We start from the raw sequence: 72,089 nt of genomic DNA, 5'->3' as shown, positions 1-72,089 counted from the left end.
GCGCGTTAGCAATTTATCGGGCAAAGTGCCAAAAATAGGTTAATACCGCATTTAAGTCGTTTTAGGCTATTGCATTTCATACCATGCATTAGTATAGGATTTAAGTTAATTATATAATGATTTAGCATCAATGTGATGAATTGTGTAAATTTTTGTAATGTGTCTAGGAGGAGAGCCTTCCGGAAAAGGCAAAGAAGTCGTACCCGACAAGTAGTGATCGGGGCGCTTAGAAAGCTTTTATTTTGTACAAACGGTGAGTAAACTTATTATTATTGTAAATTATCTAGAGTTTATTTTAAATGCCCTTTATGTATTTTATGAAATGAGAACGAGATTAAAACGGGATTTTTGATGTTTTAGGAATAAATGTGACAAATAAAAATATATTGTATTGATTATGAAATTGAGTAATTGGAGGCTACAAATTGACTTGAAAAATATATATTTTCATAGGAATGGCTTATGAGAAATGAGTATATGTGGCTATATTTTGTGAATGCATTGGGAAATTTATGTAAGTTGTTTTACTATGCAGGCTGGATAAATAAATAAAAGCCACGTTATACTGTCGAAATTTTATTAAAATTGGTGGGTTAGTCACTGCAGTGACGGGTTTCCGTGGACTGCCTATTAGAGGGGCACGGTAAACCCAGTTATATAGTTACTCCGGTTGTAGAGGCGATGAGGGTAACTCCTGGGGTAGTATTAGAGCTCACTTCACGTCGAACCCCCACGTGAATGTGTAACTCGGCCAACGCCAAGGGACGGCTGGTTTTAAAAATAAAAATGTGTTTCACGTGTGAATATTTTAACACCCTTGGCGGACTCGGTTAGATGCCTCGGCCAAGGTATCCCCGAGGATTAGTTTTGGCTTGAGCCTTGTTTTAATAAAAGCCATAAGCCTTAACAATTGTTTTGGTAAATTACAAATACTTTGTGGTTTAAGAAATAAATTGAAAACATTATGAAATGAGTTGAAATTTGTTGTTTAAACTTGCCTCCATTTTACTCGCCTTTAGATATTTATGATAATGTCTGTTTACTCATTGGGATTGCAAAATCTCACCCAACTCCTTTCCACCCATTTCAGGTTCAGTATAGACTGTAGATAGCTGATCTCATCGAGGACTACTATTGGATCTGCATTTTCCAAACCGTAGGTTCACAGTCCTCTTTACTTTTGTTTATTCGGGGGCCCTCTTGTTATTGTAAATTAAATTAAATATTTTGGCTTACTGTATTTCAGTATGTATAAATTTATTTAGCTTTTACGCTATAAAAATTATTCACGTATAACTCTATAAAATTTGTTTTATAAGAAAATAGAATATTTCCCTTAATATTTCTTTTATTTTCTTATTATATTCAAATAACCGTAATTTCGTTTTAAATGAAGATTTTAGACTTTTAAACTCATTTTGAATATGAATTATGTATTTTGTACTTGTATAGTACGTTTTAGCTAGTTTTGAAATTTTTGAGAAAAAAATGACCAAAATACCCCTGTGTGGCGAAAATTTTATTTTGATTGTTTTTGATCTAAAATAGTATATATTCTCTAAAAACTCGATATTTAACAATGATTGCTCACAGGAAAGGAAAGAAACCGATATGTAAGCCTTGCGGGGTTCCGATTGGCATTCTGGATAATGAGTGTCAATCGGGACGTCGCGGCGATTGTCATGGGCCTGAGGGAGGTTCCGGGTCGTGACATTTTACGCTACAAAAACTATTTACATATAACTCTATAAATATTGTTTTATAAGAAAATAGAATATTTTACTTAACATTTTTTTTATTTTCTTATTATATCCAAATAATCAAAATTTCGTTTTAAATGAAGATTTTAGACTTTAAAACTCACTTTTGATTATGAATTATATATTTTGTACTCGTATATTACATTTTAGCCGATTTCGAAATTTTTAGGGAAAAATGACTAAAATACCCCTTTGAGATGAAAATTATTATTTTATTTGTTTTGCGTTGGAAACAGCTTAAAATCTTCTAGAACATGATTTTCGGCAAAGGTTACTCACGGGGGAATTGAGATACTGATATTAAGCCTTGCGGGGTCTCAGTTGGCATTTCGAAAAATGAGTGTCTATCAGGGTACCGCGGCGGTTGTCACAGGCTCAAGGGGAGTACTGGGTCGTGACATTATTAACTAAACTCCATGTTCTCAAGATTTTAAATGAAGATCAATCATATTTGATAGGATGTTACTAAAAATTTTACAAAGGTTTCAAAATAGACAATTTAAGGGAAAGTGAATTTCCTTTTGCAACCCCACAAGAAAGGAAAGTGGGATATGACTGTTGTCAATTTTGCACATGTAAGTATACATATTGAACAAGTAATATAGTGATGAAATAGAGTATCGTTCCTACAGAGATTTGTTCCTAAATTTTTACTAAGTACTAAAATCTTATAAAAAATCAATCTTATTTAAGTATCGAAATTTGTAAAAAATTAATTAAAACAAAATTAAAATAAACATTAAATTAACTAACAAACTAACTAAGTTGAGAAAAACAGTATATTAAATACCTAAGATTATGGGTTCATTTAACATTTCATCTGAGACCAGTTTTTCTTGTTATTTATCTTTCTTGGGTGGTTTTACTAACTTAGAATCCAAAGATATGGACAAGTCTCCGTCTAGTTGCTTGTGCAAATACCTAGCTTAATTAGTTCACTGTATGTCTATAGGAATCAATTAAATTAAGTTCATTAAGCAAGTGTCCTAATGTGGCTATGTATGGCAATTGGCTTATGTCTACCTGAATCGTGAATCAAATCACCAAAGTGACATAAACATATACTATTTAAACCTTAGCCCAATCTAAAATCTCTTTGTGGAGTCTCAATTAGATTCACAAATCAGTTAATTATTGGCCAAGCAATCAAAAGCATTAAGAATAGATTTGAATAAGCAAAACTACACCCATTCATGATAAATCAAAAAGAAACTAATAATTAAATTACATGTTGAAATTCACAACAATCCTAGAAATATAATTTAGCTTATAATAACAAATAAAAACAACATCCAAAGAAATTTAACCACGAATCAAAGTCAAAGAAAATAAGAAAAATACAAAAGTATAGAAAGAAACTAATTATTGAAGCCTTATGATCTCCATTCTCTCTCAAATTCTCTTGTTTTCTTACTTTGTTCTTGACTCCAAATCTCCAGAATAGTTGCTTGCTGCTTCCTCTTTAAAACCTTTCAAAAAAGTCCCTTAAATAGGCACCAAGTAACTTAATTTCAAAAATCTCGTCAAATTTTTATTTTTGAAAAATAGCCCAGCGTCATGGCATTGATTTCTTGGTGCTACGGCACTAGTTTTTTTGCTACAATAGCATTGCAGCACTACTTATCCAGTGCTGTAGCACTGAGCTCTCCGAAAAATTATATGGTGAGCTTCCTTTCACTAGTGCTGTAGACTTGTTCTTCCAATGCTGCAACAGTTTATCAAATTCAAACATGATTTTCACCCTGATCTTTTCTGAACTAGGAAAAGTGGTAAACATAAAAGTTGTAGCCCTTCTCTTAATTTTCCAATGGCTTAAGAATCATGTAAATTGGACTTCTTGATTGAAAGATATGCTCCAAAAACTGCATCATGTTCAGTCCATGCATACTACTACAGTGCTCTCATTTAAATAAATATTTTGACCATGATCCAATCTGAACTGGGTGAAGTGGTAAACGAAAAGGTTGTATTCCTTCCTCTTAGAAGTTTAGTGGTTGAAGAATCACCTCATTTGGAGTTCTGTAGACAGAGATATGGTTAAAATACCGCAACATATACGAATGAAATCATCACCATACTTGCATGAATTTTCATCAAATGAGCCTTTTTCATCAAATTTTCTACAAAAGCAATAAGAGAAATTACCAATACTACTTTTAAAGTAATTTAAAACAACATAATATAAAATTTAACTAAAATAACTTAAATTAACTACTCAATATGTAATCAAACTTAAACTAGAAAAACACCTAAAATGCTACGATTTAAACCTAAAATCTCAAAGATCTAACTACTTAAGCCCCCAAAACATGTCAAAATAACTCTATATAATAGAGTTATCAATGGCTTCTAAGCAAAGAATAAATTTTGGCTTAAAACTGTTAATTAAAAGCAAAATTGTTAATTTAATAAAATTTTGCTTATAAGATTTATATATTTAAATCTTGTTTTCTCATTTTTTTTTTTAAGATTAATTTTCTCAATCTCTCTCTTAGGGTTTAAAAAAAGGATTAATATTTGACGCACTGACAGTGTATAGCTTCTATATACTATTAGGCCACCAAATTTTGACACCTTATTAATGAGATAAAAAGAAAAACTTCAAAGGGCTTAACAATAAATATTAAAAATATTTTATTAATTAATTAAAAATAAAATATTTTGATTTTTTCTCAAATCAGAGTCATGTTCTTTTCTTCTTCTTCACCAAGGCATTCAAAATATTTTCTTTCTCTTCTTCTCCAAAATGATATAAAATTAGGTTTGACAAAATTGTGCAACTTTAAGACTAAAAGTATAATCAAAGATTTCAAGGTAATTTTTACTTGTTGATTTTAGTTATATGTTTTTCAAGTGAACTCTACATTTAATTTAAGGGTTATATACATTTTTTTTTGTTAGTTAGGTGTTTTTTGGTTATTGACTAATATGGATCATATAAAGTTGGAATGCTGATGGATATGGATCATTATAGAGTAGGAATGCTGATGGATTTTCTCTCACAGCATGTTCTGTCACGACTCGGCACTCCCCTCGAGCCCGTGACAACCGTCGCGGTGTCTCGGTAGACACTTATTGCCCGGGATGTCAACCTGAAACCCCGCAAGGCTTTACTATCAGTTTCTCTATTCCATTGTGAACAACCATTGTCAAATATCGTGTTCTAAAAGATTTTAAGCTGTTTCCAACTTAAACAAATAAAATATTATTTTTCGTCTCAGAAGGGTATTTTGGTCATTTTTCTCAAAAATTTTGAAACTGGCTAAAACGTAATATACAAGTACAAAACACATAATTCATATTCAAAATGAGTTTAAAAGTCTAAAATCTTCATTTAAAACGAAATTATGGTTAATTGAATATAATAAGAAAATAAAAGAAATATTAAGTAAAATATTCTATTTTCTTATAAAACAATATTTATAAAGTTATACGTGAATAATTTTTATAGAGTAAAAGCTAAATAAATTTATACATACTTAAATACAGAGAGCCAAAATATTTAATTTAATTTACAATAACAAGAGTACCCTCGAATAAACAAAAGTAAAGAGGACTGTGAACCTACGGTTTGGAAAATGCAGATCCCACTGTAGTCCTCGATGAGATCAGCTATCTACAGTCTATACTGAACCTGAAATGGGTGGAAAGGAGGGTGGTGAGATTATAAAATCCCAATGAGTAAACAGACATCATCATAAACATCTAGAGTTGAGTACATGGAGACAATAAAGTAAATCATCATAAACTGGGTTATACAATTAGAACACATCTCATTCAAAATACGTAAAAAGGCTTATGAATTTCACAAAAATCTAGGCTTGTGCCATAAATCTATTCTCGGGGGACACGTTGGCCGAGGTATCCTACCGAGACCGCCAAGGCTATTAAAATTCACATTTCACATAAATCATATTTTTGTTTTGAAAACATAGCCATTCCTTGGCGTTGGCTGAGTTCCCCTTCACGTGGTGGTTTGGCGTGAAGTGAACCCTAAGCTTTACTCCAAGAGATACCCTACGAGCCTCTCCGTTCAAGGTAAGAATATAATGGGGTTTACCGTGCCCCTCTAAAAGGCTGGTCCACAGAAACCCCCTACTGTAGTGATTAATTAATATATAATCCACCATATAATAAAACTCAATAACATGATATGGCAATTTTGTAATTCGCAGTTTTTCAAGGCAACCAAACAATTTGCATTTCAATACAATTGCCAACTAGCCAATCATGCTCGATTTATCATAAGCCAGTCAATTTAAACAATCAAATTGTCACAATTAACAATCTCCGTGTACTCTATTTTTCAAAATCATTATTAATTCCACAACAATTTATAAATTAATTTCATTAAAACTCATTTATTCATAAAACATGAAAATTTACCTTTTTAAATTCTTTTTTCCATAGAATTCATGAAAGCATCTAAAAACCACCCTAGATAATTAAAATGACAGTAAGTTTACTCACAATGTCTAGAATGCAGACTTTCGAAGCACTCTGTCTACTAGTCCTCGGATGCAATTTTCTTGCCTTTATCGGAGGACTCACCACCTTGACACAGTACAAAATCGAGAATTTCACCAAGTTGGTACTAAATCAAAATTAAACTAATTTCGACTACCAATGCATGATATGGAATGCAAAAATGCACTGGTAACTATCTAAACTCAGTATTGACCTAATTCGTCTTATCACCCGATTAAATTCCTAACGCGTCCGTTTAAACTCCAATTTAATTCTTTTCAGTTTCTATACCTCAATTGCACCCAAATTAACTTAATGTCCCTTAGTGTGGTGCAAATTATCAGTCTCGATAGTAAATTACAAAAATACCCCTAGTCGGTAAAAATTCATATTTTTGCTCCGAAAATTCCCATTATTTTTCTAGGCTCATAATTCATTATTCCTTAACCAATTCTCCTAGAATAAAATCAAACTCATCCTCACTCACTACATGGTAAATTCAGCCATTAATGGTTGGGGGAGAAAATAAATTCTTTTCTTGTTGTTTTGTTTCTAAATATGCTAAACTAACTAAAAACACTAACATAAATTAAAATCAAATAAATCCAACAACTTTCTCCCTCCTAACCCATTTTTTCAGAATTGAATTCATCATGAAAACATGTAATTTAATAATGGAAAATAAAGAGAAATGCTTGGGAATAAGAAAACTCAAGCTTAATAGAAAAATCTCACCTTTTTCACTTAATTTCCTTGAAAATTCACACTTTTTCTTTGATTTTCTCTCTCTAGGGTTTTGTTTTTGTTTTCTCTCTCTTCTTGCTGGTTTGGCCGGCCATGGGGTGGAAGATGAGCTGATTTTTGTGCCTTTTAAAAAGAAAAATAATAAATTAATAAAGGCATGACACGTGGCATCATGTCATTGGTCCGTTTTTAAAATTTTAAAAATTTAAACATTTTATCTCCACCACATGATTAGTCAAGGGTCAAAGATGAAGATAAAGGAAGACCATGTGCTGGAAAAATATCCTGGTGGTGGAAAATTACAATTTTGCCCCTGAGGTGGCAAAATTACCATTTTACCTTTTTACTCCAAATTATACCGAAATTAAAATTTTTCACTTCTAAACCTCAAATCATACTTCAATAAGTCAAATTATACTCCAATAAGTCAAATGGGGTCAAAAAAATCTTTTCTAAAATTCTCATTTTGTCCCCAAGTGGTAAATGACCATTTTACCCCTGGTTAGTGAAAATTTCGATTTGACTCCAAATTACCATTTTAAGTCATCCATGAACTGTGAAACTCTTAATCTCACCTTAAAATTCCTATTTGATCTAGTTCGAGGATTAAATAAACTTTGTTGTACTTCTAGGTACAATATTGATTTTTGTAAATTTTTCGAGACTCTCCTAGCATGCAATCATGCTATCATCACATGTATGTCATGAATAGTATTTTATAAGGTCGGGCTTTACATGTTCTTTCATTATTCATGAAATTGTAATCAGCCACGATGAAACATTTATGCCTGGTTCTTAATTATACATCATAAATCCCATACTTTTATGATCCTTGCTTAAAACCACTTAAAATCTTCTGTCGAGTTTTGAGTTTTAGCGATAAAAGTATGGTATTTAATTCATTTTATAATTCTATATTTGTGTTCATCTAGGACATAATTTCAGCCAATTTAATTGTAATTTCTTTTAATAGCCTAGACTAGTTAAATCTTAGCTACTATTTTCTGGGAGCTTCACATGCCTATATCAACAGTCAGAACCATTTGGACAAAAACTAAACTTGTACTTGCAACCATTAAATTTTGTGTGTTAGTAGTCATCCTAATAAGAAAACATAATTTATGCTAATATATTCAAGAAATTTCACGGCTTGTGTGTTTACGGTGCATTCAACGTAAATCATAAACTAGCTAGATAATCTAGATAATCTTCCATTTGCTTAATTCTACATTAAAGAAATGCTGATTAAGTCTTTTGTCTAATATGTACACATTCTCTGTGTAACTAAAGCCTCATCTTTCCACCCCTTTAGTTTTACTTGCTTCCATAAAATGAGGTTTCCTTTTTGAAATTATTTAGCTTATTCCTCTCACTTGGATTAACTAAATTCAATCAACAAAAAGTAATTTGGAGATCCAATGACTTCCAAAACAAAATATCCATTTTCTTCTTCAGTTAGCCTTTCCAATTTAAAGCATAATTTCTATCAGCTATTAAAAAGATTCAGTAAAGGTAAAAATTATAGATTAATTCAGCTAAAATAAAATTTCAAAATGGCTTTGTTTTGATGTAAATATTACAAAGTTGATTATGTTTATGGAATTTAAAATGGCTATGTTTTTCCACAAATAGTTTAGGGTAGACATTAAATTGCATTTGAATATGTTAACATTTTTAATCAAGAGCATATGATGATTGGTTTGTTTGAAGTTTCTTGGAATTTTGTTTGTGCTATGCAAGCATGTTCATTTAAGAAATTGTTATTTTAAATTTTGGAGAACTTATAAAGTTTAGACTAAAATTTTTGAACATGGAATGAACTTTGTGGTTCTTAGTGGAGATTGGGTTTAATTTTACTTAAACTATAATCTTAAATTTTTGTAATAGGGTCATAATGGCAACTCATGTTGATAAAGAATTCAATGTTGATGGGATTGATCAAGATTATGATTGTGAAAAATTATTAGATTTGAGTGAAAATAATCATGATGAACATGACAATGAAAGATTAAATAATCAAGAGTTTTTAGAGCCATTTGTTGGAATGGAGTTTCAATCATTGGAAGAGGCTTTTGAGTACTATACTAAGTATGTAAAGCGTAAAGTATATGAAATTCGTAAATATCGCATAATGAAAATCTTGAAAAACCAAGTGATCATCAAATAAGAATTTATTTGTTTGAAAGAAAGTTATCATGCAAAAATATATCTTGAAACGGAAGATAGAATTCAAACACCACCTGACGAGACAAGAGTTGGATGCAAAGCCATAATTTATGCTTCCAAAAAAACTGAAGAGAAATGGTTAATTTCTAGATTCATAAGAGATCATACTCACGAGCTTGGTACTCCAAAAAGTGCTCAATTTTTACGTGTTCATAGAAAAAGGATAAAAACTCAATGGAATTTGATTGATGTGCTTGATGATTTAGGAATTCGTCTTAGTAAAATCATGTATGTTTTAGCTAATTAATAGAGTGGCATTGATATGGTTGGTATAACTGAACGTGATGTTCAAAATTATTTAAGTAACAAAAAACAAAAACAGTTTGAAAAAAGAGATGCACAATTAATACTTACTTTAAAGAATGTTAGTCCAAGAATCTGGTTTTTTTTATGCAATACAAATGGATGCGAAAGGTCAACTAGCGAATTGCTTTTGGGCTGATTCTTAGTCAAGAATGGCTTATAAGTATTTTGGTGATGTTTTGGCTTTTGATCCAACCTATCTGATAAACAGGTATCAAATGCCATTTGTTCCTTTTACTAGAGTTAATCACAACCACCAATCCATTTTATTTGGTTGTGCTTTGTTATGGGATGTGACAGAAGAAACATTTATTTGGTTATTAAATACTTGGTTAGAAGTAATGTGTGGACATCCTCCAAAAACAATTATTAAATATCAAGTTATAACCATAACTAATGCAATTGCAAAAGTTTTGCCGAATACTACACATCATTACTGCATGTGGCATAGAGAAAAAAAATTTCTAGAGAATCTCAATCACGTTTACCACCAATTTGATGGTTTCAAGAATAGAATTTTTTAGTGTATTCACTATGCATTAGTTCCAGATGAGTTTGAATCAAAATGAGCAGAGATAATTGAGAAGTACAATTTGCAAGAAAATAATTGGTTCAAGTTGTATGCTATTCGAGAAAAAGGGATTCCTACTTATGTGCGAAGTAGCTTTTGTGCTGGAATGTCTATTACTTAAAGAGTGAAACTATGAACAAGTATTTTAAAAATTATGTTAATTCGAACACACCAATGAATAAGTTTGTGATCAATATGAGAAGGCCTTTGATACAAGATAGAATAAAGAAGGGAGAAAATTTTCATAACAATGAATTCAAAGCCAATTTTGAAGACATTGTATCCAATGGAGAAAGAAGCTTCAAACAAGTACACAAGAAAGATGTTTAGAAAATTTCAAGATGAGTTGATTTATTCTCAACAGTATGTTGCTAAAAAGATCATTGTAATTAATGACATGTACAAATATAGAGTGCATGAGTTTGGCAAAGAGAAACCATAATATATTGTGACATTTGTTAGCTCATCAATAGCTACAACTTGTTCCTGTCACATGCTTGAGTTTCTAAGCATCTTTTGTAGGCATCAATTGATAGTCATTAAGAAAAAGGTGCACTCATTACCTAACTATTACACTTTAAATCGGTGGACAAGAGATGCTAAAAGAGGGAAAGTTGAAAGCATCTTAGATGAACAACTCGAAAATAATGTTCTAAAGTCTTCAGTGATGTTGTTAAATAGTGTCATGGTTCATTCTTTGGAGCTTTCAAAAAAAGCTTCCAAATCTCAAAAACATTATGATGTGGCTAATGGAGGTTTACAACGACTACTTCAAGAGCTTGATGCATTGAAGATTGAAGATGACAAGATTAGTAGCACCGATGTATTGACAAACAAAGAATGGTCTTGAAGATGTTGCTTTAAAAAATCATGAGTCACATCTTTTGAGTCATAATATAACATTGCTTAATCCTCCTCATGTGACTACGAAAGGACATCCCCGATCTCTAAGAATGAAAAGAGATTTAAAGCAAAAAAACAATTCAAAAAAATGTTCATTTTGCAAACATGAAGGCCATACAAAATGTACTTGCCTATTACTAAAACAATCAAGGTAATGTCTCTTACTCTGAAATCTAACATAGTTTTTTTTCTGATTAATTTAGTATGGTTTTTAAGTGCTAAGTATTTTGTTTTTAAGCAACTTTAGTATTTTATAATTTTTTTCTTTAATTTTTTTGAAGGTGTCCTAGTCAAAAGATAATGTTAGATCTTAATGCTACTAAAAATGTTAATTCTATTTATGCTGATCAGGTAATTCATGACTCTAATAATTCTACCTATTCTTTACTTTGTTCAGACATGTTAATTAAGTTATTTTAAAATTTAAAAGACTAAATTTTTTAAACTAATTCCTTCTTTATCTTATTAAAAATATGGATGATGTAAATATTTTTATATATGTAGGATTCGAATGCACCTCAAAATTGAAATCAAGGAAAAATGGTTTGTTAAAGCTAGATGGATTTAACTGTTTGATGCTCATGTAATATTCAAGTTTTTCATTTGTTTAACATTTTTACTTTTCTTCTTAGCGCTATCCAAATATTGTTTACAAGTAATATTTAATTTTCGAATAAGAATTGGGGATCCTTGATTAGTCTCCTGTGTTGATTTTGATATGATCTGTGTATAGGTCAGATAAGGGGTTTGTTTCTTTTGTTAAGATTTGGATTTAGGTCTTGTTACGATGTCATATAATGAAAAGGATTAAGGCAGAGCTATTTTTGTAGTAAAATGATGTGTATTTTGTGTTTTTTATTTCTTTTTTTAAAAATAATACTTGATTTGTGCATGAAAGTACATAAATGTGTTATTCTATCACGACCCGGTACTCCCTTCGAGCTCGTGATAACTGTCGCAATGTCTCGATAGACATTCATTACTCGGAATGTCAACCGAAACCTCGCAAGACTCTTGCATCAATTTTATGTCTCTCCTGTGAGCAATAGTTACTAAATATCATGTTTTAAGAGAGTATAAACTATTTTTAAATCAAAAACAAACAAAAAGTATTTTTTGCTACACATGGGTATTTTGGTCATTTTTACTCAAAAATTTTGAAACCTGGTGAAAATACAATATACGATCGAAAAATATACATTTCTTATCTAAAAATAATTTTAGTAATCTAGATCATCCATTTAAAATGAAATTATGGCTAATCAAACTAAATAAAATATTAAATAAAATATTCTATTTTCTTATAAAATAATATTTATAAAATCCTGCATAAACAATTTTTGTAGTGTAAGAGCAAAATAAATTTATATATATAATAGCACACTAAACCAAGTATACAAAAATATTCTACAATGACATGTGGGCCCCAAAATAACCGAAAATATACAAAACTGTAGACCTTCGATTTCTAAGGATGCAAATTCAAAAGCAACCCTTGACAAAATCGGCTGTCTACAGACTATTCTGATCCTGAAATAGGTAAAAAAAGAAGAGGTGAGTTTTTATAAACCCAGTGAGTAAGCAAAGTTCATCTACAACATCTAAAGTCGAGTAAATGGAGATAGTTAAATCATCCCATCATAATATGATTCATAACATTTAAAACTCATTTCAATTCATATAAAACAATTACATTTCATCGAAATAATCAACAAAGCTTATGATTTTCTTAAAAACTTGGCTTGTGCCAAAACTCATACTTGGTGACACCTTGGCTCGGGCATCCAACTGAGTCCGTCAAGGATGTTAAAACGACATATACCCATAAAACATGTCACGACCCGGAACTCCCATCGAGCCCGTGACAATCGCCGCGAAGACTAGACAGACATTCTTCCCCCGAATGCCTTTCGAGACCTCGCAAGGCTTTTGTACCAATTTTTCTATTCCTCTCTCTTTTTTTTTTTTGAATAATAAAATAAAATAAAAATATTAATTAAAATAATCTATTTTAATGTAAAACAATATATATATATATTTTTGAAACATCAAAAATTAGTTTTCTGCACATAAAAACAAAATAAATTTATACATACTGTAATATAAAAAACTAGAGTATACAATTTAAATTACAATGACACGTGGGCCTCCAAATAACTGAGAAGGTTTAAGTCTATAACCTTGCTTTCTAGGATGCAACTCCGAAATTTACTTCTCGATGCAATTGACAGTCTACTGCCTATTCTGAGCCTGAAAAATGTATAGGAAGAATGGGTGAGATTATAAAATCCCAGTGAGTAGACAGACATCATCAAAATAATCTAAAGCCGAGTAATAGGAGACAATTAAAATAATTCATCCCAACTCATATAAATAATTGGATTTCATTCAATTACTCAACATGGCTTATGCACTTTTCAAAAACTTGGCCCTTGTCAAAAATTCATTCTCAGGGATACCCCGTGGAGGCATCTTACCGAGACCGTCAAGGTTGTTTATTGTCACACACACAAACACATTTCACCTCTGACAACACAGTCGTTCCTTGGCGTTGGCTGAGTCCCAGTTTCACGTGGTGGCCAGCGTGAAGTGTACTCAAATCCTACCTTGGGAATTATCCTACGCGCCTCTCCAATCGAGGTAAGCTCAATAATTGGGAACCGTGCCCCTCTAATTAGGCTGGCCCACGGAACCCCCGTCACTGCAGTGCCCACTTTATAATCCACCAACCAATAAAATCACAATAGTATGACATGGCTCACTTAACACATTTAAGGCAAATCAAAGCAGTTCACATATTCTTTAAATCATAAAAATAACCAGTCATACCCACATTTATCATTAACTATTTAATGTAAAATCATGAATAAACAACACAATCATAGTATAGGTCTCCAATTACTCTATTTTTGAAATCATTATTAAATTTTCAAAAATATTATAAAATTATTTTATAAAATCCCATTTTCCCATAAAACACAATAATTTTCCAATTAAACCATTTTTCCATAAAATCACACAATTAAATAAATCTACTCTAGATAATTAAGATGATAGTAAGTTTGCTCACTGTACTAGGGGTAGATATACTCCTATTCTCGGTCCTCAGGTGTAGTCTTTTACCTGTATCAGATAGCTCACCACCTATCCACAATACATGACACAAAAAATTCAATAATTTGTGTCAAATCAATATATATTATTTCAGGCTCTTATCCATGCGTATGCACTAGATAGGGTGTGAAATGTTTGGACAATCGCTTAATCACAGTGTCTGACCTAACTCACCTATACACGGTGTAAATTTCTAAAATCTTCAATTCCATCCATTTCAATTTCAATTATCCAATTATATCCACAATACCTCAATGACTGTGAATGTGGTCCAATTTATCAGTTCGGACCATAAATTACGCTTTTACCCCTAGTGGATAAAAATTTTAATTTTTTTGCACCAAAAATTCCCATTTAATTTCCAACCTCATAATTCATCATTTTTCCATCTAATTCTCTTAAAATAAAGTCACCATCATCCTCACACACCATTGGCTAGATTCGGCCTAGAGAAATTCATGGAGAAAATGAATATTTTTCTTGTTGTTTTACTCATAAACATGTTAAACTAACACTAAACACTAACATAGTTCAAAATCAAATTAATCTAATAACTTTATCTCTCTAAACCCATATGATCAGATTTGAATCCATCATCAAAACACATAATTTAACCATGGAAAATAAAGAGAAATGCATGGAAATGATAGATCTTAAGCTAAGCTTGAAAAATCATACCTTTTCTTTGAATTTTCTCACTCTAGGGTTTGTTCATATTTCTCTCTCTCTCCTGCTGGTTTTGGCTGACCCTCCAAATGAAGAATTCTGGAATTTTCAAGCCTTTTAATAGGCTTAATAAAATATTATTATTTTATTTACCTTTTGAATATTTTATTATTTTATTTTTTTCTAGCCATCTTTTTGACTTTCCTTTTCTACCACTCAATCCTCTTCACTTATCCATGTCTTACATGAAATTTCTAGACTTTTTCAAAGTTTTGGTGGAGCAAATTTTTAAAAATTACACTTTTACCCCCGTAAAAGTGAAAAATTACATTTTTACCCCAAAAATTGAAAATTACCAAAATGCATAATTTTCACTCCTTATACTCATATCATGCTCCATTTAATCAAATTTGATCTAAATTCTCTCAAAAAATTCAATTTCATCCTCGGATGGTAAAATTACCATTTTGCCCCTATACTCTAAAAATATCGAAAATTCATATATTTTCACTGCTAAATCTTCCAATTATACTTCAATACTCATATCATACTCAAATATGCCAAATGGGTCTAAGAAAATCATTTTTTAGAAAAAAATATTCTCATTTTGTCCTCATATTGCAAAATAACCATTTTACCCCATAACCGGTCAAATTTCCTGATTGATTCTAAATTGATTCTCGAACTTCGAATCACCATTCCAAGTAGATTTTGGGGTTTCAGAACTCTCAAATCCCTTTTAAATTTTTCATTTGAACTAGCTTGAGGTATAAATCAACTTCACAACACCTCTAGGGGCAATACCGTCTTTTGTCGATTTTTCGGGTTTTCTCAATATACAAACATTCTATCGAGCATGTGAATAACATCATAATTATTTTACAAAGCAGGGTTTGACAAAACATGTTTTTACTTTTAAAATATAGTCATTCCTTGGCATTAGCTGAATTTTATCCTCACATGGTGATTCGACGTGAAGTGAACTCTCAACTTACCTTAGGAGATACCCTCCGCGCCTCTCTTACTAAGGTAAAATATAACAGGGTTTACCGTGCCCCTTTAATAGGCTGATCCACGGAAACCCGCCCACTGCAGTAAGCTAATCAAATAACCCACCAAATCAATAAAAATTTCGACAGCATGACATGGCTAATATAATATTACCCAACCTGTCAAGGTAAAACAAAACAGTTTATATAATCCACAAACCACAAATTTAGCCATTTATGCGATCACATTGTCATAAGCCATCAATTCAAACCATATATATATATATAGATAACACAAGTATATAGTCTCCACCTACTCAATTTCCAAAATCGTCATTGAATTGCAAAACAGTTTATAAATCTCATTCATTTAACCAACACTTAACTTATAAAACATTAAAATCTACGGTTTAAGTTCATTATTCTTTAAAATCATAAAAAAGAGTATAAACTACTTTAGATAGTTAAGGTGAACATTTGATTACTCACCATAACGGGAGTTTAAAATATTCCTATTCTTGGTCTTCGGGTACGAGATCTTTACCTTATCAGAGGGCTCACCACCTATACATAATACACGACATGTAATTCAATATATTTGTGTCAAACTGTTATTAAACTATTTCAGGCTCTATATGAATGTATGAAATTGAATGAGAATTGTTCGAATAATCACTTAAAGACGGTGTTATACATGGGTTCAATTATGATCGGACTGAATTTGTATTCGAACTAACTCGAACTATACATTGTTGAATTAACCAAAACATCTTATTCAACTTCAAATATATTCATTACACTTCCACTATTCCAAATACACCAAAGTACCTCAATGAGCTTGATTGTGACTTAATTCATCGTAACCGAAATTCATTCTGATTCTGAACTAACGTGCTAATCAGTGTTAACACAGTCCAATAAATCCACCTATATCATTAAGAATCAAATCCAAGTCCATTCACTATGATTTTCTCATTATTGTTCAAGTCGTTTACTAAAGGAACTATACTTTTCGATAACCATTTTCGATATCCGATACCATAAATCATCAATTACGAGCTAAATAACATGAAATACAACAAAATCCATCATCAACATGTCACCTATAACATTCGGCCAAAGAGGGTTGTTGAAGGGCATGTGATTTTCTTGCTTGTTTTTCATGCCAAACATCATCAAACAACTAAAAACACTAAGATGTCATGAAATCTAGCAAAAACCATCATCAAAACCTCTCTCCCTATGTTCGGCCAGCAAGTATTCGCTCATGGAAACTTGTGTTTCAACCATAGAAAATGAAAAAGAAAGCATGGCAAAGGTAGATTTTAAGCTAAAATTGAAAAATCTTACCTTTGATTGCTTTGTTCTTTGAAATTCAACAAATTTCTCTTGAATTTTCCTCTCTAGGGTTTGTTTCTATTCTTTTCTCTTTGTTCTTTGCTTTGGCCGGCCATGAAGAGTGAAATGGGAGAGTTTATGTTGAGTTTATAAAGGAAATTATAAAAATATTAAAGCTTGACATGTGTCACCATGTGATTGGTCCATGGTTAAAACTTAACAATTAAGCATTTTCTCACCACCACATGTAATCTCTTAATTATCTAAAGTATAAAATAATAATAGGTGAAATTCATGGGCTTGACAAGTGTTATGGTGGTGTAAAATTCTAAAAATTCCAATTACGTCCTCGTGGACACGTAAAATGACTATTTTGCCCTTATGTTCGAAAAAATGTCGAAATTAAATTTTTCATTTCTCAAATTCAAATCATCTCCAATTAGTCAAACTTGGTAAAAACAATTCGTCCAACATTCCAATTTTACCCTCGGGTGGCAAAATGACCATTTTGCCTCTACGTTATGAAAATTCCTAATTTGACTTCAAATTAATCCTCGAACTCTGAATCACCATATTAAGACATTCTAAGGTTCAATAACTCTCAAATATATCCTAAAATCTCTATTCAAACTAGTTCGAGGTTTTAATCGACTTAATTGTACCACTAGGTACGATACCGATTTTTAACAATTCTCTGAGGCATCCTAGTATGTAGATATGCTATCAAGTACATGAATGACATGACAAGTATATAATAGAGTAGGGCTTGACATATTCTCTATCAATTTAAGGTCAAGATAAAGAAGTGAGCTCAAATGTGAATAGGAAAGAGCTCTAATGTGTTATTAAAATTTTTCTAATCCTAATACAATTAACAAAACAATAAGGCAGAAGACTTGAATATGGTAGAATAGTAAAAAAGTATTCGAAGTTAGTGAGATTTATATTTTGATGTCTTTGGATTTCTTAGTAAAGTCCATTAGGACTAGAGTAGGGGTTGGATCTCCAAGTTTGTTTACTAGCTTTTTAGCAAAAAGGACAACAGAACAACAATGGACAGAAGTCTAACTTCAATGTTAAAGTTACTTTTTCCTTTAAAAAGATAATCTTGAATTAGTCATCAGATGCAAACACTTACAAAGAAAACATGGGTAGTAGTACAAACTAAAACTCTAACAAATATGTATTATCCACCAACTGTCTTCATACATGAACGAGGTAAGTGTTCTAGAAATCAAATTTTTGAAGTAGAATCATCGAGTCTTTAAAAACATTAAGAAGTGTATCAGGTTGAACTGGCAAGGATCACACCTTCCAAGCACACTAGTAGTAGAATCAATAATAACCTCCCATCTTTGTATGCATAAACCTTGAGATAAAAAAAATTGTAAATATATCAAGATCAACAGAAGTCAATATGCTTTTCAAGTCACCGGCATCAAAAAATATAAATAAAAAACAAAGCCTACCTTTTATGATTCTAAACTAACATTTTTTAAAAAATGTTAAAATACCTAAAGCAATTTACCTTTTAACTATATATTGAAACTACAATTAGTATGAATTATACCCACCAGTGCAAAGTATAATACACAAAGATTGCCCTTATTTCTTTCTTTCACCAAATCTAAAAAGTCCATCAGGGAAGGAATTCTAATTTTTGCTTTGACACTTTCAGATCCTAAATGATTTATCCATTAAGAAAGGAACTTAGTCCTTAATTCTTTTGTAGACAAAATATGGACAGTGCACTCAGGTCAAACTTATATATTAGTGGTAGTAACATACTTTGGGTTCATATTCAGCATGTTCAATTGTTCTCCAAAGATACTTATGAAGGTGTATGTAATCCTGCTAAAATGCATTAAATAGAAATACAATGGAGGTTTCAAATAGAGGTTTTTCATATCATCAAACGATAGTTTAATAATAAAATAGTGGTGTAGACCTAAATCGAAAGTATTTTATCATTATTTCCTAACTCAACTAAGAGCTACCTCAACTTGGCCTCAACATCATAATGGAATGGCATGTTATAGATCCACTGTGCATTTACAACTGGTCCCTTATTAATGTTTCTGAAATTGAAATCACAACTCAATCAAAGATGAAGTAGGATAAAAAATTCATAAACTTGACCTTGTGATTGTAAACTTCATAGTGGTTACCTTCAAAGCTACTGGCTTCAAAAGCTTTTATACCTACTAAGACATTTTGGTCACTTACAACTAGCTTTACAATCCTAGTAAGGACTTTAGTCCTTCAGCAATATCTTACCAAGCTAGTACCATAAGTCTCAATCTTAATGAATTCTTTAGGAAATATCTAAATTCAACAACCAAGATACACAACCATGTAACAAACATCTGCAATAATTTTCACACTGAACATTTCTTACTATTGAAAAGAAGGTACCAAAAAGTAAAGACAGTTGATTCAAAAAACGACAATATAAAGAATACAGAAGTAGGTAAGACGCTATACCATAGCAACCCCATATTCTTCATCGTGAACAATCTAATAGGTCAGCAATTTGGCGAAGAAAAGCAAATCCCTTACGACTACAAAGGATTTTTATTTATTGCTTTCATGTCTTTGAATTGAAACTCAAAGTGAAAGCATTAAAAAAAGTTGAAATGTCAACATAGTCACGTAAACTATACTATAAAGGATTAAGATGGCCTTCTTACATTAATGTTGCATAGTACTAATGTCAAACCCTGTTCTATAAAATAATTACGACGTCATTTACATGCTCAATAGAATGTTTGAATATTTAGGAATTTCGAGGAATCGTTAAAAAATGATATTGCCCCTAATGGTACCATTAAGTCGATTAAGCCTCGAACTAGTTCAAATAGGAATTTTAAGGTGAAATTAAGAGTTTCACAGTTCAGAGATGACTCAAAATGGTAATTCGAAGTTCGAGGATCAATTTGGAGTCAAACCAGAATTTTCACTATCCAAGGGCAAAATGGTCATTTGCTATTTGGGGACAAAATGAGAATTTTTAGAAAAGATTTTTTTGACCCCATTTGACTTATTGGAGTATGATTTGAGTATTGGAGTATGATTTGAAGTTTAGAAGTGAAAAATTTTAATTTCGGTATAATTTAGGGTATAGGGGCAAAAATGTAATTTTGCTACCCCGAGGGCAAAACGGTAATTTTGCACCCCCATATCATTTTCCCAGCACAAGGTCTTCACCTATCATCATTTTTGACACTTGAATAATGTGTGGTAGAGAGAGAAAGCTTAATAGTTAAGAAATGACACATGAACCAATAATAAGGTGACATGTGTCAAGTTTATATTCATTAATTTTTTAACTCTAAAATAAATATAAAAATCAGCCAATTTTCTTTCACATGGCCAGCCAAACAAAGAAAAAGGAAGAACAAAGAGAGAAAAGAAAGAACAAAAACCTAAGTGGGGAAAATTGAAGAAAAAGTGTGGGATTTCAAGGAATCAAGCAAGCAAAGATAAAATTTCTTGGATTTTGCTAGTGATTTACCTTACCCATGAATTTTTCCTTAATTTCCATGGTTAAATTACATGTTTTCATGATGAATTCATGGCTGATCAAAATGGGTATGGAAAGAGAATGATCTTGGATTGGTTTGACTTTCAAGTATGTTAGTGTTTTTAGGTGATTAATGATGTGTAGCATGAAAACAAGTGAAGAAAACCACCAATGGTTTGGAACCCATCAATAGCCGAATTCTCTAAGTGAATAATGAGGAAGAATGAGATGTTATTCTAGGTGATTTGATTAAGAAATAATAGTTTTTTGTGTAGGAATTAATGAATTATGGAGAGAAAATTAAGTAGGAAAAATCACGGAGTTAGTGTACCATTGTTGGCCGAAAGTTCCAAGAAGAAAAGTGAAGATAAATTTTACCTAATTGTGTGTTAATTAGTTGTGCTTGGTGAATTGAGGGATTGGAAAAGAAATGGAGCAAGTTGGAGTGACATTGGACGCATTAGCCAATTTATCGGATGAAAAATCGACTTACGCCAATACCGAGTCTAGATGGCTACCCGTGCATTTTTCATTTCATATCATGCATATATATCGAGCCTGAAATAGCTTATGACTGTTAGACACAATTTAATTGGAATATGTGTCATGGATTATGGCTAGGAGGTGAGCCATTGGATACAGGTAAAGGACTGTACCCGCGGATTAAAAAGAGGAGTATTTCTACTCTTAATACTGTGAGTGAACTTATTATCGTCTAAATTATCTAGAGTAGTTTTATACAATTGTGTGATTTTATGGAAAATGGGTTTAAAAGGTAAATTGCTATCTTTTAGGAGAAATTGTGATTTTATAAAATGATTTTATAAATTTTCTAGAAAATTGAATACTGGTTTTAAAAATAGAGTAATTGGAGACTGCCTGTTTGTGTTATAAATTGTGTTTTAAATTATATGGCTTATAACAATATGTGAGCATGAATGGCAAAGTCGGTATTTGTATCAAAATTATATATACTATGTATTCAGCCTTGAGAGGCTAGATTGCGATAAATTGTCATGTCATGCAGATAAGGATTTTATAAATCAAGTGGTAGATAAAATAAAGATTAGCTACTGCAGTGGCGAGGTTCCGTGGACCAGCTTATTAGAGGGGCACGGTAAACTCTTTTATATTCTCACCTCGGTCGTAGAGGCGCGTAGGGTATCTCCTGAGGTGGGCTTTTTGAGTGCACTTCACATTAACCACCATGTGAAGTGAGACTCAGTCAACGCCAAGGAACGGGTGCTTTTTTTTTCAAAATAAAAACAAGTTTTATGATTATATAAAATTTTTCACAGCCTTGGCGGACTCGGTTGGATATCCCTGGTCCAAGTGTCCCTGAGTACAGGATTTGGCATGAGCCAAGTTTTGAGAAATTCACGAGCCATATTGATTATTTGGTTGAAATGTATATTCGTGTTGTGAAAAATTTGTTGAAATGAATTATTTTTAATTGTCTCCCTTTACTCGCCTTTAGATAGTTTAGATGGTGTTTGTTTACTCACTGGGATTATGTAATCATAATCTCACCCCTCTTCCTATCCATTTTCAAGCTCAGGATAGTTTGTTGATAGTTGATTAAGACAAGAATTAATCTCGGGGTTGCATCCTAGAAAGTAAGGGTTCGTAGCCCTACACCTTCTTGGTTAGTTGGGGGCCCACGTGTCACTGTAAAAGTAATTTTATACTTTAATTATCTGATTTAAAGTATGTATGAACATATTTATCTTTTACACCATGTTTTTGGCGAGTTTCGGTGTTTTTGAGGAAAAATGACGAAAATGCCCTTGTGAGCCAGAAAATAATATTTTATTATTTTGATTTGGAAACGACTTATGATTTCTTGAAATGCAAGATTTAATAACTGTCGCTCACTAGGGAGATGCGAAAGTTGATGTTAAACCTTACGGGGTTTCGATCGGCATTCGGGGTAATGAGTGCCTATCAACACGTCGCGGCGATTGTCACGGGCCCGATGGGAGTTTCAGGTCATGACAACTAAGCCACTAAAACTTCTCTTTGAACTCTTGATCTTCATGTCTTCCTCTACCTTTACACTTAACTTCAGTTTCCATTTCCTCTAATTTTAATTCACTCAACCTAATTTTGCTGCTACCCATTAGACGCATTAGCAAGAGCTAACACTATTAGTTACTTGCCTGTATTAGACAAACGTGAAAGTACCAAAGTTTTGACAAGACAAATGATTTGTTCAACTATGAAATTGAACTTTGGGCAATAGCTCAAGGATGATTGGTGTGCTTAAAATGGAATTTTTCCAACAAATATTATGAACACTTTCAGCCAATTTCATGTAAACTTCCTCTACTTGATCAAAGGTCAGATTTTGCACAACCATTTAATTTGAGTAACTTTCTTTTTAGATTTGGCAACCTTTTCCCATCAAACCCAACTACTAGATTAGTAATTGCAACTACAAGCACATAAATACCAAATTAATTTCTTCATCTTTCTAAATCCTCAATTGCCTTGATAGTGACATAACCATGAGAACATAAAATTCAACAAATCGAATTCAAACCACCAGCATTAACAAATAAAATGAACCCTAAAATTCAGCATACCAATTTTTTGCCTAAAGTGGCTTGAAATGCACAGTCTACCAAATCTTCCATCCTCTTTACATCTACCAAAGGAAAAAAAAACAAAAAATAAATACCAAACCAAGCAATTAACAAAAAAGAAAAAACTAAATCAAATTTCACCTTCTAGTCTTACCGTCGAGTTCAAGTAACTCGATCTCAAGGGCAGTGACCAAATAAGTAACAAGATATTAAACTGAACGTATAAGCACTTGCTAGTTAGTCTAGGGGTGAGCAAAACTAATCCAAACCAATTACCCACCCAAACCAAATGCAATTTGGGTAAACGGCTTGGTCTAATTGGTCCGTTGATCAATTGGTCCACTATGTTTGGTCCAATTGGTTTTTTGGTCAGTTATTGGTTTTAAAATTTTTGGACCAATCTACCCAAAAAACCAAATTAATTTTTTATATATTTATATATATATATTAATATATGTAATTTTTTGTATATATTAAGAAGAATTGATAGTAAACTTAATTAATAATATGTTTAAAATATATTAGGGTATTATACGTACGTATACAAATCATAATCATAGTAATTTAATATTAGTTATATATATTTGTTTATTTATAAATATGTATTAATATGAAATTACAAGTTACATATTTTAAAGGATATAAGTTATATGTTAATATTATAATATATGATATTGAATATCCTATATATTAATATGTTATAATTATTACACCCTAGTAATGTTTCATAATATAAAATGTTATGAATATATATATATATAATTGTATAAATATATTATATATACATATATTTAATTTATACATAAGCATTACTATAATTTATAATAAACTTTATTTATATAATTATACTTAATAACTTTATTAGTTATCACCTTTGATTTTATAACATATTGTTTATAATTAGTTATTATTTATACAAACTTTGATATAAAACATTACAACATATAAGTTATGTCATTAATTTCATCTATATATATATATATATATATATATATATATATATATATATATAATAAAGTCATATATTTTATATACATATATTTAATTTATACCTAAGCATTGCTATAACTTATAATAGACTTTATTTATATGATTATATAAAACATTTTAACATATAATTTGTATCATTAATTTTATATATATAATAAAGTAATATTATATATATATATACATATATTTAATTTATACATAAGCATTACTATAACTTATAATAAACTTTATTTATATGATTACACTTAATAAGTTTATTAGCTATCACCTTAGATTTTATAACATATTGTTTATAATTAATTATTATTTATACAAACTTTGGTATAAAATATTATAACATATAAGTTATATCATTAATTATATATATATATATAATTATAGATGAAGTTTATAAGTTTTAATATTATAATATGTAAAAAAAATTGATAAAATTTTAGTCTACTAGTCCAAAATCAGACCAACCAAACCAATTCTATATGTTGTCAGTTTGGTCTTCTTTTATATTTAGTTGGTTTTGATCGGTTTTTTAAAAATGATTAGTCCATTTTGGTCCTTAGGTATGGTGCACCAAACCACCCAATCCACCTATTTGCTCACCGCTAAGTTAGTCCATGCCTTTCCGTCTTTGGAATCATTTTTTGGTAAAAATAAGGGAGAGCTTAACAAAGAAACTGAAAGAGGAAAAAGAAAAAGAAACTGAAAGAAGGAAAAGAACATGACTCTGATTTGGGAAAAAATAAAAATATTTTTATTTTTAATCAATTAATAAAATCATTTTAATATTTATTGTTAAGCCTTTTGAAGTTTTTCTTTTTACCTCATTAATGAGGTGTCAAAATTTGGTGGCCTGATAGTGTATAGAACCTATACACTATCAGTGCATCAAATATTAATCCTTAAAAAAATAAGAAAGAAATTTAAAAATTGCTCTTGATGTTGTAGAATTTTGTAAAACTTAATTTTAATGGAAGAAGAGGAGAAGCAAATGATGGAGTTGGAGAGAGATAATGGCAAAAGAGGAGAAGATGATGGACTTGGAGAGAGATAAAAGATGAGAACAAGAAAAAAGAACAGTCAAAGGAGAGAAAATGAAAATATTTGTTTTTATTTAATTAATCATTATAAACTTTTCAATATTTAATTTTTAGTCTCTAAAGATTTTTTATTTTATCTCATTAATGAGGTGTCATATTTGGGTGAGCTGACTATCAGTGCATCAAATATTACAGAATTTATAAATAGGTATTGAAAGTCTAAATTAAATAAATTCAAGAAAACATATCGTTTTTCTCTCAAATAAACTCCATTTTCTCTAAAATTTCTAAGATAAAATTTCAATTTTGCTATATGTAGTTTTCTAGGTGCTTTTATTGAATCCTAGAGATATATTTCCATTAATCCCAACAAACATAGTGGGAGTAAAATTTTTTTTCTCAAACAAGTCCATTTTGTTAAAAGAAAGTAGCTTATAAAACTTCACCGTCCAAGATGTTGGATTGGAAAGACAAAACATATTTCACCAAAAACAAAGCCTAGATAATCAGAAAAGTGATAAATACAATGACGCTCATTACATTACACATGACAAAGTAAAAGTTGAAACACCCTTCCTAGAAGAACCAGAACACTCCAAGATAATTTTCACCATCAATTACTAAACATATTGGGTCTATCAATCCCCACTTTTACAAGAAAGCCGTCAAGGTAGTTGGCCTCAACATATGACTAGCCTTTGAATCAATGTAGCATAAATTTAGTCACCAACGCACATTGAACATGTTGAGATGATCAACTCCCATTTTTATAAATGCATTAACAAAGTGATTAGCCTCTTTATAAATTTAGTTAAATCTGATATCTCCCCAATCATTTTCTACAATCCGTCAATACCAGCAAAAACCTTAATGGAAGCATAATTACCTCAAGGATAGTATAGGTTCAAATCTATATGCACCAAGGCACATAAAATTCTCTAGATTCTGTTCTTCAAATTACATATAAACAACACCTGATCTATTTTTTTATTTTATTTTGAAAATAATCATTAACTGAGTTCTTTATATATATATATAAAAGGGTGTTGGCAGCTGATTGCAGGATTCGACTAGACCCTCCTTCACCAATAACTTATTTTGGTAACTTTATTATGAGTTCTCAATGTTGTCGAAAAGCAAGACATTTCATGTCAGAAAATTACTAATGGGGACAATAAATTAGTTGGATATAATTTGTTTAAAAAATGTTAAGTGATATTGCTATATTAACTTTATAAATGAAAAAGAAATTTTTAATTTTATAATTTTAAAAAGTGTTTTAAAGTTCTTCTAATAAGAAAAAATAATAAAATTCAAATCTAACTCTTTGAAATAATGATAAATACGTTTATCAAAAAAAAATTTAAACTTTTGAATAGCAAATTCATTATAAAAAAATTGCTCAGCCATTCTCGGTGTCCCTAAAGTTCAGGGCATTTTCAATTTTTTGAGGCAACTCATGTGCTAGCTAACCTGTTTCTATACACATGCTGGAGGGATTTACTTGAAGATTATAGTCCAATCCATCCCCGGCTGCTGCAAGCCATGACTAAATTGTAAGGTAACCTATTGCAAGTAAAGCTTGAAGAAAAAGAAGTTTGCTTTGCATTTATTTTGATTAATAATAATAATAATAATATAATGGTCTTTGAGACATCAATTATTGAAGTTTTTAATACAAAAATTTCCAACTTGATTGCACTTGAGTATTTAGTTCATTGGTTGATGCATGATCTCCTAGCTAAAAAAATATGGTTCGAATCCCCTTCTCTAATTCAAAAAAAAATTCAACTTAATTACTAAGTTAAACACTTAACAAGATTGGGGGAGAAAACTTTCCTACATCAGAGGCACACGTGGGCAAAATCTATTGAATTGAAGGTTTTGCTGCAATGTTTGGTTGACAAAATATTGCAGATAAGCAGAAAATCTGCGACGTTGATGATAATGCAAGACCAGTTCTTAATTTTAAAAGAGGCGCAAATTAAAGTTTGATATGATATTGATATGAGTATCCACATTGAAAATTTGCGACCAAGATTAAAGGTGTTGTTGGCTGCACGAGAATACTCCATCGGCCCTCTTCTCCTTTTTGAATCATCAAACAATGCTTGTAAATGCGGTTACTGATCTCTTTATTTATTTATTGATTTATTTATAACATTTTCCATTGGTTTTGTGATCCTCCAAGAATCATATCCCATCCATGTGGGTGGCATTGCACATTAATCAAAACGTACACCCCTTAGTTCCTGACTTGTATATATACTCAGTTTTAGGGTTGATTGCGCCAAAGCAGGCATTCACAACTCCCAAAACCTCTCAGAATTCAGAAGCCAAGACTGCTTCCCCTTACCCTCTCTTGCCTCTCTATTTGCCATGGCATCATCTAAAATGCTGAAAGTACATGAGATCACTCGAGTCTCCCCGTCCTCTGACTCACCAAGTTCAGCCAATGAATTCTCTCTCCCGCTCACTTTCTTTGACATATTCTTGTTCAAGTTTCATCCTATTGAAACTGTCTTCTTCTTCCAACTCACAGAGTCAACCTCAACCCCTTCCTGTTTCTACTCAGAAATCCTCCCCAGACTTAAGAAATCTCTTTCTCTTGCACTTGCCCATTACCTCCCGCTTGCTGGCAACCTCAAGTGGCCATCAGATTCTCCCAAGCCCATTCTTTCATACGCTCCGAATGATGGAATTTCACTCACGGTTGCCGAGTCCGAGGCTCAAAACTTTAACAGCCTCTCTGGCAATGAGATCCGTAAAGCGAATGAATTACAACCTTTGGTTCCTCAATTGATGATATCCGATCACATAGCAGCAATATTATCTGCGCAAATAACACTATTTCCTAATCAAGGATTCAGCATTGGCGTTACAACTCACCATGCAGCGGTTGATGGTAGAATAGGAGTCATGTTTCTGAAGTCTTGGGCTTATCTATGCAAACAAGGTAATAAAGCAAACCCTCCTTTGCCACCTGAGCTAACCCCATTTTTTGAAAGGAGCGTTATCGAAGATCCAGCTCGACTTGACCTGCTGTACTTGAAGCAATGGTCAGCTTTCACCAGCTTAGATTCAGATCCCAATAAAAGAAACTTGAAACTTTGGCAGGAGGTTAGATCTACTCCTGATGATTTGGTTCGAGCCACATTTGAGTTTAGTCGTAAAGACATCAAGAAACTGAGAGAAAAAATTTTGTCTAAGCTGGATAACTCAAAACCACTTCATCTCTCAACTTTTGTGCTTACGCTTGCTTATACAGCAACCTGTCTGGTTAAAGCAAAAGGAGAAGGCGATAGACCTGTTTCCATTGTATTTGTAGCTGATTGCAGGACTCGTCTAGACCCTCCTTTACCAATTACTTATTTCGGTAACTGCCTTATGAGTTTTGGACGCTCTACAAATGCAACACATTTCATGAATGAAGATGGGTTTCCGTTTGCTGTAGATTTGTGTTGCGATTTGATTGAAGGATTAAAGAATGGGGTTCTTGAAGGTGCAGAAGAAAAGGTGTCACATATTTTTACTTCTAAGAAACCGGGATTGCAGTTTATTAATGTTGGTGGATCACCCCAATTACTTATTTACGGCTTAGATTTTGGGTTAGGGAAGCTGAAGAAGGTGGAGTTTGTGTCCGTACATAGAGATGAAGCTATTGCTATGACTGAGAGTAGAGATGGGAGTGGTGGAGTTGAGGTTGGTTTGGCCTTAAACAAGCATGAAATGGAGAATTTCGCTTCTTTATTTTCTGATGGATTAAGAAGCATTGATTAAGGTCTTCAAAGAAACTGAAATTTCATGGTTTTTATGATCAGTTTACATAAGAAGAAGAAGGTCTTGGAGCCCTTTGATCCAAGGTTCGACTCGTATGGTGTGAGAATTTAATCCAACTATGTATTTGTTTGTTAATTGATTAATTAGTCTCTTATGTTGAATGTAACAGTAATGTTATATTTGCTGGAACTTGTTTGATTGTAATGTAATTTCCTTTTATGCATGTATCTCAACAATAACAATTGAAGTGATTGAATCTTGTATTTTTACAAATAAAGGTTTCTTTTTTTGCGAACAAAATAGGATATTGTAAGAGAAGAGAAGATAATTTGATTTCATCTTTGAACGGATATTTTGCATTAGCTTTCTCAACTTCTTGGGAATAAAGTGTTAGTATGACCACACTGCCTATTATCATTTCTTCTTTTATAATAATTATGATACCTAACATCCCACATCTGATGTGAATATGATTGTTAAGACCTATATAATAATCCAAGCCCACCACTACTAGCAACTTAAGTTTAAGCTTTTGAAGGTCACGTGATTTAGGCTCAAAAAGTTACTGGGCTAGTGATTGGACTTGAGTTGTTACAAATAGTATCAGAATCTGCACTAGTCCGATGTGGGCTTTCACATTGCTCTAGTGAGACCTATATAATAATCCAAGCCTACCACTACTATCAACTTGAGCTTAAGTTTTGAGGGTCACATGGTTTAGGCCCAAAAAGGTGCTGTGTAGTGATTAGACTTAGGTTGTTACAATAATCCTATATAATAGAATTTAAAAGATATTTAATTTATACAAAATGCAAACCACTTTCTTTTTCATTTTGTAAAAGAGTCGGGCACAATCATCTGAGATGTGATGTACCTAGTTTTATACTTTCTCAACCATAAAAGCTATGGGTTCTTTAGTGGTTGCAACCTTATAGTCCAAAGTGGTAATATAGAGTACCATAACTAATTCATATGCTAATGATTGGGACATCACTTCTAAAAGGTGTCAAGGTGGACCACATCTATTGTTCCAAAGTGAATATAAATAATTCGTTATCACTAGCCTTTGATCTATTTACAAATTATACCATTTTATTTACTCTAATATATCCCACAAATTCACAAGGTTCATTTATTTTAATTAATGTTGTTTTCAACTCTTTTAACTCAAAACCATAATATTCTAGCTTCATGCACTTTCTATGGTATAATATGAAATTCTTTCCACAAATTCAAACAACTTTCACATAAGTAAAAGGAATACAAGTGCCTAGTTTAATTATATTTTATTAAGGATAGAAAGTAAAGGTAGCAAAATTGTAGAAAATATTCAAGATCTAAGCAAAAAGCAAAATTTCTTGATGAAAAAATAATGAACTACATAAAGGGCTATTTATAATAGCCAACTAAACCTAAACTTACTTGGTGTGTAAGAAAAGTAAATAGCAAAAAAGAAGTACTCTAACCCTAGACTTCTTAGAGTACAAGTAAAGTAAAAAGAAAATAAAAAAATATTCTCCTCAAAAATTTTTCAAAATTAATAATTATAACTCATGCTGACACTACCCCACAAATTGGAGCATAGATATCAATCATGCACAACTCGTCGATTATACCATGAAACACTTTCCCTGAAACTACTTTCGTGAGAATATCAACCAACTGACCTTCAAACTTGACAAATGAAAATTGTATAATTTTTTTGTCGAGGTTTTCCTTGATGAAATGTCAATCAACTTTAACATGTTTGGTACGATCATGTCGTATAGGATTTTGTACAATTTCAATGGCTGCCTTACTATCGAAAAAATGATTCATAGGATTTGCATATTCAATTCCTAAATCTTTGAAAACACTCCTAACCCACAACAATTTGCATACACCATGAGCCATAACTCGAAATTTAGCTTCTACACTTGATTTTGCCACAACCTTTTACTTCTTGCTTTTCCAAGTGACAAGATTACCTTCCACCAAAGTAAAATAATCAAATGTGGTTCTTCTGGTTGTTTGATCACCTACCCAATCAGAATCCGTAAAACCTTCAATGTTAGAAACACCATTTTATAGTAACAACAAACCTTTGCCCAGAGTACTCTTCAAGTATCTTAAGATTCAATATACTGCATTCATTTGTTCTTTACTTGGTGCATGCATAAATTGACTTACAACACTCACAACATAAGCGATATCCGGTCTTATGTGCGACAAATAAATTAATCTCCCAACCAATCACTGATAATGACCCTTGTCTGCTGGAACTTAATTTAGAAAAGTAACAAGCTTATGATTCATCTCTATTGGTGTCTCTACTGGTTTGCAAGCAAGCATTCCAATTTTGGTTAAGAGATCTAGCACATATTTCTATTGCGAAAGGAAAATTCCCTGCTTCAAGCTTACAACCTAAATTCTTAAGAAATATTTAAGTTATCCCAAATCCTTCATTTCAAATTTAGCAGCCAAATATTCCCCGTAATGCTTTTATTTCGTATGGGTCATCTCCCCGTCAATACCATATCATCGACATACAAAATTAAGGCCATTATCTTTCATTTTTTGTGTTTTATAAACAAAATATGGTTTGAGTTACTTTGTTTATAACCAAATACTTTAATTATAGAAGAAAACGTCCCAAACCAAGCTCTAGGTGACTGTTTCAGCCCATATAATGATTTCTTTAATTTACAAACTTTCCTTCTACACAAAGAATTGTATTTAATTCTTGGTGGTAACTCCATGTAGACCTCTGCCTCTATGTCTCCATTTAGGAAAGCATTTTAACATCACATTATTGTAGAGGCCAATCCTGATTTACTACTAAAAAAACAAGAATGCAAATTGTATTGATCTTAACTACTAGTACAAAAGTCTCTTGATAATCCACCCTCTACCTCTACATATACCCCTTTGCAACTAACCTTGCTTTATATTTGTTAATGCTACCATAAGTTTTGAGTTTCATTGTAAATACCCATCTACATCTATTTGTCTTCTTTCTTTTAGGTAAGGGAACCAATTCCCAAGTGGCATTTCTTTGCAAAGCCTCCATTTCTTCGTTCATCATCTTGATCCATTTTGGATCTTTTAACACATTTTGGAAACTACTAGGAAGAGATACAATGGATAATTGATTAATAGTGAGTGACATGATACAGACAGTTTATAAGATGACACATAGTTGCTAATTGGTATTTGACCTTGGCTTTAAGATTAGGTTAATATTGTTTCCTTGGGACTCCTTTATTCGATATTTATCGATATTTAGGGACTATCCTTTCCATAGGAAAATGTGTTTCATAAGACTCATCAAATATGAGATTCGGGATTTCATGGGACTTATCAGCTATGGAATTCAAGATTACCTCATCAGATATAGGATTTAGGATTAACTGAAGGAGAACATTCTGGGTAGATTCGTCAATTAATGATGTAGCGTAAGTATGGGCAATTCTAAGGATTATAAAACGAAAGCACCTGATTCACTTGCAAGAAGAACTAACTCACTCTTAATTTCAAGAATACTATCACAACATTGTTGAAAACTTTTCTCAAAATGTTCATTCATTCCCTCTAACTCCATAAACTCCACTCCACCACCTTGTTGTAACACATTCTCTTCACTAGAGTTCTCCCCTTGAAAAGGTCTAAAGACTCCCCCTGAATAATAGGATTATAATTCACAAAAAGAAACATCTAAGGTTACATGTAATTTACGAGTTTGAGGGTCATAGCAGCTATACCCTTTTTGAAAATCAGAATAACTAATAAAGACACATCGTTTTGCACATAAATCTAGTTTATTTTGAAAGTTTTTGGGAATGTGAATATATACAATGCGACCAAAAACTCGTGGTTCAAGATTAAGAAGGTGGGGAACTGAAAGTAAAGATCGCATTTTTTGTTAAAGGGTTTGAAAATCTATTATTCGAGAAGGTATTTGGTTAATAAAGTAGGTAGCTGATTTTATAGCTTCTCTTCAATAAAACCGAGACATGTTCATGCCAAAGAGAGAAGCACGAACCACTTCCAATATCTGTCTATTATTCCTTTCTGCCAATCTATTTTGTTGTGGATTATAGGTACAAAAAGTTTGATGACAAATCCCATGATCGCTTAAAAATTCTTCAAGGAATCCATCATACTTAATACCATTGTCCGTTTGCAGAACACGAATTTACATCTAGTACTGAGTATCCACCATAGTATAAAATTTCTAAAATGTTGTGCACACATCACTTTTGTTGTGAAACAGAGATACCCAAGTCATTCTAGTGCATTCATCAATAAATGTAACTAAGTAACAAGCTTTAGATATAGAAAGAATTTTTGTCGGACTTTAAACGTCAGAATGAATAACTGTAAAAGATTTTGAACTTTTATTCAAACTTGGTGGATAAAAAATGCGATGGCTTTTAGCTAGTTCTCAAACAGCACATTGAAAATCTAAATCATTCAAACTTGAAAATAGATGTGGTCATAACTTTCTAAGATAACCGAAAAAAATATGCCCTAGTCTTTGGTGCCATAACCATACAATCGCCCAAGCCTTGTCTTTACAATTAATTAGATATGCCTTATTGAATTGCAGTCTCCCACTTTCTAATAACTCCAAATAGTAGAGTTTGCCCTACCTAATACCATAACCAAGAATTTTTCAAGTCAGAATGTCTTGAAAATTGCAAAATGAAGGCTAAAAAGTTACAGTGCAATCAAGAGTATATGTAATTTGACTAATAGACAAAAGATTACATCTAAAGGATTGAACAACAAGAACTGTATCTAATGTAAGAGTATTAGATAATATGATAAATCCCTTTTCGATAATAGAACATGTACTACCATTAGCTGTGGAGATAGCAGATCAAGAAGAAGGGAGGACTAATTATAACTGTTTAAAGTCCTTAGTCATATGGTTGGATGCACCTGTATCAATAATTGAAGTATTATTCTTAGATGTTGCAAAAAACACCGATGCCTTACCGTCCATACTTGGGTCGACAATGTTTACTGTAGGCTACAATTGGTTTATAACGTTTGCCATAGGCTTCAATTGGTTTTCTTCAGTAGATGTCACCATGGCTCGCCCTACAATCTTCTTTCTAGGTATCTTTGTGAAGTCCCACCACTCAAGATAGCCAATGATTTCATAACATTGCTATTTCGAATGACCTATTTCACCACAATGAGTACATACTAAACTATCCAATTTTCTGGTTGATTGATTGCTTCGATTCTTCGAGGAGTTAGACGATGGTCCTTGCCGAGTTCACATGGCCAGCATAGCTGTGCTCTCACGATTCGAACAAGAGCCTCCTATTGTCTGTCTTTGTTGATATTCTCTCTTGACATATGCATACAAGCTTTCTAAATCAAGTTTTGTATCTTTTCATAAGATTTCTCCATGGACCTAATTAAATTCAAAATCAAGTTTACTTAAAAAATTATGGACTCAAAGCTTAGGCATCATGGAGTGCAATTAGACTATACTTCAAATTTTCTTTCTTGTAAGATAGTCCTATGATCAATTTCTTGAAAAATAGCCACAAGTTCATTATAGTCTGTTGATAATGGTCAACCATTTTGTTTGGCAAAGAAATATCTCTGTTTCAATTCAAAAATTTAGGTCTCGTCTGATACATCATAAAAGGTTTTTGATATGGTTTCCTATATCTTCTTAGCTATGAGAAGACGAATAAATCACTACATCAACGACGGACTCATTGAGTCAATAAGTGAGCTTTTCACTTTATGATCTTCAGTAACCCATGTTCCAAGATTAAGATCTCCAGAAACAGGTTTTTTTGCTTCTCTTGTGAGATATCTAGCTTTGTTGCAAGCGCCAATACTCATCTCCATGAGTTAAGACCATAATGAGTAATTTGTCTCATCCAATATAATACTGGTAGGAAACACAGAATTGTCTTGGTGGACATTAATTGGTGGTGTTAGGTTGCTTGGTACAGTTGGAACAATGAAAAAGCTTGGTACGGTTGGAATTATGAAATTGGCTTATGCCATATAGTGTTAGATTAATAGAAGAAAAAAAGTGTGACGGTAATTTTTTGAGTACGGGCTTCAGAATATGAGACTCATGTTAGAGAGTTCTTTTCGGATTAGAACTGCTTTGATACCAAGTAGAAAATACTCAAGATCTAAGAAAATAACTAAATTGCTTGATGAAAAAATAAAATACATAGGGGCTATTTATAATAGCAAAATAAACCTAAACTTACTTAATGTACAAATAAAGTATTTATAATAACTAAATAGATCTAAACCTACTTGATGTGCAAGAAAAGTAAATTAGCTAATAAGGAAGTATTATAACCCAGACTTCTTGGAGTACAAATAAAGTAAAAAGCAAATAAAAAAATATTCTCTCTGAAATATTTTTAGAATTAATAATTATAGCTCATACTGACAAAAATAAATTCTAACTTCAAAATCAATCCCAAAAAACCTCAAATTTAAAATGATTTAATTTAAATTAAAAATTAAAAATATTTTATATCCGCTATTTAAAATGATCGAATCCAAGCTTCACTCTTTACCATCTCTAATAAAAAGTAATAAATCCTTATGCAAACAAAATGCTAAGATCTTATATTATATAACCTTGATAAAATTTACAAAATCTTTAATTTAAAAAAAAATACAAAATTTATACAATATCAATCAAGGCTTAAAAAGAGAAAAAAAATGATTGGTTTATCAAGTTCAACGGAAAGATCTCGAATCTTGCGTTTTATATGTAAAGCCAAAAATCAAGTCACCTATTACATTATATATTAACAAGGTCTAAATGCACTTCTTTTGGTCCATTGTTTGTCTTTGTATAGCTTGAAAACCAACCATTCTTATTTGCTTAATATTAAAATAACTTTTAAAAAATAAAATTTACTATTTTTTGCACACGTGTACGCACACTTGCATCACATATTTCCCACCTTTCCAAAGTTGTTGCGTATAGTTGTACATCAAACCTTGTTGAATCAATTGAATGTCAAAAGCAAAAATAAATTAACTATTTTTTTGATAAATTCAGTATAACTTTTTAACATCAATGTTAGATAATAAGATTTTAAAACCAAATGAATATATGTTTTAGATAAGGACAAAGTTGATTTTAAATCAAGCTTATTCCCTATAAAAAAGCCAAAAAGAAAATCAAGCTTATGCCAAATTGATTTTAAATTCTTTGAACCAAATAGATAATATTTATAAAATTTCAAATTTAAATTAATCTAAACCACTATCTCTCAATTACATGTAATAAATAACCTTAAAGAAAATTTTTTAGGCATAATATCCAAAAAAAAAAGCCCTAAATTACTCAAGAAAATTCAAATAAACCCTTATACATTTATTGCATTCAATCAAATTCTTGTATTTTTATTTGAGCCAAATAAGTTTTTATATTTTTATTTTGAATCAAGTAAGTCTTTATGACTAATAATTGACTTAGTCAACATGCTAGTTGTCATTCTATATTATGTGGTGCTAATGTGGCATCCTAACATATCATAATTAATAATGATATAATATGTTGACCTATTATAACTGATGACAATGTAACTTGCTAATTCACCATGATAATATGATTATGTTACTTTTTTCACCATCCACATAAATGTCATGTCATTGTCATGTGTATATAAAATTACAAGTGGCATTTTGACTAATAGCAATTAGTCAATCATCAGTTATAAGAGCTTATCTAACTCAAAATAAAAAGTATAGAGGCTTAATTGAACGTAATAAAAGAATATAGGCTTACTTAAATTTTCTTGAATAGTTTAGAGGCTTATTTAACCATTATATTTTATTGCGTTCAATTAAGCCCATGTATTTTTATTTTGAATCAAATAAACCCTTATGATTAATGATTGACTAATTGTCATTAGTCAAAATACCATTTAGCATTTTATGTCCACATAGCATTGATGTGAAGGGTGAAAAATGCCACATGGTCATATTATAACGCCAAATTAACATATCATATTATCATCATTTATGATATATCAGCATGTCACATGTAAAGCCCGACCTTATAAAATACTATTCATGACGTACATGTGATGATAGCATAATTGTATGCTAGGAGAGTCCCGAAAAATTTACAAAAGTCGGTATTATACCTAGAGGTACAACAAAGTTTATTTAATCTTCGAACTAGATCAAATAGGAATTTTAAGGTGAGATTAAGATTGTCACAGTCCAAGGATGACTCAAAATGGTAATTCGGAGTTTGAGGATCAATTTGGAGTCGAATCAAAATTTTCACTATTTAGGGGTAAAATGGTCATTTGCCACCTGAGAACAAAATGGGAATTTTAGAAAAGATTTTTTTGACCCCATTTGACTTATTGGAGTATAATTTGACTTATTGGAGTATGGTTTGAGGTTTAGAAGTGAAAAATTTTAATTTCGGTATAATTTGGAGTAAAATGGTAAAATGGTAATTTTACCATTTTACCACCCCAGGGGCAAAATTGTAATTTTTCACCATCAAGACATTTTTTCCAGCACATGGTCTTCCTTTATCTTCATCTTTGACCCTTGACTAATCATGTGGTGGAGATAAAATGTTTAAATTTTTAAAATTTTAAAAATGGACCAATAAGAAAATGCCATATGTCAAGCTTAGGATATTTTATTATTTAACTAAAAAATCAGTATAAATCAGCCCATTAGTCTCCAAATATTTGGCCAAGCAAGGAAGAGAGAGAAAGAGAGGAAGAACAAACCCTAGGTGAGGAATTTCAAGAGAAAAAGTGTGGAAAATCAAGGAAAACAAGTGAAAAAGGTAGGATTTTTCAACTTAAGCTTGAAATCTATTTTCCTTAAGAATTTCTCCTTATTTTCCATGCTTAAATTACATGTTTTTATGATGAATTGTTGGCTGATCAAAATGGGTTAGGAGAGAGAAAGTTGTTAGATTAATTTGATTTTAAGTTATGTTAGTATTTTTAGTTAGTTTAGCATATTTAGAAATAAAACAACAAGAAAAGAATTTATTTTCTCCCACAACCATTAATGGCCGAATTTACCATGTATGAGTGAGGATGAGTTTGATTTTTATTCTAGGAAAATTGGTTAAGAAATGATGAATTATGAGCCTAGAAAAATAATGGGAATTTTCGGAGCAAAAATACGAATTTTTACCCACTAGGGGTATTTTCGTAATTTGCTATCGAGATTGATAATTTGCACCACAATGAGGGACATTAAGTCAATTTGGGTGCAATTGAGGTATAGAAACTGAAAAAAATTAATTTGGGATTAAATTGGACGCGTTAGTAATTTAATCGGGTGATAAGACGAATTAGGCCAATATCGAGTTTAGATAGTTGCCAGTGCATTTTTGCATTCCATATTATGCATTAATAGTTTAAATTAGTTTAATTTCAATTTAGTACCAATGTAGTAAATTTCTCGATTTTGTACTGTGTCAAGGTGGTGAGTCCTCCAATAAAGGCAAGGAAATTGCATCCGAGGACCAGTAGATAGAGTGCGTCAAAAGTCTACATTCTACACATTGTGAGTAAACTTACTGTCATTTTAATTATCTATGGTGGTTTTTAGATGATTTCATGAATTCTATGGAAAAAGAAATTTAAAAAGGTAAATTTTCATGTTTTATGAATAAATGTGTTTCAATGAAATTAAATTATAAATTATTTTGAAATTAATAGTGATTTTGAAAAATAGAGCACACGGAGACTGTTAATTGTGACAATTTGATTGTTTAAATTGATTGGCTTATGATAAATCGGGCATGATTGGCTAGTTGGCAATTGTATTGAAATGTGAATTGTTTGATTGCCTTGAAAGACTGTGAATTACAAATTTGTCATATCATGTTATTGAGTTTTATTGTATGGTGGATTATATATATTAATTAATCACTGCAGTATAGGATTCTGTGGACTAACCTTTTAGAGGGGCACAGTAAACCCCATTATATTCTTACCTTGAACGGAAAGGCGTGTAGGGTATCTCCTAGGGTAAAGCTTAGGGTTCACTTCACGCCAAACCACCACGTGAGGGGGAACTCAGCCAACGCCAAGGAATGGCTATGTTTTCAAAACAAAAACATGATTTATGTGAAATGTGAATTTTAATAGCCTTGGCGGTCTCAGTAGGATGCCTAGGCCAAGGTGTCCCCGAGAATGGATTTATGACACAAGCCTAGTTTTTATGAGATTCATAAGCCTCTTTACATATTTTAAATGAAATGTATTCTTATGCTGTGACCCAGTTTACGATGATTTATTTTATTGTCTCCATGTACTCAACTCTAGATATTTATGATGATATCTGTTTACTCATTGGGATTTTATAATCTCACCACCCTCCTTTCCACCCATTTCAAGTTCAGTATAGGCTGTAGATAGCTGATCACATCGAGGACTACCGTTGGATCTGCATTTTCCAAACCGTAGGTTCACAATCCTCTTTACTTTTGTTTATTCGGGGGCCCTCTTGTTATTGTAAATTAAATTACATATTTTGGCTTACTGTATTTCAGTATGTATAAATTTATTTAGCTTTTACGCTATAAAAATTATTCACGTATAACTCTACAAATATTGTTTTATAAGAAAATAGAATATTTTACTTAATATTTCTTTTATTTTCTTATTATATTCAAATAACCGTAATTTCGTTTTAAATGAAGATTTTAGACTTTTAAACTCATTTTGATTATGAAATATGTCTTTTGTACTTGTATGTTACATTTTTTTAGCCAGTTTCAAAGTTTTTGAGAAAAATGACCAAAATATCCCTGTGAGACGAAAATTAATATTTTATTTGTTTTAAGTTGAAAACGGCTTAAAATCTTTTAGAGCACGATATTTGACAATGGTTGCTCACAAGGGAACAGAGAAACTGATAATAAAGCCTTGCGGGGTTTCGGGTTGACATTCCAGGCAATAAGTGTCTACCGAGACACCGCGGCGGTTGTCACGGGTTCGAGGGGAGTATCGGGTTGTGACATCACATCATCATCAATTATAATATGATAGTATGCCAAGTCAATGCTGCTAAGAATTTGAGAATATGGTGCTCTGTAAAGCAAGTATATTATCATGTTCAATTTCATTTATTTTATTTGTAGTGAAAGTACATTTTGATAATAAGACGAAAAGTTAAGTAAGCATTCATTATCTAGTTATAAAAGTACCAAAATTCTAATAAGAAATTAAAATACATTTGTATGAAGAGCCATTCATAGGAGACATGAATTTTAATAGAATTTAAAATTGTTCATAGTTGAATAATAAAGCTGGTCACTTTATTGTATTAAGATTGTAGTGTTCAGATTACTTCCAATGAAAAGAATGTGATTTTCTTCAAGAGAATGATAAGTCTTAAATCATCGGAGTAGTTGAGTTCAAGTAATAACACTATTAAGTGAATTGGAATCACGTGAGACCTAAGTTTAAGTTAAATCGTTTCCTTAAATATTAATCTCACACTAATGCATTCACTTATGGTAGAACTGCAATCTTGATGGATAGTAGACTCATGTTTTATCTCCTTATAATCTTTGATATACCAAAGGCACAATCATCGTAATATGTTGATCTAGACTTCGTATGTTGGGATTGTAATTGAGGTGAGCATCTTAGAACATATATCTAAATATTGGAGTTCATAGTATTAACATCACTTTTAGTAAATTTAAGAAGATTAGTGATTTAATATAGGCCTAGTAGGTTGATGAATTAGCTACTCATCACATCTTAATATTCAAAAAATTAGATTTGAGTATTGAATTACCAATTTGATGAAATTGAGATTGAGGGATAAAATTGACATAAAAAGTAAAACGGTAAATTCATCTTTGGTCATTAGATGGCTATAAAGGTTTACAACATAAAGTTTGCAATTGGACAAACCATTATTAAATTTTATGTAAAACCCAACCCTATAAATACATGTCATGACATACATGCACTGAGTAGCATGTTATTATGCTAGGAAAGCACATAAGAAAAGACGAAACCCGATATCGTACCTAACGGTACACTTGAGTTGATTTAACCTCGAACTAGTTCAAATAGGAATTGTAGGATGAAATTTAATATTTTATAGTCCAGAAATGAAAAAAATGATTGTTCGGAGTTCGAGGGTTCATTTGGGGTAAAATTGGAAATTTTGATGTTCAAGGGCAAAATCGTCATTTTGCCACCTAAGATAATAATTTGATCATGGAGTGAAATTTTTGACCAAGATTAACTATTTGGAGTATAATTTAATGATAGGAAGTGAAAAAGTTTAATTCTGGTGATTTTTGGAGTGTAGGGGTAAAATCGTAATTTTGCCACCCACGGACAAAATTTGAGATTTTGAGAGAATTTAGATCAAATTCGACAAATTGGAGAATGGTATGAGTATAAGGGATGAAAAATATGTCTATGGGCAATTTTTCAGTTTTTTGGGCAAAAATGTAATTTTTCACTTTTACGGGCAAAAGTGTAAATTTCAAAAATTACTCCACCGAGACTTTGGATGAGTCTGAGAATTTTATCTAAGCTATGAATATATGAGACAAGTGTATGGTGAAAATTTGGAAACAAATGGATGAAATTTTAAAAATGGGCCAATGGGAAAGTGACATGTGGCATTTTTTAATGAAATAATATTATTTTAATGAAAAGTCAGCCCATTTAAACCCAAATTTTGAGTGCTGGCCGGCCATAAGGAAGAACAAGAGAAGAAATAGAGAGGAAAGGAAGAAAAAAAGAAAAACCAAAGAGAAACAAGAAAATTCAAAGGGAAATTCGCGGTTTTCGACCGTTTACGCGTCTAACGGTAAGATTTTTCGATTTTAGCTTGATTTCTACCTTTCCTATGCCTTTATTTCCATTTAGCATGCTTGAGGAGAGAGATCAAAAAGTGATATCAAGGGCTGGATGAAATTTTAGGAGAGAGAAATTGAAATTTTTAGGTTTTGATTTTTAGTTAAATTGATAGTTTTAGTTAGTTAAATGTGTTTAGAAATTAAATTGGGCAAGAAATCAGTAAATTTTCACAATACCCACTCTTGGCTGGATGCTCAATGCTGTACAATGATGATGAATTGATTTTATTCTAAGGAAAATGAAGAGAAAATGATGAAAAACGATTAAACGTGATAGAAAAACAAAGTAGAAAATTAACCGACTTAATGTCCCATTTTTGGCCGAATTTTCCAAGGAAGGGAGTGAGCTGATTTTGTTGTTTTTAGAAGGTTATTGGCTGATATTTAATGGTTAGAAATGTTGGAGAGAGAATGGAATGATTTAGAGCTAAAATGGAGCGCGTTAGCAATTTATCGGGCAAAGTGCCAAAAATAGGTTAATACCGCATTTAAGCCGTTTTAGGCTATTGCATTTCATACCATGCATTAGTATAGGATTTAAGTTAATTATATAGTGATTTAGCATCAATGTGATGAATTGTGTAAATTTTTGTAATGTGTCTAGGAGGAGAGCCTTCCGGAAAAGGCAAAGAAGTCGTACCCGACAAGTAGTGATCGGGGTGCTTAGAAAGCTTTTAGTTTGTACAAACGGTGAGTAAACTTATTATTATTGTAAATTATCTAGAGTTTATTTTAAATGCCCTTTATGTATTTTATGAAATGAGAACGAGATTAAAACGGGATTTTTGATGTTTTAGGAAAAAACGTGACAAATAAAAATATATTGTATTGATTATGAAATTGAGTAATTGGAGGCTACAAATTGACTTGAAAAATATATATTTTCCTAGGAATGGCTTATGAGAAATGAGTATATGTGGCTATATTTTGTGAATGCATTGGGAAATTTATGTAAGTTGTTTTACTATGCAGGCTGGATAAATAAATAAAAGCCACGTTATACTGTCGAAATTTTATTAAAATTGGTGGGTTAATCACTGCAGTGACGGGTTTCCGTGGACTGCCTATTAGAGGGGCACGGTAAACCCAGTTATATAGTTACTCCGGTTGTAGAGGCGAGGAGGGTAACTCCTGGGGTAGTATTAGAGCTCACTTCACGTCGAACCCCCACGTGAATGTGTAACTCGGCCAACGCCAAGGAACGGTTGGTTTTAAAAATAAAAATGTGTTTCACGTGTGAATATTTTAACACCCTTGGCGGACTCGGTTAGATGCCTCGGCCAAGGTATCCCCGAGGATTAGTTTTGGCTTGAGCCTTGTTTTAATAAAAGACATAAGCCTTAACAATTGTTTTGGTAAATTACAAATATTTTATGGTTTAAGAAATAAATTGAAAACATTATGAAATGGGTTGAAATTTATTGTTTAAACTTGCCTCCATTTTACTCGCCTTTAGATATTTATGATAATGTCTGTTTACTCATTGGGATTACAAAATCTCACCCAACTCCTTTCCACCCATTTCAGGTTCAGTATAGACTGTAGATAACTGATCTCATCGAGGACTACCATTGGATCTGCATTTTCCAAATCGTAGGTTCACAGTCCTCTTTACTTTTGTTTATTCGGGGGCCCTCTTGTTATTGTAAATTAAATTAAATATTTTGGCTTACTGTATTTCAGTATGTATAAATTTATTTAGCTTTTACGCTATAAAAATTATTCACGTATAACTCTAGAAATATTGTTTTATAAGAAAATAGAATATTTCCCTTAATATTTCTTTTATTTTCTTATTATATTCAAATAACCGTAATTTCGTTTTAAATGAAGATTTTAGACTTTTAAACTCATTTTGAATATGAATTATGTATTTTGTACTTGTATATTACGTTTTAGCCAGTTTTGAAATTTTTGAGAAAAAATGACCAAAATACCCCTGTGTGGCGAAAATTTTATTTTGATTGTTTTTGATCTAAAATAGTAAATATTCTCTAAAAACTCGATATTTAACAATGATTGCTCACAGGAAAGGAAAGAAACTGATATGTAAGCCTTGCGGGGTTCCGGTTGGCATTCCGGATAATGAGTGTCAATCGAGACGTCGCGGCGATTGTCATGGGCCTGAAGGAGGTTCCGGGTCGTGACATTTTACATATTGGATATTTTTCATAATTGTAGATAATTCAAGAGCGCAACTATAAATCTATGGTGGAGTGATTTCATGGTTAATAAACTATAATTTTTTTTAATGAGATTAAGAAATAATTTGATGTTTATTGAAGCTTGAAATATCTACGTCCAATGCGATTCTCCACATAGCTTCATAGAATTCGACTCGTTTAAGATGAGATGCGTGTTTTATTATTTGTGCAAATTAATGTTCAAATTTGGTGACTAAGTGTTCACTTGATTGAGACAAGAGTTGTCTTAATCATAGTATTTTTAGTAAGTCAAAAATTTTCTTAAATAGAAAATATTTATTAAGATAATTATAGACTTATAAATAAAAATAATGATGTAGGATATTTAATTATAAATATAAGAATTGAAATTATTAATTTTTGTTTATAATTAATTATAATTATGAGATAATTATATTACTCCATGTGTGATAAGGATTTCCTTGTTTATTATTAATTCTTGTTAATTAAATATGGATAATAATAAAATAGAATAATCCTATTTTGACAAAGTCTAGCAATTATGATTAAATAAATAAATAAATAATTTATTAATTATAATTGTGGATGGCATATATTAATTAAATTTTAATTAATTAAATTAATAAAAAGAAGTTTTAAAAGAGAAAAACTTCTCTCTTTTAAGGTTGGCCGAATTTGTGTGTGTGTGTGTGTGTGTATAATATTGGCTGATTTTTCTTGAAGCCTCCAAGCCATAGCCAAAACTTCTCCTTCATTTATCTCTCCAGATTTTCTTCTTTCTCCTTTTTGCAAGTTTCTAAGAACCTCTGGTAAAAGAAAATTGCCATAGAAGAAATTGAGAGAAAATTATCTAGTCATCATCTTGAAAAGTATTCCACACCTAGCCCACTCTAAGTTCGAGATTGAAAGATTCTTGAAGAATAAGTGGTAATTTAAATTGGTGGAGAATTCCAATAATTAGTGTGGTGCTAAATTTATTACAATTCACAAGGAGAGAAATTCAAAGATATTCCTAACACAGAGTAGATAACATCTTTTACTTTTGATTCTTTAACTTTGATGCGATTATTATATGATTTGCATGTTGTATGATTGTGAATTTTTGCTTGTATAAATTGGATAAATTCCTTCCATAGTTAGAAAATTTTTGAAACCCATAGGTTATATAATCACAAGTATACATTATGATCCCAATTCAACAATTGCCATGTGGCATTATATGACAAATAACATTTTGACTAAATCAATAATTAGTTATAAATGTTTATTTGACTCAAAATAAAAATATAAGGGTTTATTTAGCTCAAAATAAAAATATATGAACTTGATTGAACACAATAAAAATATAAAGGCTTATTTAAATTGAAATACCCCATATTTTGATATGGTGATAAATAAAGTTAATCGAATGCAAATTAAGATCAATTAAAATGTTTAAAAGTGATAAAAGACGAAAAGAGTAGTTTAGGATAAAACATTCCGAAAGTGAGAAAATAATAATAAAATAATAATAATTTTATCGGAAGAGAATTTGTGAGATAAAACGCGATTCGGAAGTCAAGTGAGGCCTAATAAGGTATTTTGGGTACCAAGGAAACAAGATAAAATTTTTAGAATAAAATAATATTTTATTAATGAAATAATATTAAAATATTAATATTTAGCCGGATATCGAAATCAGTCATGAAGAAGGATCACATGGTTAATCCAAGTGGGGGAGAAGATGACAAGCCCGACTCTATAAAAATATTTGTCATGACATACATTTGATGGATAGTATGTTTGCATGCTAAGAGAGTCTCGAAAAATTTACAAAAAAGTTTGTATTGTACTTAGACGTACAACAAAGTTGATTTAAGCCTCGAACTAGATCAAAAAGAGAATTCACGATGAAATTAAGAACTTTAAAGTCCCAGAATGGTTTAATATGGTGATTCGGAGTTCGAGAATCAATTTGGAGTCAAACCGAAATTTTCGCTATCTAGGGGTAAAATGGTCATTTGCCACTTGGAGACAAAATGGGAATTTAAAAAAAGATTTTTTGGCCCCATTTGACTTATTGGAGTATAATTTGACTTATTGGAGTAAGATTTGAGGTTTAGAAGTGAAAAATTTTAATTTCGGTATAATTTGGAGTAAAAGGGTAAAATGGTAATTTTGCCACTCCATGGGCAAAATTGTAATTTTCCACCACCAGGACATTTTTCCAACACATGATCTTCCTTTATCCTCATTTTGACCATTGACTAATAGTGTGGTGGAGATAAAAAGGATTAAAATTTTAAAATTTTAAAAATGGACCAATAAGAAAATGTCATGTGTTATACCTTTATTATTTTATTGTTTCTTTATAAAAAGGCATAAAATCAGCCCATTTTTTTCATATGGCCGGCCAAGCAAGGAAAAGAGAGAAAGAGAGGAAGAACAAAGGGAAAAACAAGAAAACCTAGGTGAAAATTCAAAGAAAAAGTGAGGAAATCAAGGAAACAAGCTAGGTAAGTTAGAATTTTTTTAGTTCTCCTTGATACCCAGCTTACCCATGCTTTTGTTCTTGATTTTCATGATTGAATATTGAGTTATTATGATGAATTCAATTCTGAAAAATGGGTTAGGAGAGAGAAAATTGTTAGATTAATTTGATTTTAAGTTATGTTAGTGTTTTAAGTTAGTTTAGCATATTTAGAAACAAAATAATAATAAAAAGAATTTATTTTCTCCCACAACCCTTAATGGCCGAATTTACCATGTGTTGAGTGAGGATGAATTTGATTTTCATTCTAGGAGAATTGGTTAAGAAATGATGAATTATGAGCCTAGAAAAATAATGAGAATTTTCAGAGCAAAAATACAAATTTTTACCCACTAGGGGTATTTTCGTAATTTGCTATCGAGACTGATAAATTGAATCTCATTCACAGTCATTAAGGTAATTTAGGTATAATTAGAGTGTAAAAAGTGAGAAGAATTAATTTGGAGTTAAATTGGAGATAATAGGCCGAATTAGGTCAGCACCGCATTTAAACGGTAGTCTGATAAGTTATATATCATATCATGCATATATACCGAGCCTGAATTGATTTTATAATGATCAAGCATTGATGTGATGAATTATGTATTGTACATTGTGGATAGGTGGTGAGCAAAGTACACTGGTAAAAGTACAGAAATTGTGCTTGGAGACTGGGATTAGGAATACATCGACTCCTAGAACAGTGAGTAATCTTATTATCGTCTTAATTATCTAGAGTAGTTTTATACAATTGAGTGATTTTATGAAAAATGGGTTTAAATGGTAAATTGTTATGTTTTAGGAGAAATTACGATTTTATAAAATGATTTTATAAATTTTCTAGAAAAATCGAATACTGGTTTTGAAAATAGAGTAATTAAAGACTGCCTGCTTGTGTTGCAAATTTATGGTTTTGAATTGAATGGCTTATGACAATAAATGAGCATGAATGGCTAAACTAATTTTGGTGTTAGAATTATTTATACTGTGTATTCAGTCTTGAGAGGCTAGGTCGTGATAAATTACTATGTCATGCTAGAATGAATTTTATTGATTGGTGGATTATATATTAATTATTCACTGCAGAGGGGGTTCCGTGGACCAGCCTATTAGAGGGGCACGGTAAACTCCATTATATTCCTACCTCGAACGAAGAGGCGCATAGGGTATCTCCTAGGGTAAAGCTTAGGGTTCACTTCACGTCAAACCACCACGTGAAGGGGAACTCAGCCAACGCCAAGGAACGGCTGTATTTTTCTCAAACTAAAAATATATTTTAAGTGTATACAAAAATTTTAACAGCCTTGGCAGACTCGGTTGGATGCCCTGCGCAAGGTATCACCGAGTATGAGTTTTGGCACGAGTCAAAGTTTTTAGAAATTCATAAGCCAAGTTGATTACTAGATTTTTATGGATTGATTTTATTTGGTTAAAATGAGTTGAAAGGTAATGAAATTACAATATGATGATTTATTTTAATTGTCTCCATTTACTCGACTTTAGATAGTTTAGATGGTATCTGTTTACTCACTGGGATTTTATAATCTCACCACCCTCATTTCCTCACATTTCAGGCTCGGGGAATTCCATAATTAGCTGACTTTGACAAGGACTTTCATTTGGACTCGAATCGGTAAAAGCTGTAAGTTTCCAACTTTCGATGCATTTTGGTTAGAGGTGGGCCCACGTGTCACTGTAAAAAGAAATTTTATACTTTGGTTATTTGCTTTATAGTATATATGAATTAATTAACTTTTACGCTATAATAATTATGTACCAATAGTTTTATGAAAATTATTTTATAAGAAAATAGTTTTAGATACTTAAGTTGTTTTTAAATCATTAAATATATATTACCTACTACATTTTTAGCAAGTTTTGAGATTTTCAAAAAAAAAATGAAATGACGAAAATGCCCCTGTGAGCTAGAAAACAAAATGTTATGTTCTGATTTGCAAATGATTTGTAATCCCTTGAATTTTGATATTTGATAACTATTGCTCATCAGGGAAGTGCGAAAGTTGATACAAGAGCCTTGCGGGGTTTCAATCGGCATTCGGGGTGAAGAATGTCTGTCGAGGCCTCGCGGCGGTTGTCACGAGCCTGATGGGGAGTTCTGGGTCGTGACATAAATTTTCTTAAATAGTTTAGGAATTTTTTTGGATATTATACCTAAAATATCAAATACTTAAATTCTTGCTCCAAGAGAATATATAGTATTAATATTTCAAAATAAATATGCTTCCTTCAATGCTTTAGGTATATAAGGATTTAAAATTTTTAAACTATGTAATAAGGGGTAATGCTTTTCATCTCATAAATTTCATTTTTGTTCATCTTAAATTTTTCACCAAAGTTTCAAAAACTTTTGACACATAAAGATTTGAGTTTATTGGTTAACCACCTAGTACACTTCATAAATGTTTAAAGATAAATATTTAAAGTTTTGTATAATAAATATATTTAAAATTATGAGCATTTAGTTTTTAAGGTTTTTAACTTTTAAATCTATTTATTAACAAAGTGATAACATTCAGTTAATTGATAGTGTATAGAATTTAGAAACTAATAGGTATAAAATATAAACCATAAAAATTTTAAGTTACAAAATGAAAATAAAATTTTTTTATCCGATAAATCTCATTCCTTTCATTCTAAATTTAAATTAGAGACCTTCAACTTCAAGATGAAGTATTAACTTTTACTGTTAGAATGCTCACTTAAAAGCATCAAATGTCCAATTCTTGTATATCTAAGCATTTGATCCGAATAAAAATATATTTATTTTTTTATTTTTAAAAAGTGTTTATATTTGATGCACTGTCAGTGTATAATATCTGTTTATTATCACTTTCTCACAATTTGTCACTTCACAAAAGTTAAAGTTAAAAAATTCTTCAAAATAGATATATTTAAAATTATGAGTATTATTTTTTAAGATTATTTATTCACGAAATAACAAAATTTTATTCGTTGGTAGTATATAAATATTATAGGCTAAATACCCAAATAAGTCCCTGAACTATATCAAGAAAGTAAATTTAGCCCTCATTATTTTATTACGTTCAAATAAGCTAAACTTTTATTTTAGGTCAAATAAGCTCCTCTTATTAACTGTTAACTAACTTCTATTAGTCAATGGTACAGTTAATAATTTTTGATACCATGTGGCATGTTGGCACATTATCTTAATGATGTCAACATCAATGCCACGTTGCAAATGACGTGACCTCAAAAGTTGCTGGCTCGAAATTGGGTTTTTCCTTTTCAAATGTCCAAAAATTATTGGTTAAGGATTTGAAACAAAAAATTAAAAAAAAAATAACAATTCTTTCTAGCTAATTACCATCATTTCTTAACTGATTACCATCTTCTTAATTGAAGTCATCCTTCCTAACCAAAAAAAAAAACCTAATCCAACTTTTCCAGTTCAATTGAAGCCATTGTAGCTCCACTAAAAGTTGATGGAGAAAATTCGAAAATACCTAGAAACAATTTTCAAAAGAGGAAAAGTAAAGGTAGGACACATAACGTTTATAATAATGAAACTAGCAAAGACACACAATGTTATTCCATAATAAAAGAAAGTCAAATCCTTCTATTCTTTTTCTTAGAATCTGTAAGGAAAGTCTGATGCTTTTCTCTTCCATAAAATCTATCTCCATTATTTTTTATTGCAGGTAAGAGGTTCTGCTAACCTCCTTGTTGTGGGGGTTATAAATGTTTTTAGTTATGGGGAAGTCAAGGGTGATGTTTTGAATCTGTAGATTCATTTTTGTATGTCTGCAATCTATATTTTGGTAAATGGAGGTTCTAGTTCCTTCTTTTCATGTTTGTTTTTCCTTTTTCATGATGAATGAAAACCAACTTTTCAAAAAAAAAATCATTCTCTTCTCTTTTCTATAATTTGATATTTTTCACTTCCCTAGAATCTGTAAAGGAAATCTAATGGTGTTGAATTTTATTTACTAACAATAACAGATTTTCTCTTCACATCTTTCACAGTTTTTGAAAATTCAAGACTACCCAAAAAATGATTTTTAGAAAAAGAATAGGAATTGTAGACAAGGAAAGGACATTCTGACCATAAGGTATGTTGGGTTCAGGGAATGTTGAAGAAAGTGAAGTTTTTTTTTTGTTCGGAATGATGGCTTCAATTAAGAAGATGGTAATCAATTTAAAGCAATTAGTTTTTTTTTTGTTAAATTATGTAATTAGTCTCTATACTTTGATAAAGTGGTGGATTTAGTCTCTATAAAATAATTTGTAAAAAATAAGTCCATGTACTTTCTAAAATTGACAATATCAGTCAACTCTTAATAGCATTAAATTTTTTCTGTTATTTATACTGACATGGTATTTTCTTGCTGATATGACATTGGATATGATGATCTATTAATGATAATGTGACATTTCTTTTATCTATTTCACAATTTTAATTTATAGAGAATAAAAATTCAATTCTTCTCTTTGTCCCACGATACTCTTTCCCCAAATCTTATAAATCTATTTGTATTTTTTTATTTTTTTTTTCTAATTCTATTTAAAACCGTTAACTCATATTAGATAATTTCACGTTCCCATTTATAAATTCATATTAGTATTTGGTCACGTTATATCGATACTACTATTATATCATTTATGAAATGTCATATCATTATTGTTATATCATCAGATTTAAACCATATCTACAAAAAAAGGTCACATTAACACAACGAAACATCACCTCATCATAGATAATAGAAAACTTTTAATACATTGGTTTGACATGATCAATTTTGAAAAGTATAAGGACTCATTTTTTACAAATTATTGTATAAAGACTATATCTATAATTTTGATAGAGTATAAGAACTAATTGCATAATTTAATTTTTTTTAATTTCTTATTTCAAATCCCTAACTAATAATTTTTCAATATTTGGATGAGTAAAAAGGAAAAAATCAAATTTCTAATCAACAATTTTTTATGTCACGTCATCTATCATGTGATATTAATGTCATCGAGATGACATATCAACATGTCACGTAAAAGATGACGTAGCATCAAAAAGTATTGATTATACCATTGACTAATGAAAGTTAATCAACAGTTAGTGTGAAAAGACTTATTTAACCCAAATTAAAATTTTAGAGTCTTATTTGAATGTAATAAAAGGATAAAAGCTGAATTGACTTTCTTGGTATAATTCGAAGACTTATTTACGTATTTAACTAATATTATATAAAGAGGACATCAAATAAATAAATATTATACAAACAGTGTATCTGTTTACAGTTTAAGACTTTTATAAGGGGATATTGAGTTCTAATCTTAGAGATGAAAGGGTAAAATTAATGAACGAGTTAAGATCAAATTCCATGCTCTTTGATAAGTACATAATGAAGAATTACTCCTATTTATTTCAAATCTTGTCTTCTTCTACCTTGACCACTTCAAATAAATGATTTATTGATTTTTTAAGAAAGTTTGTTAATATGTAAGACAAAAAATCAAAATGGTAACAAGTAAGATATTCGTTAATTTTAAAGTATCCATATTTAAATCTCACTATAAAAATCTAACATTTATATCTTACTTAAACACGATTAACAATACCATATTAAAACTTGATTAAAGCTAGAATTTGTTTATTTAGTTAAAAATGACGTAGGCACGTGCTACAAAATTTGATCCAACTTGAATTCAATAATAAAAAATAAAATTTAATTATTTTATATATTTTATTATTCAAATTAAATTAATTAATTCAAAATAAATTTTATTTTTAAATAATTTATAAATAAAAAATTTATCAATTAAAATTAATGTATACATTAAAAATTTTATAAATATTAAAAAAAATCATTATAACGTACCCTAAACTGTTTATAAGTACCTTAATTCTATTTAAGTAGGTCACTTACCTATTTACATACTACTCTTACCCTTAAAAGTAATTTTTTTTTTTTTTTAAAAGAAAAACCACACGAACCGTATAGAAAGAACCTAATACCAAAACCTTTGTAAGCGTGTAGAGAAAAAAACCTTCACAGTTCACAAGTAGCTTTCAGTCTGTCCCTTGTTCTCGTGCTCCAACTGTTCTTCTTCTCTTCTTCTTCCTCTTCCATCTCCACTTTCTCCCTGCAACTCAAAACCACTGTGCCATCTTCAACCCTTCAAAAAACCTCTCCTATTCTCTCAAAACCTTCAACATTTCCCATTTTCAGGTGGCCTTTCATTCCCTTTTTCCTCAGATCATTTTATTTTCTTCTCTAAACCCATCCTTTTTTCAATCCTCAAAGAAAAAGAAAAAGATTAATTTTTCTTTCGTCTTTGCTTGGTGGGTATTCGTTAAATTTTTGTTTCTTTATAGTCATTTCCTTGATCAGTCATTATAAAGTTTAATGATTTTTTTTATTCAAAACTTGATTTTTAGTTATGGGTTTTTTATGTTGTTGTAGTTTATAGTTTAAGTGTTGCCCAAAGTGTTGGTTGATTTATTAAAAGCTATTGGTTTCTTCAATGGGTAGTTCTCAATTTTTTAATTATTTTTAGGGTTTAGTTTTTTTTTTTTTGAGCTACTAGCTGGTTGGATCCCAGGAATGTGCTAACTTTTCTTTAAAGATCTCGCTTTGTTTTTATTGGTATTTGTTTTTAGATGAATACTTGGCTTAATGCATTTAATTCTTACGATTTCCATGAGAATGTACTAGTCTATTCTTAGAGAATGGAGGTAAATAATGCAAATTAAGCCCTTTTATAATTAATTCTTCTTTATTCTTTGAAGTTTTAATTAAAACTGTTGGTATTTGGGCTCTTTTTAGCAATTTGTAATGGCAGTGCTTTTTAATTTGCTTTTTCTTTTGGTTTCCTTCCATCTTGTTCTTAAATGTTCTCATGCATTTTCTATAGTTTGACACTGCCTGATTGTGTAAAACTGTCCATTATTTAAGCATAGAGGTTGTAGTCTACGGGGCAGTCTTGTTTACATTTGAGCTTCAAGATATGTTGTGGTGGTGATATTCTTTATGGTGTTTTCTTCCAGCAGATGGCATTGGAAACAGCCACTCCCCCAGCTACTCCAAGTGCCCAAGTCGTTGGACATGCTTTTGTCGAGCAGTATTACCACATTCTTTGCAACTCACCAGAATTGGCTCATAGATTCTATCATGATTCAAGTGTGCTTAGCCGGCCAGATTCGAATGGTGTGATGACATCAGTGACAACCATGCAAGTAAGCACCTTGGGTTGTGTTATTACTTCTCAATATTGCTGTTTTAGTTGATTCCACGATTTTCTGATCACTCTCTTTTAAACATATCTTGTGAAACTTTAGCATGTTATAAGTTCCTATAATTTGCTTGATTCTGTATGTGCAGTGTACTTTTGCACCAGCTCATGGTCTCTTTTTTAGCTACTGCGTGGTTAAAGGGTGGTATAATACAATGTCTATGATTTAGATGGTGCTAAAATTTGAGCATTGGTGCTTGATTCTTAGATTTTTTATCAATAATTTGTTGTGGGGTTATTTTTGTGAGTTAGGGTATAACCATTCTGAAGAATAACACCATCTTATAGAAGTGGGATTTTTTTATGTTGGCAATAAAATGTCTTCTGCTCTATGCAATTATTATCTCTTTATATGCTGACACATGTTCTTGTTTCTGCTGCTATCATTCCTTCAATAAGTATTGCTAATGTATCTTAGTTGGAGCTTGACTTACTACTTTTCTTTTGGTTTCATCAAAAAATCAAGCTTAATGTTCTGAAAAATGTCTCAATTTTCTAGTCATCATAATATTTGTCTCTGATTTACAGCGTTGCCCATCCCTAGAGTATTCAATTTGGTAAACATGACAAATCCATCATTCACACATGCTTTCGCTCTCTCTCTCCACCTTCCCCTCTTCCAGTGTAGTTTCCTTTTTGAAGTTGAAACTGCGATATTAGCATCCTTTTAAGGTTCCAGTAATAGACAATGTTTAATTATCTTGTCTTATAGTTGCTGTCAGTATCATCTAGTGCAAAGAAATTCCAATAATGTTTTTTTGAACAGGGTATTAATGAGAAGATTCTTTCCTTGGATTACCCAAACCACAAGACTGAGATTAATACTGCTGATGCCCAGAAGTCTTATAAGGAAGGTGTAACTGTGCTAGTAACTGGATGTCAAACGGGCAAGGATAACTTGAAGAGAAAATTTGCACAGTCTTTTTTCCTTGCTCCACAAGACAATGGGTATTTTGTGTTAAATGATGTATTTAGGTATGTAGAAGATGGTGAACCTTTGGAGAATCATAAAGTTAATGGTGTTAATGATGCTCCTAGAGTGCCTTCAACACCAGAATCTGGTAAAATTTTATTGTTTTCTTATTTTTCTTTACCTTTTTATTTGTTGAGATTTCTTTCAATGTCCTTTTAATTTTTGCTTCCAGAGCCAACTCAAGTTCTGGATCCTTCTGCCCCGGATCCAGCAACTGCTCTTGTGGAAGAGAATCAAAATGTTGCTGAGCACGTTGATGAGCCATCAGGCCAGGAGAGACAGTTGGTCAATGAAAAAGAGGCAGTTTCAGAATCCCAGTCTCATTCAAATGGTAATGATATTTCCATAGTTGTTGAATCAACTTCTTCTTCAGCCCAAGAGGATACTCCAAAGAAATCTTATGCATCAATTGTGAGTTTATAAACGAATGTGTTCTATTTGCCTGTATTTGCATCCAGCTGCTTGTTGAAGATTTTTAGTTTCTGTTGTAGGTGAAAGTACCAAAAGGGGGTTCAGGGCCAACTAGAGTCTATGTGCCTACCAATACCCCAAGAGTGACACCCAAGAAAGCTGAGAACCAGTCTCCTGTGTCTGCAGCAACTGCTCCACCTGAAGCATCTTTACCTACTAGCGTTGATGCCCCTGAGAGTAACAATATTCCTGAGGAAGGTATCTCATATGTGTGAATACATGTTCTGTTGACAAAAATGGACTGTTAAAGAAATGAATAAATAGGAAAATATATTCTGCTTCTTTACTTTGGTTATGTGTCAACTGAAATGGTTTTATAATGTTTTCAGTATGACTAACTGTGTATTAATTCTATTTAAGTCACAGTTGAGGGCCACTCCATTTATATTCGAAACTTGCCCTTCAATGTGACACCTATACAGCTTGAGCAGGAGTTTAACAAGTTTGGACCAATCAAGCAAGGGGGTGTCCAAGTTAGAAACAACAAGGTTGTTTGTTGACACATTGAACAGATAGATATATTCTCATTCACTTACTTTCATTTGTTGATATTTTTATATTCTGTTTCTTCAGCAACAGGGATACTGCTTTGGTTTTGTTGAATTTTTGTCTTTGAGCTCCATGAATGATGCAATTCAGGTATGGCCCTTGTTAGATGTATATTGATAGAACGTTTCAAGTTTCACAATTTCTTTTAGTCTATACTTTTTATTTCCCTTAATATCAAGCAAGTTTTTGAGAATTATGTTATGAGTTACATATTCTTGACCCTCCCCCCAGCTGCCCAAGATGACTCTTTCAACCAATGAGGGGCAACAGATCTTTGTTAAGAGTAAAATTAAATCTTTAATTCTTTATAACTGCATCTTTTGTACAAGTTCCAAAGCAGGACAGTGCAAGGTTGTCTGCCTTGGGGTTCTAAGTTGATCACCTACAGATTCAAATTCTGTATTGGGACCTTGAAGGTAGCTTGAAATAGCATGACTTGAGAGCAAATCAACCTTTTTAAGTAGTCTTTGTTTTTTTTTTTTTTTTTTGCAAACTTCCTTGCTTTGGCAAAACATACAAAGAATCAATACTGAAAATTTGTTCAACATCAGTTGCATGGTAAATGTCTGTTAAAAAGTTCAATGCTTGGTGAGTATATAGATTAGGCTAACTTTGTCTTAGAAGATGAAGTATCTTTGGTATTATATAGTTTTTCATTCTCTTTCTTCACCTTGCAATCGTATGTTAAACAATTAGGTCAGCCTTTTTTGTTCTTTTGGTTTCTTCACTATTGTGCCTGGATAATTTAGGCTTATTTTATGATTTGCAAATAGATCAAGGGTGCTCCTAACTGGGTTCTTCCCTATTTTTCTTTGGTTGAATGCTAATCATTTGTGCATTAATATGCAAATACTTTCATGTTGTCCAAGTGTCCAAATCTTCATTTAGATTTTTGTTCTCTGCCTCTCCCCTCCTCTGTCTCCTCATTTGCATGCATGTGCAGTGCCAAGCTAGAGATGACATTACCAAAACCTTTTCATCAGTTATCTGTTTAACTAGTAGTCACTTCATCTCCTAGAGCTTGTTGGGATTGTCTCTTTTCTTGAGATGGGTTGTAATGATTGAAGAAAAAATTACATCATTTGCATCAAATTGATGCATGAACTAGGAAAAATGAGTTCAGCATGGCCAAGGCTCTTGTCTGGAAATGTACTAGTCAGATTTTTGGATTTTGGAAGATATACAGAAATTTATTTTTTAATTAAAAGAAAAGGAAAGGAAAAATTCATCTGGGAATGAGCGAAAAACTATCCCTCTGATTAGTGATCTTTATAGATGCTTCCGGGCTCATTTAATATGAGGCTATATGTTATTTGCACATATTTCCGTTGATATGGTCTTTGTCCCTGGCTGGCCTACTACATGCAATCTAGGATGTTGCAGATTTTAAGAAGGGCCTAGCATGATCTCATACTCAAGCATGCAATAGCCATAATGCGTGGTAACTTATCATGCATACAGCGAGGTCTCATATGGCTGAGCTGATGCTTACCCTGGTCTATTTTATCAGATGAAACTTTAAAGTATGGCACCTGATTCTGTGAAAATAGCTATATGCAGTTCCTATTAGAATCATTTCCTATATGCAGTTCTGTGAAAATAGCTAAAAGTTATTGTATTGCTTGAAATGGTCCTTACAAATGTGTGCACCACATCCTTCCATACGTTTCGTGTCGACCTGATTTATTAAGTATGACAGCATGACTATTTTCTTTTTGAAATCACATCTTTGTCCTAGCTAGCTGTTCCCATCTATTATCTTCAGTCATAGCTACAAATGCTATACGTAAAATCTCACCTCTTGCTTGAAACTTCAGTGAGTATTGTTCTTTTGCTTCTTTTTTTTTTTGAGTACTGGTAAATAATTTTTGTGCATCTTTTATTTGAAGTGTGTGTTTTTGAGGGCATGGACTTATTGAGTAATAAACTTTGATATTCAGGCTTCACCAATTGCAATTGGTGATCGACAAGCTGTTGTGGAGATAAAGAGAACTTCAACTAGAGGCAAGCAGAAAGTCTATTAACTAATTGATATGATCTTTCTTTTATTAATTGAGATATTAAGATTATGCTTGAAAACTCTGCAAATTTTTAAAAACTAGGAATAAAAATTGGAAATGATGTTGATTAAATTGTGATGGTTAATGTCTTAATGTCTTAATGATGATACTGCATGAATTATGAAGATTAGACTTGTCTGATGAAGTTGTCCTTGTTGCCGTTTCTTACAGTTGGTAGTGGAAGAGGTAGCTTCCCCTCCAGAAGGGGAGGGTTTCGAAGTGATAGCTTCAGAGGTCGTGGAAACTATGGTGGTAGTCGAAGCTTTGGCAGAAATGAATATGGAAACCGAGGTGAATTTTCTGCTCGAGCTAGGGGTTCAGCTGGGCGTGAAGGAAGAGGAAGAGGTGGGCGTTCAAGTGGACCAAAACAGACTTCTGCTTCTACTTGAAACCCCATAGAGTAAAACCTTTTTTTCCAGGCGGGAAATTTTTTTGATAGGGTTAGTGCTCAACATTTTGGATGAATTGGGAGTTGGTGACTTTATCTTAATTGATTTAACAAGGATCAAATGTTGGAAAGGACTGAGGCAATGTTAAAGATGAAAGGCAGTGCTGTACCTTAGGGATATTCTGTTAGAGAATTTTGTGTAGGGCCTTTTTTTTACCAAGACAAACTCAAGGTCATCCTCCAGATTTCATTAAATTAACTTCTGATTTTACATTGATGGGATTCACCGAGTCTTTAGCATGTGGTGGCTGTAGTGGGATGACCCTAACTTCTTCATAGATTGGAGCTTCTTTTTTTTTTTTTTTTCACTAGGTGCATACTGTTTTTTTTTTTTTTTTTGGAATGGTACATACTGTCTTTTAATTATTCAAATGGGTAATGATGGTTTGACTGGAATGATACATTGGGTTCATCTTCCTTTCTTTTGGTTGCCCTGTAATTTTAGAGTGATGAAAACCATCTTTTATTTCCTTCATTCCCTTTTGCCTTGTCTAAATCATTTTATTAAGGCTTTGAGAGCAATTCATCAAGCTTTGATGTGATGTATATTAAGGCCCAACTAAGATACCTTCTATTTAGTCCTCTCTATGGATTAGGATTGGAAAGAAACCACATTGTTTTAAAAACTCTTAGAGATGACAATTGTGATTTCAGATTGACACCATCATTGCTACTTTTGCCTTAAAAAAGTATAGTAAAATCTCATTTTCTCAAGAGCCTTTTATGGGTATTTTCCAAATTTCTTCCCTTTAAACCTTCAAGTTTCCCTGGTTAAGACATTTTTAATCAGAGCTTACAGCTACATCATGTCTTACTCCTTTTATGGGCAATGAGATTTTCTCTACAGCTCCTTACTATTTTTTCCTTTGTGTTTTTGTTTTTATATCATGAGTCATGACACATCCAACTTGCCCTACCATTTGCAACTTGCAAGTTGCTGCGCCTGCCAATCCTTCTAGCTGATCATCACTACAACTACTTGCTATTACTTAATTAATTTAATAAATTACTATTACACTACTTTTCATCCAAATGTTGTACTTTACCATCTTTATGATATTATCATTATACTGATTTTATTTGGTTTCCTGGATGTCCTTTGCCTCTATTCCAAGAGTTGTGTTTTTTTTTTTTTTTATCTTTTGGATGTACTAAATCAAGAACTTTTATTAAAGACAACAAACAACAAACTATTAGCACATGAAAAAAGAAAAATCATGGAAACTGCCCAAATGGAATTGCATAAAAAAGGTGCCATAAGCAATGAAAATTTTCCAAGCTTATGCGATCATGTCCTTCTAGTAGGTGAGAACAAACATTCAATGTCTTTTGGCTTTCACATTTTGGTTTTATTAGATACATCAAATTCAACTTCTCCCCTCTCCTTTAATTGGTCAAGGCAGTCTCTGAAGGTTCTCCATCTCCATGTTCTAAATGTAATTGCTAGTGAAGAAAAGGAGCAAACCCTTTTTTTTCTTTGGCAACATTGTTCTTTACACTATTTACTAATGAGAGTTGGAAAAATGGTTAAAATTTGTTTAGCAAGTTTGCGGTATTGGAATGTAATTAAAAACCATGAACCCTCAACTCCTTGAGCGTTCATTTTCCCATATTGAAATGGTTGTCCATCATAATAAATTACAATATCACTAAACCCATTGTTGATTTACACATAATATCTTAGATTAAATTCTCTCGCTACATTTATCACCTTAATAATATTACCCTTTGAAGCCTGATTATGCATGCCTAAGCCCTATAATTATCTCTTGATGAAACATTATTCATGGAAGAAGACATAAGCGGATGATATGCACAAGGCATAAGAGCACAAGCGTTGAACCTTTCCCATAAACACATGAATAAAGGAAGCATCTACATAAGTCAAAATTCTATACTGACTAGCTAATTCCTTAATCTTGAATTTGTACAAGTCTAATCTCTTGTATAGAGAGCTCAAATAGAGTGGTACAAGAGGAAAGCTCATTCCTTTAACGATTTTAATTGCAAAATGAATTACTGTAAGAGAAATCTCATCATCTAGACATATAAAAAATACATGTTGAGCTAACCACCTGATCAATAATGCCACTAATTCATGCTCATGGTCTGGATACTTAGGATAGCTACTCTCACCAAGCTTGTTGTTGAACTTACAGAATAGCCTTATTTTATTGGAGAACAGTGCAACCTTCGAAGTCTTGCCTTGACTCTAGAGTATATTAAGAAAAATTTTTTGAAGGCATTCCTTTTCTTCAAAGAGTTTGGTGGAACAAATGTTTCCTATATAAGGAAGCTTTATAAGGACATGTATATTCTCTAGAGTGAAAGTAAACTCTTCCCAATCTATAACCATAATATTAGAGAAGATACTCCACCTTTCAAGAACAACATGCCATACCTCCATTCTTCTCTCTTTACGAGTACGGAGTTCAAATATGATTTATACAATATTAAGTACTCTCATGATAAAGAGGGTGTTCACATGAGCAAGATTCCTCAACACTTTCTCCACCCATTCAAACCAATCATGAATCAACTGAGAATTAAAGCTGAACTTGATAACAAAAGTGAAAATTCTCCATGCTCAAATTTGAACTTCAAAACCGATACTTTTGAAATGCAAAGCTTTTTGTTTGGAGGTGCCTCAAGACAGATGCGATTCCAACAATATTCAACTAGTTTAAAGGTAGGTTGCACCTTAAAACAGCAACCATGAACTAATTGAGAATTGAAGTTAAACTTGATAACAAAAGTGGAATTTACCATGCTCAAATCTAAACTTCAAAATTGATACTAAGCCTTTTGTTTGGAGGTGCCTCAAGAAAGATGCTATTTCAACAATATTCAACTGGTTTAAATCTATGAGGTGTAATTTTAACAATATTCAATTGGTTTAAAGCCATGTTACACCTTACCTCAAGACAATTATTCAACAGGGTTTAAAGGCATGATGCACCTCACCTCAAGATCGGGTTTAAAGGCATGTTGCATCTTACCTCAAGACAAATGTTACAATTCAAACAATATTCAATGGGTTTAAAGAAATGTTTATCAACAAGACTTGTGTCACAGGTCCACATTTTCAATCAAAAAAATATGCTTGATAGGTGAAGGAAAATCCTTATTTATAAATCCAAGACTTATTTCATCTCTTACTAATGTGAGATACGTTACACTATCGCAAGACTAACCTTATCTCTCACTAATATGGGATTTGTGACATTTTACTTCACCAAATTGTGCAACATCACTGCATCTTGGTCTAGGTCTACCTTGACCCTAGTATCTCTCATAAGAGTTTCACATTAATAAAGATTTAGATCTGTTTTGATATCACTTATCACAGTCCACATTTTCAACCCAAAAAAACATTATTGATAGGTAGAAGAAAACCTTATTTATAAACCAAAGACTCATCCCATTTCTTAATGATGTAGGATCGTGATACCTTGCATGAATTAGTTCCCACAAACAATGTTCTCCCATTTTTTAATAATTTCATCTTCTCAATTTTCGAGAATATGAAGGACTTCATCAATCTTCTTTACTCGGATTTTCTTAGAAAGAAGAATTTCATGAATAGTGTCATTCATTTTGTTGGCAATAGTTTCTTCTTCCATGTAGCAATAACAAATCCACCCAAGCCATAACGAAATTCAAGAATATATATAACGGGTCTTAACCATAAAAGAGAAATGAAAAAGAAAAGGAATCTTGTAGATTACTGCACATAGGACGGCCTTTATCACAGGTTTTTCCTGTTTCCTACACATGTAAGAAATCTCCTAGACTCAGTTGTAAGGTTAAGCATTTTTTGGTTTCTTTGTTGGTTCATTTATATTTCCTTAGAGCAACCATATCTCATTTTGCTAGTTACAGCACTACCTTTCTCTTTTCATATTGCAGAATAAGAATTTATACTTGCTACATTAGTAGTGTATATTTTTCATACTATTAAGCATTAAAGATGATATTTAAAGAATAGTTAAGCCCTTGAGTACCTGTACATTGAAGAAAGATTTGGTATGAACAGAGCATCAAGACTTCTTGTGTTAAGAGTAAGAGGTTAAAAAGACATGTGTACTATTTATATATGATGAGTAAATATAGAGTTACAATTTACTAGTTTCTCTTATTGTATAGTAAAAAATAAATTGTTAGTTTCATATGTGAGTTATAGCTTATTCCAGTTGGCTATTGTCAATATATAAATACACTTGTACTAACTGCTTTAATACAAGAAAGTTCATTTCATTCTTCACTGGTTCATTTCACAATCCTCTCTTTTAACTTCTCTATATCGATTTTATCATGGTATCAGAACGATTCAAGTTAGGGATTCTGAATCTTTCATCATCTACTTCTAGTTTATAGTTGATTCAAGTTTCAATTTGGTGTAATATTTGTTAAGTTTATTGGTTTGAGTTTGAGGTTTCTAGTTTCGATGGAAAAAACTACAATTTCTAAGACTATAATCTCACCAGCTCAAGATCCACAATCACCTTATTATTTGCACCATTCTGATCATCCTGGATTAGTGATAATTACTCCTAAGCTTAGTACAAATAACTATATTTCACGGAGTAAGTCTTTTCTCTTGGCCATTTCAATTAAGAACAAGCTAGGTTTCCTTAATGGCACTATCAGTAAACCTACTATCACAGATCCATTGTTTGATTCATGGATTAGATATAACAATTTAATTGCAGCTTGGATTTTGGAGTCAATTACTCCATCAATAGCTTCAACCATATTCTATATAGATTCAACAGTTGAAATATAGAGCACGTTGAGACAGAACTTCTCATAGCCTGATGATACTAGACTTTGTAATCTACAATTTACTCTAGGAAATGTCACATAAGGAACAAAATTTGTAGACACGTATTTCATAGAGTTGAAAAGGATTCAGGAAGAGATGAGGAACCATAGGCCACTACCACAGTGTGAATGTGGCAAGTGCAATCCTAATTGTTTCAAAAAGTACTCAAACCAGTACTAGAAGGATATGGTCTTTAGGTTCTTAAATGGTCTAAATGATTCTTACTCTGCTATAAGGTCACAGATCATATTGTTAGATCTTATACCTACCTTAGAGAACGTTTATAGCTTAGTGCTAAGGGAAGAAACACAAAGAAATTTGCTGATACAAGGCCAACCAATCCTAGAATCGCCTGTTATGGTATTTAGGTCAAATAAGAGGAAAAAAATTCAAGAAAGATGTCATTTGTTCTTATTGTAATAAGAAAGGTCATTTCAAGGAAAAATGTTACAGATTGATTGGTTTCCCTAGGGATTTCTAGTTCAATAAAGGAAAAATGCTTACAAGATAGGAAAATCAATGAATAATGTGTCAGGTATTGAAGAAAAATAATCCACACAAAAGAATGAGGCTGCTGTAAATAGCACCATGTTTCAGATATCGCTCATAAAGCAACAAGTTAGTAAGCTTGTGGATTTTCTAAATGAGAATGGTATTAGTATTGCTAATGGTAAAGATGGTTCTATAAACACTCAACAAAACAACAAACATTATTTGGTCAACTTTGCATTTACAAGTATCATCTCTGGTCATACTTGTTTTTAACATTATAAATAATCTTCCATCCAAGTATCAAAATGTCATGTGTCTCATGATAAAGCATAATTCTTGGATAGTAGATATAGGAGCAACAGACCATATTTCTTAGACCTTGGATAATTTTGTTTATGCTAAACCAGTATACAATTGCTATGTACAGCTTCCAAATAAAGCTAGAGGCTTAGTTTTTATATAGGGACTGTGAAACTTACCTCTTCTCTCACTTTAACAAATGTTTTATGTGTTCCTAGTTTCAGGTTTAACCTCATTTCAGTGAGTCAGCGTACTAGCTCAAAGACAAGTTGTGTATGGTTTACTGATAAGTTGTGTGTTATTCAAGACCTGGTTTCATGAGAGGTGACTGGGGTAGCTAAGGTCTAATGTCTCATATTTTGATATGGTGGCTAATAAAACTTATCGGATGCTAATTGAAGTTAATTAGAATGTTTAAAAGTGATGAAAGGTGAAAAAAATATTTTAAGATAAAATATTTCGCACTTGAGGAAATAATAATAAAATAATAATAATTTTATCAAAGAAGAATTTGCGAGATAAAAAGTGATTCGGAAGTGAATTGAAGCATAATAAAGTATTTTGGATACCAATGAGACAAGTGAAAAATTTTAGAATAAAATAATATTTTATTAATAAAATAATATTAAAATATTAATATTTTAATCGATGTCGAAATTTTTTCATTAAGGAGGAGTATATGGTCAATCTAAGTGGGGGAAAGGAAGAACGAGAGAATTTCAAAGAAAAATGAAGTTAGTGGGGTCCGCACGTTGTTATTAAATAAAACTAATGCTGATAAAAATATATTTTAAATATTATGGTGACACCGCGTTGGGATACAAACTTTATATTTCGTTTGTACATGTATAAAAGAAGATAATAGAAGAAAATTGGAATTAAAAGAATGTTGGGAGGACTTAATTAAAAAGGAAATAACCTTAGAGGGTAAAATAGTAATTTTGCCATTAACTTGGTCAAAGTTTCCCAAGGAAGCTTTTACTCTTTTCTTTTTCAGCCATGACCGTCCTTATCCTCCCCACCAAGATATTTTCTTCTTCTTCCTCATCCATCCCAACGCCATTTGCATGCTTCACCAAAAAATATCAATTTTTTTCATTTTCTTTCCTTATTTTCTTTTCCTTTCCTTTCTCTTCTTACTTCTTTCTTCTCCTAGTTCTTGGGCACTAAACCTGCAACTTGCAACCCCAATTTCCAGCACATCTAAACCCTAGGAGAGAAAAAGAAAAATCACTCTTCCTTTCCTTTATTTTCAATTTCTACTCCACTTTCAACAACACTTAGATTTTGGCTTCAAATCTTCATTTTAAGGCTAAAAGGTTGGGTTGATCTTTATACATTCAAGCACCAAGGTAAAGAAACTTCAAACTTGAACAATTAGTTTAATGGGTTTGTGAATTAGACTAGAATTCTAGGTTAAAAGTTGGGTTAGAGTGTAGATTGTATAGTGTATATTTATTAGAATTGTTAAATTCAAATTATGACTTGATGGAGGTTGTTATGGCTTGTTGATAAATATAAGTTTTAACGGTATTTCGAGACTACCTGAATTAAGATTTTGTTAGGTGGCATCGTTAAGGTGAGTGAACTTGCATTTAAAATGCTTTGAACAAATGCAAATGTGTTTGAATAAAATATTTGAATATCCTTGGTTGATTTCTTTTAAAATTATGCACGGGAACAAGCTTTTCACAAGTAATTATTTTACGTGGTTGAATAAATAATGTGCTGCGTTATGTACTTGGAATGTTATGTTGATTTGCCAATTGATTTGTGGCATGTGTGTATTGGAAATCTAGAGATGTCCTAAATTATTGGCAAAATGAATAATGTTATTCTTTTTGAGTGTTGGATTGTACAACTATGTTTTGACCAGTAAAATAATGAATTATGTGAGATATAATACTATGCAAAGATTTTTGTTATGTGTTGATATGTGTGTTATTCTTTAAAATGTAATGTTAATTGATTAATATAACCGTGCGTGTGCGGTGTGGGAGTGCACGTGACGGTGTCAATAATGATGTGGGCGGGAGTGCGTGTGATGGTATTGAAATGTGCATGCAGGGAGTGCACATGATGATATTGCCTTATACGTGTAGGAAGTGCACAAGAGCTGATGACCGGTGGTTGCATGTATGTTTGTATATTTATACGCTATAGAGATGTTTATATATGCTATAAAAATGTTTATATATGCTATGAAAAAGTTAAGAAAATATTATGTGATTGTATTGAATGTTGAAAGCTGATTTTCTTAGATGTTTTAAACGAGTTAAAAGACAACATGTCATCGAGTTTTGTTTATGGCATACAAAATTACATTGTTTTCAAAACGAGTGCATCATGTTTTCAAAAACTTTTAGTATTGGTTGTTTGTTCCCTTCTTATGTTTACTCACTGAGTTTATACTCATTTTTTTCAAATTCATATTTTAGTTTCAAGATTGAAGGTAGTTGGATCCTAGGTCGAGGTGCTCCCTCCTATTCATCTTTCAATAGGTTCACCATGCCACTAATTGCACATTTGGTTTACAGAATAGATAGGAATGGAATAGAATTGCTATTCTGTGGGAATAGAATAAAGTGGGAATAGAATAGAATAGTTATTACTTTGTTTGGTATTATGAATGGAATAGAATAGGAATTGCTATTATGACTTATTGCAATGTTTGGTTTGTAGAAATAAGATTAGAATAAGAAAGGAATAGGTGATAAAAAGATAGAAATACCCTTGAACATATTAACATTTATTTTCATTAAAAAATAAAATTATCCTTATTATCATTTAAATACACATTTATCCCAAAAGACAATTATCCATCATAATTATATTTTATCCCAATTACTAAAAATAATTATAATTATTAATATAAATTATTAATATTTTTAATTTATTATTAAATTATTGAATAATTTATTATTAAATTAGTTGTATGATTTTTAATTTTAACAATTTGAATCATTTTTTTCTATTTGTATTTTTCATGTCTTAATCTTTTAATTTACATTTTCATTAAACATCAATAATTTATTATTAAATTATCAAATAATTTATATTAAATTAGTTATATAATTTTTACTTTCATTATTTGAGTATTTTTCTCTATTTTTATTTTTTATTTTTTAATCTTTTAATTTCTATTTTCATTAAAAATTAATAATTTATTAATTGATATAATTTTTATTTTAATTTTTTTCATTTTTCATTTTTTTACTCATCTTTCCTTTTTCTCTTCGGACGTTGGATAGCTAATTTGGCGTTGGCCCTAGCTATATCTAGCTGATGAAGCACCGATCTGGCCAATAGAGCCACCACAGCGAAGGACGACAGCAGCTGTGGAGGAGGACGGTTGTAAACTTGCTGAGAGAGAGGGGAAGACGGGTGAGAGAGAGAGGAAGACCCACAGCTAAGATAACGGCTGAGAGAGAGAGGAAGAATATTGATTGAGAGAGAAGGGAAGACGGGGAAAGACCGGTTGAGAGAGGAAATGAAGATGGGGGAAGGTCGACCGAGAGAGAAGAGGAAGATGGTCAAAGACCGGCTGAGAGAGGAGATGCTTTCTTGGGGAAGGGCGACTGAAAGTGTTGAGGAATATGAGGGAAGGAGAAAGAGAGAAAAAAATTAGGTTTTATATGGGACTGAGTCGGATTTTCTTAATCAATTGAGGGTATTTTAGTCAAATGATATTTCAAACCTATTCCCCTGGTCACGAAATAGATAATACCAAGGGAGGACGGGTATTAGCCATTCCCACCCCAAAGACAAGTTTGAGGAATTCTTATTCCTCACCTTGTTTGACAACCAAACAAGAGATGCAAAATGGCATGCTATTCCCCCTACCAAACGCACTATAAATATTAGCACCCACTCCTAGAGTCACTACGCTGACAATCAGGGTCATTGTATGTGTATATGTATACTTAATGTGAATTGCTAAGATTCATTTGTCAGACTATTTATGTATATTATAATCGATGATGCCATTATGAGTAAATACTTGGGTTTTATGAATTATTTTTAAAGAAATTATATTTGAATATTATGAATTATAGATTTTAAAGAAATATGGATGATAGATGGGCTAATGTACAGGTTCATATAGAAAGGTTTGCTTGGGCCTAGTGGGTTTTGCTAATTGGGCCCTTGTGCCGGTCATGGCTCGGGATTTGGGCTGTGACATAAGGTTACCTCAGGTTTATACTTCATGCAAGTTAATGAAGATGAGCAAGCTCTGTCCAAATACAATTTTGACAAGATTATTAAATCTATCAATATAATTTCAATTTCTAGTTGTGTATCTACACATTCTAGCTTTGATCTTTAGCATTACAGATTAGGTCATGCACCCTTTGAGAGAATAAAAGTAATTCATAGGCATTGTTCAAATGTTCATAGCTCTAGCCAACTACTTTGTGAAGTCTGTCTTATGGCTAAACAAAGAAAAGTTCCATTTCCAATTCATGTACAAAATATTGTCAATTCTTTTGAAATTGTTCATACTGATTATGGGGTCCCTATGAAATACCTACTTTTCCAATCAAAGATATTTTCTTACTTTCGTTGATGATTTCTCTCGATTTACTTAAATATTTTTGATGAAATGCAAATCTGATGTTTCCATTGTTATTTCTAATTTCCATAACTTTGTTAAGACACGGTTTAATACCAGTATTAAGGTCTTGAGGTTAAATAATGAAAAGGAATTTGAGCTCACTGATTTTTATGCAAGAACAAGCATTGTTCATTACTTAACTTGTGTTGAAACTCCTTAACAAAATGGTAAAGTTGAAAGCAAGCATCAACACATTTTGGTAGTTGTTAAGGCTTTATTGCATCAGTCTCATGTTCCTCTTCATTTTTGCGGTTATACAATTCTTACTACTGTTCATATTATAAATAGAATGCCAAGTAAAATTCTTGATAATAAAACTTCATATGAACTTTTGTACTAGAAACTTTCTTTTCATGACCATTTTAGAGTATTTGGAAGTTTATGTTTTATTTCCACCCTTAGTCAACATAGAAGGAAATTGACAAAAGAGCTACCAAATGTATATTTTTAGGTTATCGAAATGGTGTCAAGGGTTATAAGATTTATGATCTTTTTGCCAATAAAATTCTGTATCAAGAATGTAATTTTTCATGAGCATGTTTTTCCATTTTACTCTATTCAGTAGAATTCTTATGATGATGCATTTTATCAAACATCTTATGTGCATGATTCTAGTTTTTTTATATATGAAACTTTGGGTTTCTCAAAACCTTCAAATTCATTCTATTCTTCACCAAATTCGACTAGTCAGTCTACTTTTAATGGAAATGTTGACTTTGTAATTGACTTTTCTGATTCTATTTCTCCTAATGTTTCTTCAATTCTTACTAATTCTATCTTTCTTAGAAGAAGTGATAAACCTCAAAAATTACCTAAATATCTAGAAGTTTATGATGTTGACTTGCCTTTTTCTTCCAATTTTGTTACTTTTCACTTTATTACACAATTTATGTCTTCAAGTCAATTGTCTTCTACTCACAAAGCTTTCACTACTTGTTTGTCTCAAATTCATGAACCTAGTATTTATCAGCAAGTTATTCATTAAGCTCATTGAAAAAGGCTATGGCTACTGAACTAACTACTTTGAAGGATAATAACACATAGAGCATAGTTCCATTGCCTCCTAATTCTCATGCCATTGGTTGTAAATGGGTCTATAAGACTCAAATGAAAGCAGATGGTAGCATAGAAAGGTGTAAGGCTCGTTTGGTTGCAAAAAGCTATAGTCAGATTAAGGGCTTTGATTACTAGGAAACTTATAGCCCTGTTGCTAAGCAGACCAATATTAGGGTATCCTTAGCCTAATGCCAAATTTACTGTAGTTTTAGTTCAATATGGGTTCAAACAATCTCTAACAGATTATTCTTTGTTTACAATGAGTACAGACAATGGTGGTTTTATAGCTCTACTAGTTTATGTTGATGACATAATCATTAGTACAAGTTCTACTTAGTTAGCAAATAATGTTAAGGAATATCTAAGTTCGCATTTCAAATTGAAAGACCTTAGAGAAATAAAATATTTCCATGGAGTTGAAATGGCAAGATCAGCAAAGGGAATATCAATCTGTCAAAGAAAGTATGCTTTAGATATGTTGGAAGTACATGGACTTCTTGGTGCAAAACCAATGTCCACACCTATTGACTATAATCACGAACTTGAGAAGGCTATTGATGAAGAAAAACTAACTAATGCTACTAGATATCGACAACTCATTGGGAAATTTTTGTACTTAACTGTCACAAGGCCAAATATATCCTATGCAGTGTAGACATTATCTCAGTTCATGGACAAGCTAGGTCATGTGCATTTTATGGCAGCTCATAGAGTATTAAAGTACTTGAAAGGCTCACCATGACTAGGGCTTTTGTTGAAGTCTAAGTCAGATTTACAAATTTCTGCCTATTTCGACAGCGACTGGGCTGGATGCCTTGATACACGCAAATCAGTGACAAAGTTTTTTTGTTTTTGTTGGTGATTCTTTGGTCAGTTGGAAGTCTAAAAAAAAACAGTCTGTAGTTGCAAAAAGTTCTGTAAAAGTAGAATATCGATCCATGGCAGCCACTTGTTGTGAAGTAATGTGGTTAAAGTACTTGCTTTCAGATTTTGGGATTGAGAGTTCAATAGCTATAAAGCTTTATACTGATAGTCAGTCAACCATTCATATATGCAAAAATCCTGTTTTGCATGAACGTACCAAGCGCATTGAAATGGATTGCCATTTTATTCGTGACAAAGTAAAATCTAGCCTGATTGATCTTGTTCATATTTCAACAACTTTGCAAGTTGCAAATTTGCTTGCTAAAGCTCTGCAACCAAAGGTATTTCACAGACTTCTCAGCAAGATGAACGTGCATAACATATACGCTTTATCTTGAGGGGGAGTATTGAGCAGTAAAGATGATATTTAAAGAACAGTCAAGCCCCTAAGTATGTGTACATTGAAGAAAGATTCGGTATGAGCAGAGCATCAAGACTCCTTGTGTTAAGAGTAAGAGGTTAAAAAGACACGTGTAATATTTATATAAGATAAGTAAATATAGAATTGTAGTTTACTAGTTACTCTTACTGTATAGTAAAAAATTAATTGTCAGTTTCATTTGTGAGTTGTACCTTATTCCAACTAGCTGTTGTCTATATATAAATACACTTGTACTAACTATTTCAATACAAAAAAGTTCATTTTATTCTTCACTGGTTCATTTCACGATCCTCTCTCTCAACTTCTCTATGTTGATTTTATCACATACATTGTCAATTTATTAAAAAAATCACATCGTTAATAAAAAAAGATAAAAACTTACAAAGTTTTTGAAATAAATATTAAAAAAATTTATTGATTAATTAGGTAAAAAAATAAAAATATATTCACTCTTTCTCTCCCACGCTTTTCTCCCATTTTATTGTTCTTCATATGCAAGCATCCAAGCCGAAATCCTCCTCCAACTTCTCTCCCCGTCTCTTGTTCTTCATATTATTTAAGGCCCATGGGAACATATTAAGATAATCTCTTATACTACCAGATGAAAAAGAGGGAGAGAGAAGCGTGGAGGAGGATTTTGGTTTGAATACTCGAGTATCAAGAACAAGAAAGGGGAAAGAAGGATAAATAAATAAATATATATATTTTATTCTTTTCTTTGATTAATCATTAAAATTTTTTAATGTTTATTTTTAAAATTTTTTAAAATTTTTATCTTTATTTACTAATGATATCACAGTTTTTATAAACAGATAATATATAATTTTTATACAATCTCAATACATCAAATATAAATCTTACAAAATAATCCCTCTATAATATGACACATTTTATTCTACCATACAATATTCTTATCTAACTTAAACTTTTCATAACAAATATGCAATGTTGGCTCCTTTTCTGTTCCTCTATTTTGACCCCTTTTTTTTATCACATCAAGTTTGTAAAAGAATAAAGTATTAAGAGTTTGTTTGGCCTGACTTTTTTCTAACTTAAAAATTATTATGAAACTCTTATGAAAAATAATAGTTTTTAAAATTAAGTTAAAATTATTTAGTAAATTTTTTTTTATAAGTTCTTTTTTATAAGTTATAAATTTTAGTTAAAATTATCATAAAATGTAT

At 31.5% G+C, this 72,089-nt stretch overlaps 1 protein-coding gene, 1 long non-coding RNA gene and 2 pseudogenes across 7 annotated transcripts; 3 read left to right on the top strand and 1 right to left on the bottom strand.

Moving 5' to 3' along the window:
- The first annotated feature begins 27,592 nt into the window (after window positions 1-27,592).
- LOC18601666 (phenolic glucoside malonyltransferase 1 pseudogene) lies at window positions 27,593-29,270 on the top strand (annotated as a pseudogene).
- Window positions 29,271-34,007: 4,737 nt separating this feature from the next.
- Window positions 34,008-52,648, bottom strand: LOC148763201 (uncharacterized; annotated as a pseudogene).
- Window positions 52,563-58,537, top strand: LOC18601664 (nuclear transport factor 2-like). Of its 6 annotated transcripts, none has more exons than XM_088805901.1 (10): window positions 52,563-52,747; window positions 53,569-53,754; window positions 54,577-54,871; window positions 54,956-55,194; window positions 55,275-55,452; window positions 55,615-55,742; window positions 55,828-55,893; window positions 56,133-56,219; window positions 57,744-57,807; window positions 58,035-58,537. In XM_088805901.1, the coding sequence occupies exons 2-10, from the start codon at window positions 53,569-53,571 to the stop codon at window positions 58,250-58,252; spliced, it is 1,461 nt and encodes a 486-aa protein (XP_088662027.1). In that variant the 5' UTR covers window positions 52,563-52,747; the 3' UTR covers window positions 58,253-58,537. The 6 variants fall into 6 exon arrangements, with proteins under 6 accessions (XP_088662027.1, XP_088662028.1, XP_088662026.1 ...); XM_088805902.1 differs by having other exon boundaries at window positions 53,566-53,754; XM_088805900.1 differs by having other exon boundaries at window positions 52,563-52,860.
- Window positions 58,538-65,938: 7,401 nt separating this feature from the next.
- Window positions 65,939-67,523, top strand: LOC108661668 (uncharacterized). Its single transcript, XR_001927441.2, has 2 exons — window positions 65,939-66,064; window positions 67,180-67,523. It is a non-coding gene; the product is annotated as an uncharacterized LOC108661668 (long non-coding RNA).
- The last annotated feature ends 4,566 nt before the right edge of the window (window positions 67,524-72,089 follow it).

This window comes from Theobroma cacao, chromosome 4 (assembly GCF_053813885.1).
Source record: "Theobroma cacao isolate CCN51 chromosome 4, ASM5381388v1, whole genome shotgun sequence".
NCBI lineage: Eukaryota > Viridiplantae > Streptophyta > Magnoliopsida > Malvales > Malvaceae > Theobroma > Theobroma cacao.
Note: the sequence above shows the minus strand (reverse complement) of the source record. Positions and strands in the feature narration are given on the sequence as shown.

Bases quoted from the DNA above. Each gene is read 5' to 3' on its own strand.
- LOC18601664 (XM_088805901.1), top strand. From the start codon at position 53,569: ATGGCATTGGAAACAGCCACTCCCCCAGCTACTCCAAGTGCCCAAGTC. The intron at 54,872-54,955 runs GTAAAATTTTAT...TTTTGCTTCCAG, and splicing joins GCCTTCAACACCAGAATCTG to AGCCAACTCAAGTTCTGGAT. The intron at 57,808-58,034 runs GCAAGCAGAAAG...CGTTTCTTACAG, and splicing joins AAAGAGAACTTCAACTAGAG to TTGGTAGTGGAAGAGGTAGC.